This window comes from Pimephales promelas, chromosome 1, assembly GCF_988280905.1.
Source record: "Pimephales promelas chromosome 1, fPimPro1.hap1.1, whole genome shotgun sequence".
Lineage (NCBI taxonomy): Eukaryota > Metazoa > Chordata > Actinopteri > Cypriniformes > Leuciscidae > Pimephales > Pimephales promelas.
The window spans coordinates 31,573,545-31,645,633 of record NC_142769.1 but is presented as its reverse complement, the minus strand read 5'-3'; the positions used below and the strand labels follow the sequence as shown (position 1 = coordinate 31,645,633).

The 72,089-nt window shown below is 39.0% G+C and overlaps 1 protein-coding gene across 1 annotated transcript; it reads left to right on the top strand.

Annotated features, from left to right (window-relative positions):
* The first annotated feature begins 18,473 nt into the window (after positions 1-18,473).
* Positions 18,474-67,965, top strand: tox3 (TOX high mobility group box family member 3). Its single transcript, XM_039657182.2, has 7 exons — positions 18,474-19,243; positions 50,311-50,373; positions 57,424-57,672; positions 63,670-63,933; positions 64,030-64,257; positions 64,549-64,629; positions 65,580-67,965. Exons 1-7 carry the CDS (start codon positions 19,145-19,147, stop codon positions 66,339-66,341), a joined length of 1,746 nt encoding a protein of 581 aa, XP_039513116.2. The 5' UTR covers positions 18,474-19,144; the 3' UTR covers positions 66,342-67,965.
* Positions 67,966-72,089: the final 4,124 nt, after the last annotated feature.

The following is a 72,089-nucleotide window of genomic DNA, read 5'->3' as shown; positions in this document are numbered from 1 at the left end:
GTGTCCTAGCTTGTGTGTGTGTGTGTGTGTGTGTGTGTGTGTGTGTGTGTGTGTGTGTGTGTGTGTGTGTGGTGTGTGGTGTGTGCATATCTTGCGAGTGATTACACTTTATTGGCTTTTTATTAGTAACTACTAAGAATCATGGTAACAAACTAGTCAAGATTCAAGTGTTAGTACATACTTCTAGGGAATTACTAATTATTTGGATCTGTATTCTAAAGTGAAGATCATGGGAACTAATTAGTAACGACTCAAGTATACGGATATACTTAGAATGTATGGATCCTTAGTAATTTCCATAGAAGTATGAAGTACCACTTTTATCTGTGCGTTATTACTTACTAATTTATTAATCAGTCTTTCTTTTTAGTTAATAGTACTTACTAGATTATTAAAAACTTTTTCAGTAGTTCTCTGGGAAGCATTAAAAAATAGTAGTTATTGATTAGTTATGTGAACTACAACATTCATCTGTGCATTACTTACTAGTTCATTATTCAGTTTCTTGTTAGTTAATAATAGTTACTAAATTGTTAATATCATGTTACTCATTGTTTCTTGTGTAGTTATTCATTAACGAATTTATGCTGCAGTGCAGAACGAAAAGAAATTCTGTATGAAATCTGCAAATGTGGTCAGAAAATAGATGTTTTACTTGCTGTTCAAACCTGTCATTACAGTCTTCATAATGCTGAATCATGTTCAAATGCTTCAGTGGTCTAAATGCAATAATATCTCCTTCCTTTGCAATACTCAAGTATTTCAAGCATGTTCTGCTCCTCTCTCTGAATTTACCAGCTTGTTAACCTTTAGATCTGCAGTCAGTGAGAGAAGAAATCTGATCCAGCAGTTCTGTACACAGGGTAATGGCTCTTTCTTTCTTATACACAGGCAAGTTAGTCTCTTCATATATAATGGACACAGCACAGCAGCAGCATAATAGAATTCTTATATATTTATTTTATGATATAATCTGCTTTGTGAATAGTGCTGATCTGTATTAAGATTAGTTTTATTCTAAGGGTGTTTATAGGTATTTCAGTAGTTTGTAGCTTGGTTAACCACTGTTTTTAAACAGAGTATGAAATGTGCAAGATGTCGAATTAATTAAGATTACAATCCATCTTATACCAGAAATTGTTATTGGAAAAAATAACATGAGTGACATAGAAAAGCAGAGAGAGAGAAATGGACAGAGAGAGTAAACCAATGACTGTCCAGAGCCATTAGAATGAGGGATATTTCAGCTTGACTGAGCAATTTATTCTCAGCATGTCACATTGAATTTTCTCAATTCTAAAAGCCCCCGTACTCCTCACTTTTTCCTATCCTTTCAGAAGCTAAAATATTGCTTCCAAACTCACTCACACAAATAGTTATATTGCTTAGATTGTTAATCACACAGTGAACATGTAAATTACATTTGCATATATAAAGCTTATTTCCAAGACGTTATTTATGATACATGGACGATAATGGACATCTGAATGAAAGTTCAAGAGGAGCATGTTCATCTAATCCTGACAATCAGAACCTAAGGATAACTATAAATAAATGTTTGCTTACATCACTCCAAGTGACCCACCAAGGTTATTAATATTATGTATGGTTTTTTGTAATTAATTTATATTATTAATTTTATGTAGGCTGTAGTTTTATTTTATTTTTCATAGACACTATATGGGCCCTATCATACACCTGATGCAATGCAGTGCCAAGCGTGACACAGGGGTTTTTTGCTAGTTTCTGCCCGACACAGTTATCATTTTCACGTGCTGCGCCACGTTGTTTAAATAGCAAATGCATTTGCGCCTATTTATGCGTCCATGGGCATGCTGGTCTGAAAACGAGGTGTCTTCAGGCATTACTATTTTGAGGCAACTGAAATAGACTGTGCCATTGACCAACAAAAAACTGGTATAAAGTGAAGGGTGCAATATTTATTTTGTTATTTAAAGAGCACGTTAGTAATGTAACCCAAGTAAACCAAGAACACCTGACCTAACTTGAACATAAACAAACAGAACTTTACTATCACAAAAACAAGATCTTGCAGAAATAACAAATAAATCAACTCCCAACAAATACCCATAATGCACCCAGCTACTACCTCGACTGCCGAGTCATTACAATGTGATGAACTAATTGCTTACATGAATGTAGTTTCGTTGTATGCTAATGTATAGACCCTTTTACAGTTGGTAAACATGGTGACTTTTTTTGTGGGCGGAGCTTAGGTGGAGGCAGAAAGATCCATCTGGCCACTTCACTAACGCGAGTTAGCAAGGATTGTTAGTTTTTTTTTTAACAATGACTGGAGATTTGCATTGACCGCCTCCAGTTTTCACTTTGTTTTGCCTCCAGTTATAGCGCCGTGATGTAACTGTGACGTCGGCGCAAAAGGGGTCTATACAACAGTAATGTTTGGCCTAATAAATATTTTCTGTTTCTACATTGCATTGGCATTTCCAGTGTACTTGTTACCACTCTCAGCAGATTACTTTCACTGTAGAACAGTGTATTGAAATGTAGATATAAGCCTATGAAAGACCAAATAGCTTCAGTTTTAGAACAGCAGTGTTTACGGTATATCCAAAAATGTATTATTTAAAAGTGAAAGTGAAAGTGTTTGCCATTTGATGCAAATGATTCATTCTGACATGTGTTTATGGCATTTTGAATGCAGTGTTGCATTTTGTATTTTGTGTGTGCAGTTTTGAGAATTGAAGAGTTTTGAAAAAAGGAGACGTGTGTAAGCAGTTGGTAAAAAACTGTAGGTTGATTGATAATGTTTAATTTTGTCCTGGATCTCTTTTTGTTTTGTTTTGGGTGAGTGGCTTGCACTCTGCAATATAATATCTCCTATATCTCTTTCTCTTCCTTAACTGACTTCCCTTTCTCTCCCGCTCTCTTTTCCTCCCGGCAGTCAGACAGTTGTGACAGGCCTTCTTCTGTCTGACTGATGTTACTGAGATGCCAAATGGGAGAGAGAATGGCAATTATGTCAAACTGCGCAGAAACATGTGTCTGTGTGCCAGTGCCGACCCAACTCGCTGCACCTGATCACTCTAAATAACTCTGAACACAGGTATTCTGTGCCAGTGGCAGTGAAAGAAATCCTGCGGATTTGTTTTCCTAACTCTCCCTTCTTTTTCTTTCCCTCTGTATTTTGTTTTGTTTTTTTTCTTTACTCCTATGGCTCTTCAGTCCGCAGCCTTCAACTATTAGAATAAATAACCCACAGTGTTTCTATTTGCGAGAAGCTTTTAAAGTGTGGTATGAGACAGGAATGCATTGAAACACCACTATGATTATATGTGTGTGTGTGTGTGTGTGCGTGTGTGTGTGTGTGTGTGTGTGTGTGTGTGTGTGTGTGTGTGTGTGTGTGCGTGCGTGTGTGTGTGTGTGTGTGTGTGTGTGTGTGTGTGTGTGTGTGTGTGTGTGTGTGTGTGTGTGTGTGTGTGCGTGTGTGCGTGTGTGCGCGCACGTTACATGCTGTCTCTCAGTACAGGACAACAGCATCCAGTACAGTAAATTTAAAAATAGCAATCTGCAAATACATAGTTACGCTCCAACCACAAAGTGGAACAGTGGACTAAATGAGATCTAGAGCAGATTGTAGGAACATTTCACAAGAGAGACGCACCAAGTGGAGCACAGGACAGAGAATTTATATTCCCTTAAGAGCTCGAAAGAAAGAAAGAAAGAAAGAAAGAAAGAAAGAAAGAAAGAAAGAAAGAAAGAAAGAAAGGATGAAAGAAAGAAAGGAAGAAAGAAAAAAAAAAGAAAACAATACAATACAATACAGTTTGGCTGTGGTTTCCCAGTAGGGCAATCTCTTTAACCACCACCAATGTGCCGTATTCACCTGGATGATGCTACGGCAGCCATATTGTGCCAGAACGCCCACCACAGTGTAGACAATGATGATGGCAATCAGTATATGGGGATGATTAGGAGGCCATGATGGACAGAGGCCAAGGAGCACATTTGGCCAGGATGCCGGGGTTATACCCCTACTCTTTTTCAAAGGATTTCTACTGACCACAGAGAGTCTCCATCTCCATCTTCATCTGCTTATCTGGGGTTGGGTCGTGTGGGCAGCAGCTCCAGTAGGGCACCCTAAACTTCTCTTTCCCGAGCCACATTAACCAGCTCTGACTGGGGGATACAGAGTCGTTCCCAGGCCAGTGTAGAGTTAATCTCTCCACCTACTCCTGGGTCTTCCCTGAGGTCTCCTACCAGCTGGACGTGCCTGGAACACTTCCCTAGGGAGGCGTCCAGGAGGCATTCTTACCAGATGCCCAAACCACCTCAACTGGCTCCTTTTGACGTAAAGAAGCAGCGGCTCTACTCTGAGCTCCTCACGGATGGCTGAGCTTCTCACCCTATCTCTAAGGGAGACACCAGCCAACCGCCTGAGGAAACCCATTTCGGCCACTTGTACCTGTGATCTCGTTCTTTCGGTCATGACCCAGCCTTCATGACCACAGGTGAGGGTGGAAATGAAAATTGACTGTTAGATTGAGAGCTTTGACTTACGGCTCAGCTCTCTTTTTGTCACAATGGTGCGGTAAAGCGGGTGCAATACCGACCCTGCTGTTCCGATTCTCTGGCCAATCTCTTGCTCCAGTCTCCCCTCACTCATGAACAAAACCCTGAGGTACTTGAACTACTTCACTTGGGGTAAGGACTCATTCCCTACCTGGAGTTGGCACTCCACTGGTTTCCTGATGAGAGCCATGGCCTTAGATTTAGAGGTGCTAATCCTCATCCCAACCACTTCACACTCTGCTGCGAACCGATCCAGTGAGAGTTGAAGGACACGGACCGATGATGCCATCAGGACCACATCATCCGCAAAAAACAGTGACGAGATCCCAAGCACACCGAACCGCAACCACTCCCCACCACAACTACACCTTGATATCCTGTCTATGAATATCAGCCTCCAACTCTGCCTCTACTATAGAGGGTGTGTCAGTCGGATTTAGGAGTTCCTCAAAGTGTTCCTTCCACCGCCCAATTATCTCACCAGTTGAGGTCAACAGAGTCCCATCCTTAATGTACTGTATACAGCTTGGGATGGTTCCCCGCTTCTTCTCCTGAGATGGCGGACAGTTCTCCAGAAACACTTTAGTGCCAACCGAAACTCCTTCTCCATGTCTTCTCTGCATTTCACCTATACCCGCTGCTTTACATCTACTACAGCAGAGGCTGCTGCCCTTCGGGCCTGTCGATATTTTGCAACCACCTCCAGACAAAAGACAAAAAACCCCAGAAGGCCTCCAGTGTCCACCATGGTGTTCAAGGGTTATTGCCCCTTGAGGCACCTAAGACTTTGAGACCACAGCCTCTCTCTGTGGCTTCAGCAATGTAAGCTTTGAACATTGCCCACTCAGGTCCAATGTCCCCAACCTCCACAGGGATGCCAGAAAAGCTCCGCCAGAGGTGTGAGTTGAAGGGGCCTCCACCAGATGCCACCCACACTACCCGTTTGGGCTTACTGGGTCTGTCTAAATTCTTACCCCACCCCCTGACCCAACTCACCACCAGATGGTGATCAGTTGACAGCTCCGCCACTCTCTTCACCCGAGTGTCAGAAACATGTGGTCTCAAATCAGATGAAACGATTACAAAATCGATCATCGATCTTCGGCCTAGGGTACTCTGGGACCACGTACACTTATGAGCATCCTTATGTTCCTTATGAGCATCCTTATTCCGGGGGCTTGTGAGTATCCCCAGACCCGCCCGGCGCCTCACATCCTGGGCAACTACAGAGAAGAAAAGGGTCCATCCCCGTTCCAGGAGTATGGTTCCAGAACTGAGACTGTGCGTGGAGGTCAGCCCCACCAGATCTAACTGGTAGCGCTCCATCTCCCGCACAAATTCCGGCTCCTTTCCCCACAGAGAGGTAACGTTCCACGTCCCCAGAGCCAGTCTTCGCTTTCTAGGTCTGGTACGCCGAGGCCCCTGACCTTCACCGCCACCCATGTGGCAGTGCACCCGACCCCTGTGGATCTTCCTATGGATAGTGGGTCCAAAAGATAAAGAGGTCTTAACATATGGATACCATATGTCCATATGTTACCAAAGGCACCTGTTACCATATGTTATTTTTGGTCCTACCCTGGGAAATGGTTAATTTTAGTTTTTTAGGTTAGGTTAATTTCATGTATTTTACAATACATGTAGGGCCCTATGATTTCCGCGATCACGAAATCGCTGACGGAATTGCGGAATTGGCCAATCAATGTGGAATCCAGTGTTAACACGGAATTTCGTGGAATTTTATATATTTGGTTTGAAATTCTGTTTTTGTGTGGGATAAGAACGTATGTTTGGTGAAAATGCAGACCGGGGGAAGGCGATACAAACTCCCCAACCCGTCATTTCAGCTACAAAGACGAAATCAAAACAATGAAAGCATGTCGAAGCGGCTCTCCACGGTTCTGCTTTTGTCGGCAAAAAGTTAAGAAACTCGACGCTATTAGCCGTCAGTGCCGAGCCGAGAAGTTCGCACGTGACTTATTAAGTGTTTCCCACACATAGACTAATTCGCCACCACATACTACGTTTCATTTTTTAACACTATTTAAAACACGCAGCGTATTCTTTCCGTTGTATTTCCCCGCTCTTCCTCCATCTCTCTCTCTCTCACTCACGCGTCTCTCTCACACACACACACACACACAACGTGCACACCACGTTTGTCTATGAGGCGCCGGACTGGACAAAAGCAAAGCGAACTCCGTGAGCGACACTGGGCGAGAGAGAGACAGAGTTTGACTTTATTTAAACTTATATAAACTAATATAATTTATATTACTGGACAGTTTAAAGCTCATAACCATATTTTGTTGTTACTGCAAGAGTACAGTGTTATGTTGCATCATGCAGTATTTGTCCTGAAAAGGCTACTGAGTAAATGTCTGTAATACCTCAATAAATTTAAGGTCATTCCTAATTTATTTGTATTTTTTTAATTAATTTTAATCATTAACTTTAAAAGCACACTCTTTTTATGACTAAAATAACAGTCAAGGGTAAAAAAAAAAACTAATTCCCAAAAATTAAAAAGGAAAAAACGGAATTTGGGAAAAAATAAAACGGAATTTGGGAAAAAATAAAACGGATTTCATAGGGCTCTATACATGCTGCATTGTGTGTCCCTGTCTTCAGATTTACATATTTGCAATAATATTTGTCAACAGTACATTTCAATGTAATGACATCATGTCATAAGATATGAAATGTACAAATTGCTGAAAGGGATGCATTGAACGGCACTTAAAATGTTTTTTTAATAGTTTACAGCTGTGGGAAGGCACTATTATTTTTCTGTGTTTAGTATATTAATGCATCTTACATTCATAAAGCCAACGATGTGTGTTAAAATTGCCTTACTAATATATATATATATATATATATATATATATATATGTCACCGGGGAGGCCGGACGCCGGATGACCGGCCGTCCCAACCCCCTCCGACACACGTGCCACCGCGAGGAGCCAACACCACAGAGGACACAGAGGCCAAGTCAGTTAGAGAAAATCACAGAGTCTTTATTGAATAAATTAAGTTAAAACGGCCTCCAGCCAGCTGAAGGAAGGTGAAGTTTCAGCCGTATAGCTGGCTCTTCTCAAAACTCAGGTAGGCAGAGCAGGTGAGGGTTCACAGCTGGACTGGTTCTGTCGAATTCACAGCAGAACAGTTTCTCTTTTCACAGGATTCGGATGGACGGAGAAGAGTACGGAATCCACAGCCAAGCTGGCCCTCTTCTCAGGACCCAGGCCGACAGAAGACAGGTGAGGATTCAACAGCATAACTGGTTCTCTCAGTTTCACAGCAAAGCTGGCCCTCCTCTCAGGACCCAGGCCGACAGAAGACAGGTGAGGATTCAACAGCATAACTGGTCCTCTCAGGTTCCACAGCAAAGCTGGCCCTCTTCTCAGGACCCAGGCCGACAGAAGACAGGTGAGGATTCAACAGCATAACTGGTTCTCTCAGGTTCCACAGCAAAGCTGGCCCTCTTCTCAGGACCCAGGCCGACAGAAGACAGGTGAGGATTCAACAGCATAACTGGTTCTCTCAAGTTCCACAGCAAAGCTGGCCCTCTTCTCAGGACCCAGGCCGACAGAAGACAAGTGAGGATTCAACAGCATAACTGGTTCTCTCAGGTTCCACAGCAAAGCTGGCCCTCTTCTCAGGACCCAGGCCGACAGAAGACAGGTGAGGATTCAACAGCATAACTGGTTCTAGTCTCAGGATCTAGCTGAACAGGGAGGAGTAAGGATTCAACAGCGAAGCTGGCTCTCTTCACGGGGCTCAGGCAGACAGAGAATACAGGTGAGAATTCAACAGTGTCACTGGTTCTACTCACAGGATCCAGCAGAACATGGAGGAATAAGGATTCACCAGCAAAGCTGGCTCTCTTCACGGGGCTCAGGCAGACAGAGAGTACATGTGAGAATTCAACAGTGTAACTGGTTCTACTCACAGGATCCAGATGAACAGGGAGGAGTAAGGGTTCAACAGCAAAGCTGGCTCTCTTCACAGGGCTCAGGCAGACAGAGATTGACGGTGCGGGTTCAACAGTGTAGCTGGTTCTACTCATAGGATCAAGCAGCACATGGAGGAGTAAGGATTCAACAGCAAAGCTGGCTCTCTTCACAGGGCTCAGGCAGACAGAGAGTACATGTGAGATTTCAACAGTGTAACTGGTTCTACTTACAGGATCCAGCAGAACATGGAGGGGTAAGGATTCAACAGCAAAGCTGACTCATGCAGGCAGAGTGTCAAGCTGGCAATTCAACAGCAAACTGAACTTCACAATCCTACGTAGAGATTAAAGAGGAGAAAAGAAGAATTTCACCACTAGATGACTTCCTCCATCCAATGAGATGCGGGCGATATATCCACAGCCAGAACCGTTTCCCCGATGTCACTGCATTACACTTCCACTCGTGTTTAACTGTAATTCACACAAATCGGCACACGTGATTTAACGAACAACACTGCAAAGTCTTGTCACTCACAAACTAGGGCGTAGACAGGGGATCTGGTCCACTGCACAGCACTACAATCTCTTGGACTTCTTCCAATAAAGCGTGGGAAATTCAAACTTCCTCCAAAAAGACAGATTTACACCTCATGAAGTCTCATCACATCCTCCAAACAGATTTCTCATATCACAGTCCAAACATCAACAGCACTTATCTCTTATCCACCACGGTTCTCCTCTTCTCCTTCTCCTTCTCCTTCCTCTCCTCCCTCTCCTTCCTCTCCCTCCTCCTTTCCTCCTTTAATCCTGTGTTGTCCATCCTTTCCTCCTCTTCCTGCTGTCAGTCCTCCTCTGCTCTCCCCTCTGTTGTGTTGAAGATGAAATATCCTTTTATCCTTCCCAACTGACAACGTGTCCCAATCGCGATCGCGATAGTCTTGTCCCGCACCTGTTTTGAATTAACTAATAATTCTCCGTCTCCGCTCGGAGTTTTCCGGAACTAGAGTCTTCCGGGTCCCACACCGGAAATCCCTCCCCTCAGAAACCCGTCCATGATAAAAGGTTCCGCCTGCCTTTTTGTCACCCCGGTGACATCCCCCCCTGCCATTCGGGACTAGTCCCTAGGACCGGGAACTTCAGCCCACTCGCCGTATCGCTGGGGTGGTCTCCCCTCTTCATCGGCCCCCGTGAACCTGTGGCTGCTTCAACTCGCGGTGGCAAATCCTGCCGACTACGCCACTTTTGTCACCGGGGAGGCCGGACGCCGGATGACCGGCCGTCCCAACCCCCTCCGACACACGTGCCACCGCGAGGAGCCAACACCACAGAGGACACAGAGGCCAAGTCAGTTAGAGAAAATCACAGAGTCTTTATTGAATAAATTAAGTTAAAACGGCCTCCAGCCAGCTGAAGGAAGGTGAAGTTTCAGCCGTATAGCTGGCTCTTCTCAAAACTCAGGTAGGCAGAGCAGGTGAGGGTTCACAGCTGGACTGGTTCTCTCGAATTCACAGCAGAACAGTTTCTCTTTTCACAGGATTCGGATGGACGGAGAAGAGTACGGAATCCACAGCCAAGCTGGCCCTCTTCTCAGGACCCAGGCCGACAGAAGACAGGTGAGGATTCAACAGCATAACTGGTTCTCTCAGTTTCACAGCAAAGCTGGCCCTCCTCTCAGGACCCAGGCCGACAGAAGACAGGTGAGGATTCAACAGCATAACTGGTCCTCTCAGGTTCCACAGCAAAGCTGGCCCTCTTCTCAGGACCCAGGCCGACAGAAGACAGGTGAGGATTCAACAGCATAACTGGTTCTCTCAGGTTCCACAGCAAAGCTGGCCCTCTTCTCAGGACCCAGGCCGACAGAAGACAGGTGAGGATTCAACAGCATAACTGGTTCTCTCAAGTTCCACAGCAAAGCTGGCCCTCTTCTCAGGACCCAGGCCGACAGAAGACAAGTGAGGATTCAACAGCATAACTGGTTCTCTCAGGTTCCACAGCAAAGCTGGCCCTCTTCTCAGGACCCAGGCCGACAGAAGACAGGTGAGGATTCAACAGCATAACTGGTTCTAGTCTCAGGATCTAGCTGAACAGGGAGGAGTAAGGATTCAACAGCGAAGCTGGCTCTCTTCACGGGGCTCAGGCAGACAGAGAATACAGGTGAGAATTCAACAGTGTCACTGGTTCTACTCACAGGATCCAGCAGAACATGGAGGAATAAGGATTCACCAGCAAAGCTGGCTCTCTTCACGGGGCTCAGGCAGACAGAGAGTACATGTGAGAATTCAACAGTGTAACTGGTTCTACTCACAGGATCCAGATGAACAGGGAGGAGTAAGGGTTCAACAGCAAAGCTGGCTCTCTTCACAGGGCTCAGGCAGACAGAGATTGACGGTGCGGGTTCAACAGTGTAGCTGGTTCTACTCATAGGATCAAGCAGCACATGGAGGAGTAAGGATTCAACAGCAAAGCTGGCTCTCTTCACAGGGCTCAGGCAGACAGAGAGTACATGTGAGATTTCAACAGTGTAACTGGTTCTACTTACAGGATCCAGCAGAACATGGAGGGGTAAGGATTCAACAGCAATGCTGACTCATGCAGGCAGAGTGTCAACCTGGCAATTCAACAGCAAACTGAACTTCACAATCCTACGTAGAGATTAAAGAGGAGAAAAGAAGAATTTCACCACTAGATGACTTCCTCCATCCAATGAGATGCGGGCGATATATCCACAGCCAGAACCGTTTCCCCGATGTCACTGCATTACACTTCCACTCGTGTTTAACTGTAATTCACACAAATCGGCACACGTGATTTAACGAACAACACTGCAAAGTCTTGTCACTCACAAACTAGGGCGTAGACAGGGGATCTGGTCCACTGCACAGCACTACAATCTCTTGGACTTCTTCCAATAAAGCGTGGGAAATTCAAACTTCCTCCAAAAAGACAGATTTACACCTCATGAAGTCTCATCACATCCTCCAAACAGATTTCTCATATCACAGTCCAAACATCAACAGCACTTATCTCTTATCCACCACGGTTCTCCTCTTCTCCTTCTCCCTCTCCTTCCTCTCCTTCCTCTCCTCCCTCTCCTCCCTCTCCTCCCTCTCCTCCCTCTCCTCCCTCTCCTTCCTCTCCTCCCTCTCCTCCCTCTCCTTCCTCTCCCTCCTCCTTTCCTCCTTTCATCCTGTGTTGTCCATCCTTTCCTCCTCTTCCTGCTGTCAGTCCTCCTCTGCTCTCCCCTCTGTTGTGTTGAAGATGAAATATCCTTTTATCCTTCCCAACTGACAACGTGTCCCAATCGCGATCGCGATAGTCTTGTCCCGCACCTGTTTTGAATTAACTAATAATTCTCCGTCTCCGCTCGGAGTTTTCCGGAACTAGAGTCTTCCGGGTCCCACACCGGAAATCCCTCCCCTCAGAAACCCGTCCATGATAAAAGGTTCCGCCTGCCTTTTTGTCACCCCGGTGACATCTATATATATAACACCTGTGGTTTGGAAGCCAGAGTCTGTCATTTCAGAAGAAGATAAATGACTTTCTAATCACTTTCACTTTCTAATCACTTATCACTTTAGCCTTTTGATTGATAGTGAATGTGATCAGTAAGAGCCAAATATTCCCATTGAGTAGATCATGAGCATCACTGACTGCAATGCTTTCTGAGCACTGGCCCAGTTCTCACAGCCCTGCACAGTGAGGCTGCAGTGTAAAATAAACACAAGGTCATTTGAAAGGATTTATGACATGTTTATGGGGCAACAGACTTCAGATTCCTACTTCTTTCCTCTTCTACTGTTTATTCACTGTGCTATCTATCTATCTATCTATCTATCTATCTATCTATCTATCTATCTATCTATCTATCTATCTATCTATCTATCTATCTATCTATCTATCTATATATATATATATATACAGTATATACTTATGACAATATCACATACATAAAAATAAGAAAAGAATGAAAATCCACGTTGAAGGCAACGTAGATAAATAAAGTCATGGCAGAATGAAACATGTCATTATATACTGATAGAAAAGCACACTGAGGCATATAATGTAATTACTTCCCAACTTTCACAGTGTGTCAATCACGCCACTATCTGCTTATGCTTTAATGGGATATTGAAATGTCCTCTCAGCTGAGAGGCAATGAAGGCTCCTGCTAATTAGTATGAACGAGGAGCGTTAAAATGAGTAATGCTGTGGAGGACAGGTTTTAATTGAGAATAATATAACGCTCTATCCCTCAAATTCATCAAAGCCACACACTAATTACTCATCAGACTAATGTTGCCACAGACCATGTTTTACTTCCTGTACGTTGTTGGACCAAGAAAGTTTCTTTGCTCTAATTGATGTTAGATAATTATAGTGACATTTTAGAGTAGGGTGACTTACACATTTTATAAGACAGTGTTTAACTGAAATTAGGAGATAAGTAAATTACTAATTAAGTAATTACCAGTGGTGTGGTAATGACTCTTCGTGTGTCAGTAGGTGAGCTTAAGTCTCAGGGCGCTTATCTTAGAAACGGGCAGTGATTTAAATCTATTTATGATCAACAAAATATCACATCTCTATCCAAAATCTACAACTATAACTTCAATGTTTTACTGTAATGAATATAACAATGGACAGCTTGTGAAATAGTAATTTATTCAGAGCTGTATTTTGCTGTAACAATAATGATTTTTGAAGACCAAACTGTCTCAATTAATATGGAAATAACAATCATGAGCAAGTAACAACCAAATTTCCATAACAGAGTCATAAACATAGTCAAAGGACTTGAAACGGTGAATCTGTTCATTTACATGAATTGCCCAAACGAACCAATTCACTTGAATCAGACTTTCCGATCTTTCGAATTTAAGAGTGGACCATATGGGACTTGCTCAGATAAACAAATTCACTATATTAATCAGACTTCTGGCACTAGAACTACAAGAAGGAGTGCAAGATGGGACACTTAGGTTAGTATGTTTGATTATTTCCAGCAATGTAGCAATTGGTTGTGAAAAAGTAACCTTTTGAAAAAAGTCAAATTTACAGTACTTTGAAAATAGCTGAACTATTTCCTCCATTTTCTACTGTAGCAGTTTTATTTGTTTTTAAACCTTGTTTATTGAGCAATGGCAAGAACATTGTTAAGGAATGTTGCCTTATGTTGTAGAGCTATAATTGAGTCAGAAAATGAATTCTTAAATCCATATGAGATCTCTCTTATGTATGGCCATATCACTGCACAGATGACAACATTGCAGCAAATTATTACCTACAGTATATTTAAACAGTGCAAATACAACAATGCAACTGTGATAGCAGAGAAAGAGTGTGAGAGAGAAAGATAAATTAGGAAAGGGGGTAGATAGCACTTTTCCTCTTTTATCTCTCTCATCATTACTGAATGCTGTAATAGAGGTGATGGCCCCTGAGGCCTCTACGTAAAATGCAAAGACAGCATATCCACACTGCATATTGCAGTATCAGCCATGATGTAGAAGGGAGGGGGTGAGGGTGGTAGAGAATCGAATCTCATGAAAACAACATTTGTAGAGGGTAGAGTAACTTTAGCCTCCTCTGATCCAACATAGCCTTGTTATTCTTACAGATAACAGATTTTTTTTCTCAATTGCGTTGGCACCTTTTCCGAAGCAGTCTTAAAATTCTCTAAACTGTAAGTTCAATTGTCACAACTGTTTGCTGGAAAATTCAGAACTTAATAGCATGTCTGCAAAATGTAGTAAGTCAAAATGAACATTTAATTTGTGCTTCAAAACATATATTGTCAGTAAATTGGCTAATGCCACCAAAATAAAAAGTGGTTTTGACCATATTGGTCAAAATGTTTAGATGGTTTTCCACCATGGAAATTTTTGCTATATATAAATTTCACTTTTTCCCCCTACTTTTTTGTTGACTTTTCATACTAAACGGTTTTGTCATTCTTTTGTGTATCAAACTGAGATATTTAGAAAACAGATTTCAACAGGAATATTTTCATACTCCTTACGCGTGTTAAGACCTTTATTTTGAAACAGTGATGAACATGAAAATCATGAAAGAATGGTATAACCTCAGTTTGTTTCATACCAATAGTTCAAAAGATAACATCCATTACTTTTTTTTAAGAAAAAAAGGTCTGAAAATGTTTTAAATATGAAGAAATAAAAAATATAGATTCACCCTTTGTGATGTGGCAGCAAGCATAACTCACATGCATGCTCTTTTTATGATTATTAGAGGTTGAATTCATATCAAAATATGCCAAACTTCCCTTACTACTTCTGGATAGGATGAAAATTGTGGAAATAATGGATCAGATCACTCAAAACACATGGAATTGGAAACGCCATATGGGCAGTAATGGAGTCTGGTCTAGTGAAAAAATGTGGTACTATGCCCAAACAAAATCTTCCTGAAAGCTCATTTTTTGAGATATCAACCTAAAATTTGAAACACAACTCGTTCAGATTTTTTGCTTTGATTTTTATTGCAGTTTTAGATTCCACCAGGTTTAAAAAAAATATATTTTATATAAAATATGAATAATTACATTTTACATTTTCATAAACTCAAACTTCCATATCCTTGGGCGGTGGGGGGAGAGGGGTCAGTTTAGAAATAGAAACTCACAAATCAGCTACACCCAAGCACATCAGTGATCTCAGTGACATGGGAGATACATCATTTAATATCCAGTTACCCTTTTAGATTCTTACTCAACTCTGCGGTGTGCCCTTATAAAATAAACATGGTAAATATTTTAGACCATGCCTTTGGTTATATGACTGCATATTGATGATAGCAAATGTATCAGACTCTTTTTCTGAAGGGCTTTTGGACATGTGACACCAGCCGAACAACACTTTGTTCAATGACAATTCGACTTTATTGCATTACAAAGGAAAGAGAGATCAAAGACCTCAGTGTCTGATAATGAAGATTGAAGGCCAAGCCAATCGCACAGACCCAACAGCCTGAGAATATTACTGATATGAATCCATGTATAATTGGAAATAAGCTTGATCTCTAAGAAGACTGTGGCTGAATCTTGAGTATCTGTTCTATACACAGTGGAGCAAAGCTGATTTGTCAGTTTGCCAAGGTCACAGCAGAAGACGCTCTTCTTTAGATTCGTAGCAGAGAATAATTTGGAGCTCTGTGTGGAAAAGTAATGCTGTGGGTCACAGGTCCGAGGCCCAGATGACAAGAGTCATTTTTTACAAATGCAAAAGGATGTGTAGGCTGCTATAAAATATAAATCATAAGGCAATATACAGTACATGATTGACTTTGTAACTATATTGTGAAAGGTGTAATTATCACATCATATTAGGTTGGCCTATAAAAATGCAGCTAAAAGATTTGCATTATGTGAAGTCTTTGGCCTTGTTTTATAATAAGCACAGGAGAATTTAATATTATTGATGCCACTGATGCCTCTTCTTCTACATCCACAGCTGTTCGGTCTAATTTAGAGCAAACCGCCACAATGGAGAGATCACAGGCTTAATATGAGGGGCACATAAATAAAGATTATTAGGTTAATTAATTATTTTGCATTTATTATTATTTTATACCTCCACATAATTACTGTGGGCTGCTATAATTGAATTTGAACTTGTGCCAGAGTGGGATAATTTGTTTTCAGGTTACCAAATGGTGACAATGTTGTTGGGTGTATAGAGGAAATGACATGTGAGTGCGGCATAATTCATCTGTGCACACTGACACCAAACCCACAGAGAGGAAATTAATTCAGTTTCCCTCCTGCTACATGGGCAAACAGCATTACACACACAAATAAATAATAACAGAGAATCAAAGATGCCCTGCACACATCGAATCGGGCGCATTCATCACCACACGTATCAAATGTAATAACAACGTGGAATGTGGAACACCCTCCATATCTGATCGTCGGTGTGTGTGTCTGTAGATAACGCATGAGCCTGTGTGTTTGTCTGTCTGTTCATGCATCTGCATGTTTATTGTATGAGTGTCTGTCTGAGGGGGAGAAAGAAGAAGGAATGATATGCATATGTATTGCATGCATTTCTATCCATTTTGTAAAATCCTTGGGCCTTGTAGATTATTTGAAATGTGAAAAATTATCTTAATTAAATATTTGGTTGTATTACGTAATATAGGATTATGCATTGCACAAAAGTGAATGTTTTCAAAGGGAACACTGTGAATGCAAATGCAATCATGATTGTCCCTTACCTTCCAGCTGAGCCTCTTGTTTTGCTGGTGGAGTTACTTTCATCTATAGTTCTCTGATTCAAACCCATGGGATTACAGAACTCATTCTAGCCTATAATGGACTATACATGCATGTCATTTTCAAGTAACCTTTCAGGTATCAAAAATAAAAAAGATTTTTGTTTTATTTGTGGCACTGCAAGCAACATACAATGTGGTTTTAATGCACAAATCATAAAAAATAACTTGTGTTTGTCATTGCATTATATACGTTTATGAATGTTGTAAATCCATATTGCAAGTCTAATGACAGCTTCAGTGTGTGAAATGAGAAAGAGTAACAAATAACTTTTTAAATATTCAGATTACTGTTCTAATTGTCTACTGTATATAGTCTGTAGCCCCTGGTGGTCATTATTGAGAATGCTAGAAAGCTGCTTCAATAAAGCATGTTCGATTTGGCTACAGGAATATGAGACAGGTCTTTTACTTCCTCTCTGTTTCCAATTGCCCCACAGCCACCTTGCATTTAGTAAGAACTACACTACTAATGCAGTGTGCTACTTTTTTCATAAAGCATTCCTTACTCATAAAAAGATCAAGAGGATAGCTGAGCAAGAACGCTGCTTATTCACATGCAAATAATGTGCTTTTAGAATATTCTGTTCAACCCCCTTCTGCTTCTTTTAAATTATGCTGAATTGCACTGAAAGAAGGTTCATATTGGTTGTCTCTCTTACTTAACTATTTATATTTAATATGACTCAATACAATTATGTTTTGTTATGTCATCATTCTAATTCATAATCTGTTTTGGTTTAATTAAACTACTTGCTTCAGATCAAAGTGCAGTTTCGTGTTCCCGTTTGAGCCTGGAACTGGGCAGAGGATTTTGTGTTCCCAGCATGCATATTTAATGTTTTAGAACAAGATGAGAAAAGGAGAAGACTTGTTAGTGTTTAATGTTCTGTTATTTTGGGATTTACAAGAGATTTTGTGATGTTGAGTTTTGGAGTCGGTGCTTAGGATGAGGATGAGCTAATGGAAATGAAGATCATCATGAATGCTGCTTTAAACAAAAAGAAAATATTTAATAGAACTGTACAGCCATGATGTCAATTTGTCAACTCAGAGGGCTAATTCACCATGAGTTCTCTCGGGAATGGGTTTTTAGAATAGCATTTTTTCCCCCCTGGAATTAAAAAAATAATGTATGTGGTTAATTTAGACAATCACGAAAGTCTCTTCAGGTAAAGGTTCCTCTAATTTACTAATCACAATCCCATTGCCTAAAATTAAAATTATTTCATGTTTTAGGACTAAAAAAAAAAAAGTTTCATGTTTTAGGACTAAAAAAAAAAAAAGAGATGGTCCTCATATAGGCTATATATATATATATATATATATATATATATATATATATACAGTATATATTAGTGCTGTTAGATTGATTAATCATTAATCACATCTAACTTAGGTTTTTGTTTATATATTTGTGAGTGTGTGTTTGTTATGGGCTATATAGGCTATATATATATAATCTATATAATCTATAATCTCTCTCTCTCTCTCTCTCTCTCTCTCTCTCTATATATATATATATATATATATATATATATATATATAGTTATATTATTGATTACTCTGATTATGAATTTAATATAGTGTTTATTGTCCATCCATGTAATGTATGCTTTTTTTTTTTCTGGGGCTTCTAGGGGAGTGGCGATGGGTGTTCGGGGAGTGGTCGCAATGAGCCCCACTCTCTCCCATGCTCCTCCATCACAGCTTGATGTTGGCTGAAGTAAACAGAAGACCATGGCTGTACAGAGTACCTCGCTGTAATGAATATGTAAACACCGCTTCCCAAGTTTCTTGGACTAAAGGTGCAATCGGACAGTATTATCTATGTGTCTGGAGGGCTTAATTTCGTTTAATTAGCCAAGCTTTGAGAGGTTAAAGTGTGTTCAGATCTCCCAACTGACCGTCAGCGCTTAATTTGAAACGCAGTGTGGATTGATGGAGGTGTATTTGAAACACTGAGAGCGGGAACAACATTCTGTTCAAATCCAGCATCTGAGTGTATCTGTGAATGTGTATCTGAGCGGAGAACATTGTAACGGAGTTACTGTTTGCCGGCTTTCTTTGTGTTGCTCTTCTCCAAGCATGCTTGAACCTCGCGGCGCAGGAGCAGTTTGAAAATCGCCAAACCTCCCTCAACATCCCAAAACTATGGCCAGCGACCACTGCTTATAGAAAAGGATTACTAAAACATCCCTTTTACCCTTTCTCTGTCTCCCGTGAGCTGCGTTAAACCCGCGTTGCTCACCGCGTCCCTCTCATTCATCGCGTCAGGATTGTTGAAGGACAAGTAAAGAATTGCGCCCTTTTGATAGAGCAGCGCTTCGCCGAGGGGGAACATGGATGTATTTTATCCGTCTGCCGGAGGGAATTCTATTCCTGGAGATCCACAGAACCTGGATTTTTCCCACTGCCTGGGATACTACAACTACAACAAGGTGAGATATGCTGTTGTTAAACCCCTGAGCTGGTGTTTCCAAACTAGAAGCGCAAAGTTGATTCTCTGTTTGGTTCAGTACATTTTAAATGGCGAGCGGTGTTGTGATTTTATTTTTTTGCGACTACATGTTGTTTTCAACCAGTTTAAGTTAGTAATGGTAACTTTGGAGCGTTTTAATGAAAGGGTCGTGATGTTTTCAGTTATTTTACTTTGTAAAGCACCATCATTCAGAGCAGGTGGAAAAGCTACAGCTAAACACGCTCACTTGTGGCAAGCCAATTTAACATGTAGCCCATTCCTTAAGATTAAAAAGTAGGCCTATCTTTTTTTATATATAACTAGTACTTTAAAAAAATAAATAATAATAAGTAGGCTAGTCCAATGGTGATATTATCTCAGTTTCGCTAGTAACTGTTGTACATCCTTACTTTGCTACTTGATGATGAAAAGGAACTTAATTGCTTCTAGTAACACATTGCAAATTTATGTCTGACTAGTATGATCGTATTGTTGCTGATACCTTTGCCAGTGATTATGTATTGGATACTAGTACTTACTCGCTTTTTTATGTCGTATACATTGACTCATCAGATGGTATACGTTACAGATAAAATAAAATTGTAACAATTGGAATGCATTTTAGTTTCTACTTTGAAAATGGCGATTTATAACAAAGGGAGGATAGTGAAGTAGCATCTAATGGATATCTCTAGTGAAACTGACAGAGATAGTCATTATTAGATTACTTGGTAGTAAGTTAAAAATAGACAAAACAAATATAATTTTAAGGAATACAGGTTAACTTGGCTTGCCATATTCCCCACTCTTTCAGTGTTCAGATTTTCTGAGTCCTCTGTATTTTCCTTAAACTGAGTTTTGGCAGAGATTTGGCACAAGAGACAACCCCACTCTTTCTTGTCATGTCCTTTTTGACTGCAAGTTAGTTCTCGAGTCTTAGGTCTATAGACTTAGTTATGACTCTAATAAAGGGATATATGCCTTCAGCAGTTAAAAAAGACTTTCAGACAAAAGGCTGTCATTGTTACAGGACAATGAGTGAATTATGCTGTCTTACAGACTCAGCTTGATATGACAGGAATGTTTTTATTTGCTCCCAGGGAAATAGTTCTGTAATTCCAAGATTTTAGCCCTCCCAACAAATGTTGTTGTTTAGTAATTAACAAAACTATAAAATAACATTTCACAGTTTTTTAGACTGGCAGGTGTTGTCTGTGTTAGAGGAGCTTGAATTTGTTTACACAGCTTTATCATCAGAGACTGCGTTATTTTGACCATATAATGATAGTGTCAGAATTGTTAGAAATCTCCCATCTGTCAAAAACTGGAGCCGTTTCGTTCATTTTGTTCATTGAATGAAAGAAATGACTCGAAAAAAAGATTTGTTCATTTTGATGAATGAGTTCGAACAGGAGAGTCACGAACGCGCATCACAGAACAGAGCAAGGCGAGTATTTGTGCTTATAAAACTTAAACTTTTTTATTCATTTTTTTTAAATGACCGATCGTTGAAACTGTTTAGCATTGTAGTCCATTGAAGTCCATTATATGGAGAAAAATCCTGGAATGTTTTCATTTCACATAAACCTTAATTTCTTTTCGACTGAAGAAAGAAGGTTTTAAGTGAACTAATCTTTTAAGGGATGTATCCTTGAGGAAGCTATAAGAGGTCTTGATTTGTGTCTGGAGCCACACTGTATGCACTGGATTCTGGGTAATGAGTGTGGTTTGTGCAGGAGCATTGGGTTTATTAAGCGAACACATGTGTTAGCAGTCAGTGAAATTTACTAGAAAAGTGTTCCTGATGGCTTAAAGTGCTTACGTTGTGATTTTTCTTTCTTTTTTTTTCTTTTTGTAGTTTATATATTTGTGGGATTTTAAATGACACATTTAAATGCAGTTTCTGTTCTGTGTTTGGTCTAGTTTTGGTTTGTATTGATCAACACTAAATACCAAAGACAAATCTGTCACACTGAACTCAAACGTGCATGTGCTTGCTTTATAATTTTGTGTAAGTTTGTGGTAGTATTTACATAATGTCAGGTAAGAGTAATTTGCATTCTAGGTCAATAGTTGTATTTACTCTGATCATTTACAGATGTCCAATAGTGAAAGGAGCATTTTTTTATTATGCAAATGCATTACATTTAACTGACACTTTTGACTGAAAACATTCAAGGTTGTTGTTAAGGAGATAATTTAATGATTACATGGATAATGAGACTTCACATTTTGGCAGGGAATGTCCGTCTTTCTTTTGGTGGTTGTCAGCATTCCTTACCCTATTCACTCTCTCTCTCTTTCTCTCTATCCCCCCTCTCTCATGAAAGACATCATTCAGTTATGCAAGAGATGGATGATTTTCTTTGTCCTGTTGTCCTGGAAATGTTTGTGTGTGTATGCATTTTGAACTTGACATAAACAGATCGCTTTAGAACTGCTGCAAAGTTTTGCACACTAATTCACTCCATTGTTTAAATGTAAAGCACTCAAGATATGTTGTGCAAATTATACAACTAAACACTGAGGTTTTTTTATTATACAAACTCCCTGCATGGAATGACAAGTTGTGTGGGTTTATTCACACTGTTTAGAACAAATCAGAGACTGTTTTGACATGCTAAGTTATTGCAATTTCAAATGACATTACTTTCCTTTGATAGCCAACTATCAGTGTTTACTCATAATTATCTGTCATAACAGTCAGTATGTCTTTTCTTCACAAGAATTGTTCAGAAATGCACACATTTCTTAAAAAAATGAAAAATCGTTGAAGATACATTAATTGAAAGAGAAAGTCTAAAGACAAAACAGGAAGGATGAGTAGTAAATGCATATTAGTAGTGGCTGAAGCTGTTATTATAAGGAAATACTCATGATGGGTGACTTGAAAAAATTGTATATTCACTGAAATATTGCTTTAATTTGCTTCTCTTAAACTAGTATATCTTATGTTACATTTTTGAGTTATACTCTTAATAAAGACAAAATCGTTTCCCATATGAGTGAAGGAAATAGCTTTTACATTAGCTATTTTTAGGAGCTGGCGCTGAACTGATTTATCAGGATAAGTGTGCATGTAAAATTAGTAGATAGATAGATACAATATCATAGAGCAAACTGTACAGACTTTGAAGGATGTAGGTTCTGTTTCATGATTCTATATGCTGAAGACAAAGGCTAGAGGAAATGAAGTGCTCTTGCAATTGAAGCTGTAGCAAACGACAGCATTGTGTGCATTCAAATGCATGAACTCACTAGTTTACCCAAACATCCCTCGGGTATATAGCTTTTCAATTCAGGCCTAGTGTTGATCCATACAGAAAGGGTTAAATTACTCCCCAAACACATTCTTACATTCAGATCTGTGTACAGTGATACAATGAATGTACACAGTAGGTGTCATTGCACAGAAAGCAGCATAGATCTGATTCATGAGTTTTAATCAATGTAACATAATTCCTCTTTCTAGAGGAAGTGGATACGTGTGTTTGTTGTGATTCTGAGGATTTTTTTAATGGTTTCTGGAAATGTTTTGTCAAATATTGCTGCTTGTCATTTGGATTTGTGGTGTTTGTGGCAGGGTATACATAATCTGCTACTGAGTGTACAGATCTTGTTCTGACATTCAACAAAATTATGTGCCAATAACATTGTGTTCCCTTCATTTTCATCTTTGCAGAAGTACTGACCTCTCTCTCTCTCTCTCTCTCTCTCTCTCTCTCTCTCTCTCTCTCTCTCTCTCTCTCTCTCTCTTGCGGTCGTCTTCTCCCTGTTTCAATTTTCTTGTTCTCTTTTTATTGATCGATTCCTTGAAGTGAACTCAGACTCAATGTGATTTCGCCTCCAGGACGAGAAGTCACTTGATGTAGTCAAACTAGTCGCATATCGCAGTGTTGTATAACCTACATGATTATTCTTTGCGTGGGAAGCATCATCATTTAGTGTAAATAGCAATGTAATTCACTCGAGTCCTCCACAGCTAACCATGACCAATGGTCATCTCAGATGCATCAGTGATTGATGGAAGAAAGGTAACCATGCCATTACAAGCATCAGACTCAAGAGCTCATTTCCACTAACCCCTATCAGCAGACTTTTTAATAGTGGCTATGATTGATTTAGTAGCTGGCTAATATGATGTTGCGTGCCTGGGCAAATATGTAAATTTGTAGCTGACACACACCATTAGCCAGGCTACATCATGCTCTTATAAATCATGTCTTAATCCAGAGGTAGGGGACTCGAGTTAGCCTACATGACTTGACTCTAGTCTAACTTGAGTCACATATTTAAAGAATCAAGTTTTTAATGTTGTTTATCTGTCTATGTGGTGTTTTTAATAGGCTTTAAGACAAACCATGTGCAAAATCATAAGTCAACACCATTGCTTAGTATTTTCTCGTTTAAACTGCAGTGAACTAAAGGCAGTCTCAAACAGGGTTTGAAATCGCCAGTGTTTTATATCTTAAACTACTGTACCTTGTTACCAATCATGTACGTGCCGGCGGGCTTTAGCATATCAAACTGTGAAGCAGAGGAGTCTCAAGAGAAGCCTGTATTACCAATATTGCTGGTGAATTATGATGTATATTACGATATTATGATTAACTATACAGTATGCCTCTCTGTGTATTGTGCAAAGTGAAATGTAGGCTTGGTTCTATTTACCATTGATTGAATGAAGATAGATATGATTACCTTTTTTGCAATGACAGCAAGCTCCTAAAGTGGTTAAAAAAGTTTTTTGTGGACTAATTGATTGGAGAAGTACTGTATATGTCACTTGAGCGAGAACTTATTCATTAGAAGATCAATTTTTTGTTATATATATATATATATATATATATATATATTTCTACAACTTTTATATTACTTTATATAACTTTAGAAAAAGAATATACATGTGTATGTATACAATTTAACTTTTTTTTTATGAAAACATGCACATATGTCTAGAAAAATAACACTGCTAGATTGATGCATCAATGTTTTTGAAAAAGAAACCGTCTCAAATAACCCAGTCAATAACATTGGGCATTGCATTTGAGCTGAAACTGTGAATAAACACCACCAATTGCAGTGATTTGCTAGAGGGTTAATAAACTCAACCAAATGCATCCTATATATGATATACCTAGTGCATACAACTTACATCTGCACTTAAAGGACATGAATTCGCACGCGAACTTGACTGCTAGTTTGAAAGGGTAACTCCCGTGGTGGATTCACTCTTTCCTTAACAATCTAAAACAATGCTAAATCATAAATCAGTTGTACCTATGTACAATAACATACCGATGTCCAGCAATCGATTTAAATAGTACATTGTGTTTAATGAGATCTAGTATGTGTTGGTGCCAAGAAATTTCACGTGAAGAAAAACATAGATCCGACAGTAACACGCATACACTTTAATGGTCCGGTGGCAGAACTTTTGCCAAGCATGGCAGAGGTTATGGTTTCTAATCAGCACTCGTATAGTTTTTTTTTTTTTTTTTCTCATTAAAATCGATAAAATCAATCAGTGGTTATATATCAAGCAGGGACACGTTTGTGTGCATTTTACTTCATGATTTCACCTGAATGAATAGAGAGTTTCTGTAACGAATTAAAGCACAAATCCGTGTGAAGGCAACGCAAGCCTCAAGAAAACACTGTATTCGTGCCACTGATCGTAGTCAACAAGCACTTACATCACTTGATTTCAAAAACAACACATTTCAGCACTAGATTGCCTTTTATTTAACAAACAAACTAAAATAATTCTCTGCTAGTTAACTAGAGAGGTTTTCTTTATTTGTATTAGTTATACATCCGTGCCGATGTTTCAAAAGTGGTAGGGACAACATTGACCCTGGCAAAACGTGGTGGGGACGTGTCTCTAGCCTGACTGCGTCAGACTTCGTACTTCCGCTCTATTTCAATTCACTTCTGTACTCCGTCTGAGATATCGACTTGTCTCTCGGTTTTCCTCCGGCCAATCAACAAACAGAGGGCGGTCTGAGAGCCATCACGTTGACGCTAAGCACAGAGTTTAAGATTGTATTTTAGGTTAGGGAAATCGAAAAACGATCGCAGATATGGAGACACGGGATGCAATTCACTCTGTTGTTGAGAATATTCCTGGCATTTGCAAGCATTTGAAGCCTGAACAAGAAGAGTGTTTGTTTAACATTTTGAATGGAGGTGATGTTGTGGCCATACTCCTGACAGGTTTTGGGAAAAGTTTAATTTATCAACTATTACCAATGTCAGCGAGAAACTGGGAAGGCCAAAGGCCGCCAAGGCGATAGTTGTGATTGTGTCCTCCTTGGTTGCACTCAAGGAGGATCAGGTTAAGGAGGCAGCAAATCTCGGTCATCCATGTTCACTCCGGTATTTCGCTCGATGGTTTCGTTTTCGCATCATATATGTGTTACAGTGGAAGTTTGATGTGGCTGAGCTGGCAAATAACACACGTCTTAACCAAATGTTACGTCATTTGCTTACAGGTAACCAACGATTTTATACTTCAGACATTATATACAACCATTGGTAAACATAAACGGTTTTAATGAGAAAAAAAAACACAAACCCTATATGAGTGCGGATTAGAACCTATAACCTCTGACACGCTTGGCAAAAGTGACACACAGTTTATGGCCCCTGTATTATAAGGAAGAGCGTTTATTTTTTTTTTACGATACAGAATTCATTCAAAATTGGTGTTGTTACAGGTTGAATTTTTCCTCACATTTTTAATTAAGGCATAAGATCAATTTCCAAAAGATTAATTTTTTTATTCCTCTTTTTAGTCAACTTTTGCATGGGTGTATTCTCTTATGCTAAGGGTTAGAAAATTCTAAAATTCATATATATATATATTAATTATAATTATTCAAATTATAAATTATAAAATTCATTGGATAATAGATCTAAATGTTTTTAAAACATTTGCAGTGAGTTGTAAAATAATCTAATCTTGCATTTTCCATCCACAAATAAAACAATAATTTGAATAAAACAAATAAAACATACATTTGAAATGCCATATTTGACGATATCTGGCTATCCTCAATATACAATAGCATCTATCGGCACAACCCTAAATCCACGTTACATGATGTTTCCTGCAAATTCTCTTCATCTCATTTTCTGGAATATTACTTTTGTGCCTCATCTGGGTGTTGTTCTGCTTTAACTGATGGATTAAACTTCTGTTTTTTGCTTCTAACGTTAGTGAGAGATGTTTGTGAATTTGTTTAATTAAAGAGTAAAGTAAGTGAAGCCTGAGGTGATGTAATCCTGTATTTATATATGTGTGTGTGTGTGTGTGTGTGTGTGTGTGTGTTTATTGGGAGAGAGAAGGAAGGTGAGACAAAGAAAAAGAAAGGCATCATTGATCCTGAGCTGCTGAAAACTGTCACCAAATCTTCCCCTGAGATTGTGTTGAACAAAGGTTTGATGGCTCCTCTTCAAGACAGGAATGTGCCCCAGCATGCTTAGGGCACAGTACATCTGACAACACATTGTGCCCATGCCAGTTAGCTATGTGGAGAGGGTTTAGCATGTCCTCCTTTTTTTTTGTTTGGAGCCCAGACGAAATTCTGATTCTCATCCTGTTCCAAAACTTTTTTCAAACCTTATTGTTGCAAAACAAAGGGTGCCAATCTGGAAAGCTGATTACTCAGTAAATATTCCAGTTATGACAATGTCTTCCGATAAGAGAGAAGGGAAACTTTTTTTATATATTGTTTTAGTTTGATGGGGTCACCAAACATCTCTTTCATGATGAGCAAGACAAGTCTTAGAAAGTATTGCTACATTTTTTTCCACTTCTTTTGGGGTTATATGTGTTCAGAGAATATTTAATGGTCACATATTATTGTATTAAGTATACAGATTTCCTGACTATCTCTTTCTTCTGTATTGTGTAGTATATCTGAGTGAAACGGAGAATCAGAGAAACATCAAATCTAGGGTGGGGACTTGGTTCTATTCATTAGATATTGATTATATGGATTAGAATGCGAGCTTGCATGGAAACCTTTGTGGTTAACAAAGGTTTAAGTGGACAAAATGGGTGGAGGAGTCCGGTATACATCACCAGAGAGAAGTTAGGTCGTTTTAATTAAAATTGCTAGATCAAAAACATGCTTTTTAGAAATGAGAAATTAATGAATTTTCATCTCTTGACCTGACAGCTTTCCAGCAACCAACACATTTTCTTTTGAACATGAAAATGTTATGTGATGCGACAGTCTCAGCCAGAAGACATTTAATGTACAGTTATGTGGATTTTGAACCAATGATATTTCATGGTGGGTGGAGCTGCACCTGCACAGTAGAAATCAACAAAAGTTCTTTTTGCCTGTCGTGGCTGTGGTTGGTTAGACAGACAATTTTATTTACGCTATAGAGATAACTTTCATCTCTTGTCTATTTGTCACATTAGGACACCAGGTACTAAAGAACATCTGTCTGAATTTAAATTGAGCTTTATTTAGCTCTTCAAGTGTAGTTTCTGAGATTATAATTGCACTAATGATTGCTCCCATTTCCTTTGACCTTTTATACATCATTAAAGCTAAAAGGACGTAGAGGAAACAGACTATTTAAAGAACAGTCTGGAAAGTGTATGTTCATGGCCCTACAAAGTATATTTTGGTCTCTCAACGCTCTCACAAGCTTTGTCCTGCTTCTCTGGAGTTATCGACCTCTCAGGCTTATTGCAGGGATATTTTCAGTGACCTAAAAACAGCTTTTGCTCTGAATCAAGCTGTTTCTAAAGATCCACTTGGTGCTTCATAAGCACAGCGCAATAGTCTGTTTTCTTACTTTAAACAACTTTATTTTCTCTATTTGCAGTATAGGGATGCACAATATATCAACCACAATATCAGTATTGGCCGATATATTCATTTTAGCTTTATCTTTATCAGCTCAATAAGAAAATTTGGCCAATGTATTAAAAGCTGATAAATAATTAATTGTTTCCTTGAGCTGAGATGCTTCAGATGTGCACTTGAAATATGATTGGAATCACTTTGAAGAAGAAAATACAATGAAGTGCAGCAGGAAAAATAAAATAATGTTGTGAATTCTTTGTGCTTTGCATTTTACCGTGCGGTTACAGGAAGAGCGCATTCACAACAGTTACACCTTTATGACTAGCAGCTGTATTCACAGCCTTTTGTTTTGTGCAATTCTAAGTTTTAATATTATGTTTGTATTTGCTTGTGTGTGCATTTTAATTCTTTATTCATAAGTAATGTTCTCCAATGACTTTGTGTTATTTAGGCATTATTTTATTTGTTTGTAAGACAATAGATTTATATATTTATAAAGTTGGCCATATAGGTGTAAAATTAATTTTAAAACTTACACTGGTTCAAACTAGGCTACTGTAGGGCTGTAACACTGTTAGAGAGTTGTAACACTGTTGGTTTGACAAGTATGGCACCCTTTAGCATCAGAACCCAAGGCGTCATACAGGTGAGTGGCATCCTTTAGCGTCAATATGAGACGCAGACCCTGCCCCAGACCTAAACCTACCCATAACAGTGCATGCCGTGTTATATTGATGCTAAAGTGTGCCATATGTGTAGTATTTAGACGAAATGTCATATGGCGTCACCTATATGACACCAAAGGCTGAGAATGTGTTATATACTCCCATCACCTTTTTGAGCTCACAGGAGAAGTGGCATGTGACTGTGCGTAACATTGTAGATTGTATGACCAAAAAAAAAATGATCAGCCAAGAAAGCATTGATTGTATTATTCCTTAAAATGATTAAACGTGCATAACCTACCGTACCCATTTCTCTAGTTCTCTAGATATGTGTCACAAAAAAAAAAAAATGTTAAAAACAACCCCTTATGAAGTTATCCTTACATTCCAATGTGCCGTCATCCGTCTACTCCCTTGTGGGTTTATGTGGGAAATGTGTTTCTATTGTAGTTTAAAAAAAAAAAATCACTTCAATTGAGTAGTTTTTATGTTTTGTGCAAATTTATTTTATATTTTATTTTTAAAAGCCTCCCGTGTACAGGTGTTGAAAATTAGCATGTATGCTATAATCACTAAAAACAAATGCATATGGTTCGTCCAATGTAATTGTATGTCTATGTCAAAAAAAGATATAAATAAATATATACATTTTTGTCACTTTAAATTGTTCACTTTATTCAGAATTGATTATTCTTTGTTTTTCAATAAAGTTATAATATATTAGATGCTGTGTGGACCTTTTTTCAGCAAATTACCTCTCATTGATCTATCCCCAGCCTGTGTTCAACTCACCCTAATAGAGGTAGGTTGTAACAATGGAACTATTTGTATTTGACTTTAATTCACAACATCTCTGATTGTGTACATGTCCAAAAGATGTTTTTTTTAGACTAATGTGGCTACTGTGTCTCTAATTTTGAGAAGTCTAGCACAAACAACCAGTAAGTTACTGATGCTAGAATAAAAAGTGTTACTTCCATCCCTGGTTATTTCTCTACTGTATATGTTTGGGACATGGCTTTTAATGGTGAGACTTTTGTTTTGTTTTTTTGTAATCAGACTCTCAAAAGTTATATACAAATATAACGATTACATATTTTTATTTGTCGGCCAATATATCAGTAGTTGACATTCAAATAAAGAGTTATTAATCTGCAAAACATTTCACAACATTTTCATGTCAATGCATCCCTAATATACTAAGACTACTATCTTGATCTTAAACCCCATTGTAATCAGCGATGCTTTTTCTACATGACTCAACAAATCCCTGACAGTAACCTGATACGCTGCTTTGTTTCTGATGTACTTCAGCACTCTGACACAAATGACAAATGGATTTTAACTGTGTCACGTCCAGTTCAGTATCACATCCAAGCTGTTGTGGCATGGCCGTTGAGACCGGTGTAGATATATGGTGAAAAAATGACATACTGTATATCTAGCCCTCATATTCACCAGGACAATTGTGGTTAATGAAGAGAGACCATAGTGTGTTGCTTACATCAAAATATTAGCTGACAGTAGCTAAACAATTTAAGATGCCACTTAGCGACTTCACATCAATAACACACTAACTATGAAGTTTAGAGCTGCACAATTAATCGTTGGAAAAATGTGATCTCGATTCAAACACCCAGGGATTTCATTCCTAAATGACAAAGATCTCTTAAACCTTTGACAAAATCACACTGGAAAATTCAGATCTGTGTTGGTATGTGTAGGTGTGAAACAGCTTCACAAAATGTATTTTCAACCTCAAAGTATAATTGTTTCTGTGCAATAACAATTCTGATTATCACAGAGGTTCTGGGATAAAAGTTTATAGTTCAGATGTAAACAATGGCTCCGGTAGTTGCAATCAAAATAGAGCAAATCACCCTTTGAAAGTAACTTATTATTGAAAAGTAATTAATGAAGTAATTTTCATTGTTACACCACCAGGTGGCAACAAGTGACTTTTAAAAATATATTTGTCATTGAATCATTCAGTCATGAACCAAGTGAAATCTTTGAGTGAGTCATTGAATCATTCTTTCTAGAGATTTGTTCGAAGATGCTGATTCATCCAGTAATGAAACAAGTGAAATGTTTAAGAGCGACTCATTGAATCGTTCATTCAAATCGATTTTCTTAAATAATTAATTTCAACATTTCAAATAAATTGCAGCATTTTGTTACATATTGTTTTGTTTAGTTGTCTGTTCAGAATAACAAATGTTTCAAATAAATCCTAAAAAATTTTGCAAACACGGTCATGTACGAGAGTGTTTTCATGGATGCATGTGTAAAGTATATTCATCAAAGCATCCTGAAAAAAAAAAACTGTTTTCAACATGATAAGAAATGTTTCTTGAGCAGCAGCAAATCAGCATAATATGAACATTTGAACATCAAAATCATTCTAATATTATTAGAATGATTTTGAAAGATTATGTAACCCTGAGACTGAAGTAATAGGCTGATGCTTCAACTTCAGCTTTGCCATCACAGGAATAAATTGTTTAAACATACTAAAAAAAAAACCACTGATCTAAAACAATCCAGTAGTCTCAGAATTTAAACAAAATGTTCTTTTACGACTTAATTGACAAACACTTTTGATCGTAACTTTATTCTGAGATTAACATTAGTCTCCATTTATTTGTGACAGAGGTACAGTCAGTGTCAATTATTCATTTGATGAAGACATTTGTTTTATTGCACATTGGATCTGAATAGTGACAGAAAAAGGGGAAGAGAGGAGGGAGGATCTCATTATTATAACTGAAGAATGATGCTTCAGATAACGCGTGTCAGATGATAATATAAACTCATATTGCAGTGAATCTGTTAGTCCTTTGTCAGGTTGCACCGCACATTCCCAGAATCCCCCGCGGCTCCAAGTTGTCCTGTATGAACTGACAAAAGACAGCAGGTGTGCAAATACTAGTAAGGCTCACTGAGCAAAGAGTTCAGATAGTGGGGGCAAACAAAAGACTCATTTGAATGAGCAAACAGAACACATATTAAAATGACTCGTTACGATTAACAACAGAAGACTACCTTTAGAGCTTTGTTACATTTCTTTCTTTCTTTCTTTCTTTCTCTCTCTCTCTCTCTCTCTCTCTCTCTCTCTCTCTCTCTCTCTCTCTCTCTCTGTCTCTCTGTCTTTCTGTCTAACTCTTTCTCTCTCAACTTGAAATTCAGTTGGATTGTAAAACCAGTAAGGTGATTGTGTGCAGCTGGAGACAGTGTTATGGAAATTAGGGACCAATGTGTGTTTGCTATTAGCTTAAAAATGTCATCAGTTACTGACATTATGGGTAACTCCTCCATTACTTTCCCACAAGGTAGCTGGGTAACACTCTCTCTCACTCTGGATTTTAATTGAAATCTTTCATAAAGGTGCCATAGTCTGATCAAAAAGAAAAGACCCTTTGTTTTGCATTGGAATGCAATTCACTGTAATGTACATTAAGTTGTTAGCCCATGTAAACTTTGGCTTTGCAGTTTACTCCTCTCTCGGACTCTTTCCTTTTTTCCTCACTCTGCCATCCCTTTAAAAGAATAGATTTGTTTCTTTTCTTAGGTTTACATTTAGCGCTTCACAAAAATCTGATTGTCAGCTTGTTGATTCACAGGTTTGGACCCAGCCAAGGAGGAGGACCCGCCATTGTCTCCCATGCCTGAGGCGGTACAGGAGCATGGTTTTGTTCAGTAGCAGCGCATTGCTCCAAGGGCACTGATTTCCAAAGGCTGGCAGCTTGCGCTGACATGCCGACTCTTTTAAATTGTGCTTGATAGAACAACCCAGGGCAATTAATCATTTGACTAGCATGTGGAATGATGCTGTATCACAGGCAGAGGGGAGAGAAAAGGACCTCTCGCACGTTTGCTCTTCCTATCCGATTCGCCTACCATGAAATTGTTATCATGCCCATGACAGCGTATTTTCCCTTGTAATAAAAATCTGCTCCGTACAGAGGATCTGTTCTTCTCATTAAGACAGGGCAATGGACATTCATTTGCTGTCACTTATATCGTAACACATTAAGACATATGTTCTCTGTTTGATGCTAGATGAAATTATGGTTCTGCCAAGGGGAAGAATGATTAAAAAAGAAATAAAGAAAAGGAGGGGGAAAAAAAAGTTTGATGGTGTTAGTTTTTCATTGCCACCAACCATATGGTTTGCCTCACTGCTAAGCCAGCTGCTGATATTTATTTCATGTGCATATTAAAACTGGAGAGTGAATGCTTTGTAGACGGTTTCCAAAAATTGTACAGTGATTGCTTCATTGCTGATGGGTCTTTTATAAGCCTCAGAGGAATCCTTGAGAGAAACACCAGTCTGTACTCTCCGCTAAAGTGTGATTGAATGTTGCATTTAGCCTCTAATAAAGTTCTATTGGAGACTTCAGCAGCTGGCTTCCATCTGGAGTTTGTGAAGAGGCTTTTACTGTGTGTGTGTGTGTGTGTGTGTTTGGGTGAGGGGCTTTTATTTAAATATATTTAGGTAGACATTAAATGAAGCACCTCCATTTTGCTAAATTAAATTTATAGTGGAATAGTGTGGTTAATATTGTGTTGCGTGAAAAGCTTGCATGGTTGAGCTGTGAAGCCGGATAGCTTCAAGGAGGACCTTCAAAAGGTTCACTGATGTCTCAGTCATGGTGTTTGGTTCAAACAAATGTTTTTCAATGAAAAGGAATACACAGTGGAGGTTTGTAATGGGTGCTAACAATGCAAGCTAACTGGGAAACCCTGTCTGTTTAACGTTTCTGCACAATGACTTTACTTTTCTTCTTGGACTTTTCGCGACACCTTCAAAGTAAAATGTCCCATGAGTGCCGCTAATAATTGTATTCAAAGCAGATGAGCATGAATCAGGCAGTGCTTTATTATGTTAGTTTCTTTGTGTATTGTGGCAGTTCAAAAATAAAATGAGTGGCACTAAAAGGGTTAATGCTTTATTACATTTGAAAACATGAAGCAAACATGGAATTAAAGCACATATGCTGAAGAAGCAACCATGGCATTTTAGCTTGCATCATGGGAATCATACCCAAATGCTTCCCATTGCAAGTGTAACACTGTACCATGTGAGTTACTGAGCAAGGTTGCTTTGTCAGAAAAGTCATATGGTGTTGGTTTGGTGATGCTATATGTCAAAATGTATTAGTTTACAAATCATGCAATATGGTTAAAGTGTCTTGAGTTCACAACAGGGAACCACTTGAAAAGACTTATTTAATCAATAATCTCTCTAGTCATAATTTATCTAAAAATGGAATAATATTGTTGTTTTACCGCCACTAGTCTTTATTTCACCTGGAAACCCCAGTGAATTGTTTGTATATCTAATCCATATATTTGGATTTTTGAAAATTGTAGGAAGTAGAGGCATGTTTTCCAATGAGCCTAGGTTGAGAATAATGAAATAGAATGTGGTCTTATATTGAACATGTTCACTTCGGTTGTTCAGCATATAGATGCAGGTGTTGTTTTTCAAAGATACGAATACTTGAATATGAAGCCTTTACATGTATAAGTAGGAAGAATAGAGGGGTTAAATGGGATGATTCATTGTGTAACTCTGCTCATCACTGTGATGCAACTAAGCACTGTCTGACTATTTGAATGCACTTAATCTACTTTTGTATTTTTAATACTTACATTTTTAGCATATACTATTTTTTCTATAGCTGAGGTAAACTTTCTTCATTAGTTGAACTTGATAAAGAGGAGCATTGTAAAAAAAAAAAATTGGTATAGTAAGTTAAGAGAAATTGTTACATCAGAATTATTTAAAGTTAACAGCTCGTCAAAGTGTTAGGAGAATAGTCCAATAACTTGAGTAGTGCTTTGCTCAGTGTTTAGATAGAAACACTGGGGCCTCCAGAGTGAGAAGACTTGTCTTGTATCAATATTAAAGGATCCATATGTGATTCAGTACGGTTTTGGTTCTGTGTAGTTTAGTTTTCTAAATTATTTTTAATAAAATTAATATGATGGATCCCCTCTACTGTCCACATGTACAAATGACATTCTCAGAATTGAATTGCACTTTTTTTGGAGCAGTTAACACATTTAAACAATTCAACACTATTACTGTTTCATTCTGTTCTGTGATTTTTCTAAAAAACTGATCTTTATAAACATGTATTGGAACTGATAGTCTAGCAGAACATGCATTCCTCAATGAATGCAGATGGATAATCTTTACAAATAATGTGTGACACTTTTGGACACAATCTTTTTGAGTGTTTCAGCATAGCAGCCAATGTCTGAAATTTTAGATTGGTGGTGTGTTTGTAGAAACTTCTTATAAAGTGTCATTGGGTGCTGCTAGTTGTGCAGAAATGAAACATTTCACCTTCAATATTCCTTTCTACTGTGATGTTTTATATTATCACACAGTTGGTTCACTTGTGTGCTGCTGTAGGGGTCACTAGATGTTGCTGCAGCGTTAGGATCTGTTCGCTTAAACCACCGGATGGTACGCTCTAGAGTCTTACACTCTGTAAAACCCCCATTGGTAGATTGTTTTAGGAACATTACCCTTCTCACTCACCCTGATAAAGTCTGTATGAGAGCATTCATCTCCCCATGCTCTTCTGAGCCACATGTCAGATCCCCGGAGACTGGAATCTCCAAAGCTCTGTTTACACAGGGGCTCAATCCACTCCTAAACTCAACTGGCCTCACCGAGCACCGCAGTGTAAAAGAAGCCCATGATCACTACTAATTGAGCATCGGGGTGGAGTCTGATCTGTTTGACATCGGCCATTTTGTTCTGCGCTAGTAGGGAGAGAGTGAATTGTTATCAGGGTAATCTTTGTGGGTTGAGCATATAAACAATGTCTCTTCAGTATAGTAGCATTCTGTGCTGCTCGCTCGGCCTGTGTTAAATGACAGGCAGCATTGTGTATATAGGGATCTGATTTAGCCATATAGGTTTTCACTGCCTTGGCATGTTAGACCTCTATGTTTAACATCTTTGTTCTCAATCCAGTGGTGCCGTAGGATACGATCTATTTGTGCGGCGTTCCTCAAAAAGGTTGCTAAGCTATTTTCTCTTCATATGAGAGATAGAGAGAGGGGGAGAGAGAGCTAGAGAGTGTTTGGCCCCTGTCTAACTGAGGCTAAAGGGCTGCAAAGGAGAGCTGTGATATTTGAAGTAATTCACAAGTGCATGTGTTCGCACATTAGTGGGATGCAGTCGGACAGCCACAAGGTTGAGAGCTAATTACAGCATTTAAAGCCTATCAGTTCCATGTGATTGCTGCTTGTGCTGGGTAAACGGCTTTTATTTGGTATGCTGTGGAAGTTTCCCCTCACAGCGAGGGCTCTGTGGCAGCAAATTATTTTCATCTTAATTGCATGTAGGTGGAGACATGAAATAATGGGGCATATTTGTGTTCAATCTGCTGTGTTTTCATTACATTGTGGAGGAAAACATTGTTAGCGGGAGTTAATTAACAAATATGAGTAATTGCTCCATGCTCATATTTATCACTAGTGTGTTCGCAACAGGCAGGCCTGAAGCGCTAACGACAAAGTGCTACATAAATCAAAGTGCTTTTCTTTGCCAAAGCAGAGCCCTTGGGAGGTACCTTAGAGCTTAATTAGAATCTAGAAGGATTTTGTTTTAAGTGTGAGGTGAGCAAGCACTTGAATAACAATGATAAATTAGGCCCCAGAGCATTGCCTGTATGTTTTGGTCAACGTGTGCAATGTTATATATCCCATATTTCTATATAATTCATAAAGTGTGATGTCAGAGGTGCTGCTCCAGACGTTCTGCCGGCCCTGTCGATTTGATGAGAGAGATTAATGTAGGTATTGCTGTTACTGGCATGAAAGTTTACTGAAATGATGCCAGAGTGTTCACTGCAGAATTACCCAGATGGGATTACGTGGACTATTCAGATTTTACGAGCCCGTTTCGAATATTTATATTTTTCTTGTCACAGAGTAATGCGAAAGGGGTGCTTAATGTTTTGCTTCACTGTCAGTCATAATTCAGTTATTTGGCAGTCCAAAATATTTGTCATCCAAAATATTTGTGGTCAGCCAATATTGTGTTCATTCCTGATTGGAAATTACTGTGTAACTTTATAAGTTTTCTTTTTTATCAGTTGTTTTTTTTTCCCCCCAGTTGTTTTTTTTTATGTACTATTTTTTAGAAAATGTAATGCAATAAATAAATAAAGTCTTTATATATGTGTAAAAAAAGCGCATGAGAATATCATGTGGGCAACCTGTTATTATCAAAATCAAATAATTTTATATTGTACTGAAACAAGATCAATTTATCAACTGGAAATAGATTTACTTTTTATTTAGTGTTTTTCCTAATTCTAATTCATAAACCAAGTTACTATTAAATGTTTTAAATTTTAATTTTTAAAAATTAAAATATATATATATATATATATATATATATATATATATATATATATATATTTATTTATTTATTTATTTATTTGCTTTTCACAGTAAATGTCATTCTGGAGCAGTTTACAGTGAACTTTGACTAAACAATACATTTTTATTTTTCTCTCATATTTTCTGCAGACCCTCTAGAATCTTCCTGTTTGAAAACCCCTGAACTAGCCAGTCAGGTCAACAGCAATGTAGCACTTGCAGAAAGACAACTTTCATCATTAGCCACTGAAAGAAGAAGAGTTCTCTCATGCACACATGCAGAGAGAGCATGTTGCTGATGTGAAGGACTATCTATTGCCACACAATTCCAATTGAAGGCTTCTTTTGCACTATTGCAGAAGGCGCACTTAACGTTGTCTGCGGATTAAAAAAATAGTATGCAGAGTGAAAAGACTTCTCTGACAGACACTTGTGTGATTTTTGATTACAGTCATACTGATACTCTGTGGACATGCATATGGACTGCCTGTCTGTCTTGGCACCAGATTCAGCCATCTGGCCTCAATTATGCTTTAAACATGCTTTGTTGTACATGACAAGTCCACATTGACAGCGGGTCTGCCAGTGTTTAAACGTCATGCCTCTGGCTACGATTATACTCAATCAGTCACTCTGATTTTAATTGGAATGGTTGAGGATGAGTGGGAGACGTGAATGAAAATAAAACTGTCTTCATCACTGCTGTGGTCAGTTTGGTGGTTTAAAGAGTAGCTGTGCAGTAGAAGAAGAAAAGATGCTCGAGCTGATTGAAATTGAAATGTACTCTGCAAAGAAGAGTGTCCTGCATTACCCTTTGAAATGAAACCATTTTTGTTACCTGATTATCTTTACAAAGTCCCTCTGAAATGGTTTGTTTTAGATCTGGGGTCGGCAAATGTATGGCACGTGGATGGATCGTTACAGAAGCGTGCACCTCTGGTCACACAAATGGTTCGTCAAATCGTCATCAGGTTATAATCTCACAGTTTAATAGTATAGCTCTTGAATGAATAAATCAGACTGTGTGACTAGGATAAATATTACCCCGAAAGCTGTATGCAAGTTCGAGGGAATACCAAATTCTGTCATTAAACTCTAGATGGCTCAGGCTAATGGTTCCTTAACTCAACCTGGTTACAATTGCATAGTTAACTACACAGCACAAGCTGATTGGTTCCTGTTGCATCGGCAGCCAATGAACTTGCTTCTCAACATATAAATAGTTGGTCAGTGTTTGCTGTAGCAGTCTGCAGTGCATTTTCAAAGTTCCTCTGAAACTGTCCACATATAGATCCACTTGTAAAGATCTGCTATCTGGTAATTTCATGTGATTTGTGCAGCAGCAGTATGTCTTACTTGCTCACGGCAGCATGTCTGTGTATGTATTGGTAGTTGCAAGTCTGAACTTGCTCTACAGCCGCAGCAATAATCAACAGCAGCAGCTTAACAGATCTATTCCGCTAAGACCAAATACATTAAAGGGTTAGTTCACCCAAAAATGAAAATTCTGTCAGTATTTACTCACCCTCATGTTGTTCCAAACCTCTATATGTTATAAGGAAGATATTTGGAAGAATGTTTTAATCAAACAGATCTCATTCCCCATTGACAGTCAATGGGGAATGAGATCTGTTTGATTAAAACATTCTTCCAAATATCTGCCTTTGTGTTCAGCAGAACAAATAAACACATAGAGGTTTGAAACAACATGAGGGTGAGTAAATACTGGCAGAATTTTCATTTTTGGGTGAACTAACCCTTTAACATTGCCACACCCATTAGCCTCCTAAACTCTTCTGAGCGTTGTCATGTTAGACCTTGTTTAAATTTATGTGCATACACCTCTTTAGCTATTGTCATGTGCCCGTGATAATCCCTCTGCGTGCCAATGTTTTAGATCAATGTTTATGGATATCAGCCAGAAAATGAGTCTTGATCTCTTTTGTGATCAAATGAATGACATAATTTATTTTCATTGTATTTCTTTACCAATTACATCTCCTATTATCTCTTCAGCACCCTAGAGAAACAATGGAAGCAGTCTATCTCATTTCCCACCATCCTCGGATACGTTCCATGCCATAACTTTTATTTATCTCTTTACTCTTAGGCTCGGATTAGCCACTTGCCATTGTCTTCACCGGACCTGCTGTTACTGTAAATTGGCTGGCTGTGCTGTTGTGAGGTTATTGCTTTCAAAATATCCACGCTAACAGTTAGGGGTGCACCGAAATTTCGGCCGCCGAAAATGTTCGGCCGAAAATGGCATTATCGGTTTCGGGCCGAAAAAAAAAACCCCAACCGAAAACGTAAACCGAAAATTAATGTCACCCACCCGCCCCTCCCATCCGTGCGCAAGCGCTTAGGTTTCACGGTTGAGCTGTTATCACGCGTCTGCATATCAAAGATTAACCATGTCAGCGGTATGGAAGTATTTTAAAGTTTCAGATGAGGACACCAAAGTTGCAATTTGTAACATTTGTTCAGCAAAAGTCTCAAGAGGGGGTGCGGTGCCAAAGAACTTTTCGTTGAAGAAAAAGACTCGACGGGGAGCGCAGCGCAAACGGTGCCTGAGAAACGCTTACGTACAAGTGAGGAGGCATACACTCCTTGTCGGAACAAGCGCAGCCGCACAACTAATAGAGACGTATCTAGCTGAACTACCCATTGCCAGAAGCGACAATCCCCTTGACTACTGGCGCGAAGACCGGTTTCCATTGCTTGCGCGGATTGCACGCAGGTATTTATCTGCCCCAAGCACCAGCCCAGACAGTGAGAGACTATTCAGTGCAGCGTCACATGTTCTTAATGAGAAGAGGAACCGTCTTTCCTGTCAAAAAGCTGAGCAACTTTTGTTTTTAAAGAGAAACCTGCCACTTTTGCTTAAATAAACAGCAGTCCTATTTTCTGTGTGTGGATAGCAGTTACATTAAAATTTGCGTAGCACTGCACAACTGTGTTTCCTAAGGCTACATGGGCCAAAATGTTGTTTACAGTTTGACCCCGTTTACACCTGGTATTAAAATGCGATCTGTATCCAGATAAGTTATCCGGATAATAAAAAACGCATGTTAATGCAAGGTGTAAACGCGTTGTGATCGGATCTGCCTGACCACATCTGGAGGTAGTCTGGCTCGCATTGTGTCCGGATCTTTACTAGGTGTAAACGCAATCTGGTTGTTGAAACCACATATATTTTACTCCTCCCAAAAATGCTAAAAAATAAACGAGTGAGAGCGTGTTATATGTTATAGCCTAGTCAGATGCGACACGCATCACCGCAGATGAGCAGCTGAGCGTCTATTCAACGTGAAAACATCGCAAATAAAAGTGAAAGTATGTCACAGACGCAGTTAACACATTTTCAAGTAAAGAAACGAAATTACCAGGCCTGTTGCCACTCTCTCTTATTGATGTCTCTGATTTGGAAATTAGCTGATGATCAATAAAATGCCGCTCAGATCTGTTGCTTTTGGTGGCGTGCAATCCATTAAATCTGCATATAACGCAGGAGGTGAAGATCGGATTTATATCCGTTTTGCAAAAACACATTTATGTGGCCAGGTGTAAATGGAATCAGTACTTATTATCCGGATAACTTATCTGGATACAGATCGCATTTTAAGTGGAGTTTGGATTAAGTTCTATTGCTGTTTTTGCACTGTTGTTTTGTACAGCAATTTAAAATGTAAGGAAACCATTGTTTACATGCAGCAGCAGAATAGAGGCCCACTGCCATTCTGTGATTTTGTGTGCAGTTATTCAGATAATTGTGGGTCTTTTTTGCACAACTTTTAAAACAATTTTATTTGGTGGAACATAAAACTTGAAGAATAATATTATTTGGTATTATTATGTTTATTTATTGTTAAAGATATTTTAGGTTTTTTTATGTATGCCTTACTGTTAATAAAAGTTTGATTATTCTATTGGTTTTGTGATTTTTTAGATCCATTAAATTCAAACAATTTATATATATATATATATATATATATATATATATATATATATATATATATTATATAAATATAAATATATATTTTTCGGCTTCAGTTTCGGTTTTCGGCCAAGTGCATCCTAAATTTTCGGTTTCGGTTTCGGCCCAGAAATTTCATTTCGGTGCACCACTACTAACAGTGTTAGGAGTACACAGGATGTCCCCGAAGACCTCTTCAGATGCAGAGAAACAGGTCAAACACTGACCTAATGAAGACAGATGGAGGTGGACAGGGCTGTGGATGATGGTCGGCCCGTGGAAATTTTTCTTGTGTTTTGGCCAGTCTGTTATTTTAGTCCAGCATTTCCCCCATTTGGCCTGTAACAGAGGTCAAGACTCAAATATAGGATCTGTTATTGACCCTCTTTTCAGACTTTTCACCGTAAAATTGGGTAATATTTCACGACGTCTCTGTATATTTTTCTGGATCCAGACAAATCAATATGTGTAAATTATTTACATTTTGATTACATTATATTGTACTTAAATATTTTGTTGGGATCAGTTTTTTGCCATATATTTTTTGCAGTATATCGTTTGATTCAAAATATGATTTGCGCCATCTCTTTTGTTCTCTTAAAAACTTCTTTGTTGCTGAAGATAAGTTGTCTCTCCATCCACATCACATGAAACCCTTTTAACGACGGCACAGTTTCAGTAATTCTCAGTTTTATTTCAGTTTCTCTTTGATCTCTGTGCTGTCGCCCTGTCTTCAAGAGTGGAATTATTTCAGGGCATATATGTGCAAATCCTTGGTGCTCACTTGTTCCTGGGCTCTCAAAGTGTCACCATAATAACCAGATGTGAATAGAGAAGGTTAGGTATTGTAATTGTGCGATACATATGGGATGCCCATTGAATTATTGGAATGGCTCAAGTGGTTCGTTTTTCCATACGTTTTATTTTATTTAGCATGCTATGAAGCCTGGCTCACAGTTTATCTTTCATAAATGAGCAAGACCTCTCTTTCCATATAGCTCTGTGTGTGTGAACACACAATAGGTGTAAGCAGTCTGTGTGGCACAAAACCTATAAACTGTTTTCATTATTCAGGCTAATTTATATCAACCACGCTGTTAATCTTCCACAACCTGTTGATTGCTTTGTTTCTCGACACATTTCTGGAGGGCAGCCATAACTGTGTTTTCAGAAGGACTCCTGTCAGTGGCGCCAGGCTACACAGCCACAAATTGGAATGTGGCACTGGCCCGGGAATACAGCCAAGATTTAAATTAGACAATAACCTCTGGCCCCTCATGCAGGCTCCTCTCTGCAGCTGTAGGCTGATCCATTTGTTTAATATGGTGGAGTATTCTCTAGAATAATAGGCTGATGTATGAGCCGGCTCTTAACAGTTTGTGTTTCACAGACTTGCAGAGACTGAACAACTGGCAGGCAGTGCACTCACTGCAGATGTACCCAAGCTGCAATAAAGAAAATGTACTGTATGCAACACTTGGAGAAATTAGTCATGGAAATGGTGAAAACAAAGAAAATCCTGCTTTGGAAGTTTCACCTAGAGTTGCTTGGTAATAAGAAAATGCATTTAACGTTTTTATAGGGTACACTTTTTATTGCGTTATTATTTTATGTATTTTTGTGTTATTATACAGAGCTTGTTGGTACATTCCAAAAACTGAAATGAAATTAGGTGCAAGTCAGCATTCATACATTATAAACGGCGTTCACTTCCATATGTGGGGGCGGTGTGTGTGTGTAACTGGGTGTTCTGTTCTATTATGGGAATCTCTAAAGCCATATTCAGGGTGTTAGCTTTACTGTGGCAAAGAGCCAGTGCTGTACCCAGCGAGATCAAAGATGAAGCTTCAACTAGTCAGTGCTTTCTGTAAAGATTGAAATGGAATAAATTATCTTATTCAGAAAGTTACAAGGGTTGTCATTAATCAGAGGTATTTAGACTAGACAAAACAGGGCAGTTTTGATTTTTATCTAATTAGTATATTATTATTACTGATGATGATACTGAAAATGTTACTATTATTATTCTTAGCAGTACAATAGTAATGTTGTTGTTGATTATGATGATGATGATTTATTATTACTTCTTTAATTCAGCATTTTGGAACACATGCTGAGATTAATATACTCAACCCCACATTTTTCTAATCTATTAATTTAAATTTGCATTCAGTCATCCCTCTTTATGCATTACAGTGATATAATGGCTGTCGTACTGAAAGCTCAGTGGATGGAAACTCAAGGACTTCTAAATGGATCCATTTCATATCTCTCATCTGGTGGGAAAAATCTCAAGTAGCTCTCAGATTTCATTGTTGCCACTTGTAGCTCTTTTGGCAATGGTGCACTAGTCCAGATCTTCTCTTTATATCTCTTCCTGATATTTTTGTAAAAGGCTAGCATCTACAGAAATAAATGTCATGTAATACAATTGTTTTTATTTATAAATGGCACTTTAGATTACCTTTTTTTTTTAAGAAACTGAAGTATAGCTGAATGCAATACCGAAAAAGCACAGAAGATAGAAGTGAAAGAAAGCAAGGGAGAGAGAGCGAGAGCATGAAAGAGAAGGATGAGAGGAAGAGGTGACTGTCTAAAGAGAGTCTCTGTCAGTGTGATTGTATTCTCTCTGTGTGCAGTGCTTTCATCTAATGATTTTAGCTTTAAACTGACTTTTAGAGATCGATTTCTCCTGTGGATCAGAACGGCCCTGCTTTAGGCTCTTTGTGTGGGCCTGCTGGACAAAGATGTCAGTTTACACATTTCCCCTCCTTAACTGTGTGTGCTTATGTCATTTTATATTTGTGTGTATCGCTTTTTGTGAGTATGTACGTGTTGTTCACGCCAAGAGGCTAGTTTTACTTTCTCCCTTAAAGCACCAAAGATTATTCCTCAAAATATTATATTTTAATAGTAAAGTAATCTTGCATATGATATGTGTCGTTCGTACTGCAGCATGTTTGTTCAAATCACCCATTTGTAGATAATGACCATGTGATCTCAGTAATTCTTCAAACAGGCTGTTGGTCATGGTCACGTTGTTTTAAAGTGGATTGTGTTTGGGTTGTGCCGGGTATTAGTTCTATAATATTGTTTTTCCCCCATGGGATGATTGAATTTACTCTGTTGTAATAATATCTTATTTCCCTTTGGAAACACTTGCATAAGAATATACAAACACTCAGGTTATGAATCCTGGCTCAGTCTGGACTCTGGTTTCCAAATCCAGTCAGGAACAGTTTGTGTATATAACAACACTAACATGAAGATTGTCTAATGGGACCATTTTTATGTTTGAAAAGTGTAAAACTACATAAAAATTCCATGTTAATTAAAGCGATGATGCTTAAAAAATGTAAACTAGTAAGTTAAACAATTTAAACTCGTTTGTTGCAGGTAAGGTGTGACATTTTTTGCATAAAATTTGTGCATAAAATAAAAACATCTTTACTATACATTGTCTGATTTGAGCATTTTTAGTCAGAATAAAGGGTAGACGTAACTACATATTTCCAAAAAGTAAAACTATTTATGTTCATTAAAGCACTTGTGCTAATAAATGAACACTTAGGAAAAAATATACAAATGAGAATAAATACTGAAATTTACATCCCTAATCTACTGGTTGGTTGACTAGTCATCCATTGTGACTCATACCTAAAATGGGTGTGTTGAGCTTGTTACTGTGTTCCCTAACGAGACAGAGGTATAGCATTTGCATTGCTTCTCTCATCTTGTTAATTACAGAGGCTCCATTGTCTGATCTGACCCATTTACAGCATTCTCTCTTTCATTCTTTCATTTTGTCTCATCCTCCCATCACGGCTAATCTCATTTGGCATCTGGCTCAGTCCCATCCTGCCATGAACATGAGAGGGTCTGCTCTCACACTGAAGAGAGCCAAGAGCGACAACACCCCGTGTCCTTTTCCATTCACGCTAACTTCTGTTTCCTAAAAGCTCTCTTTTATTTTATTTCTGTTTATCGGCATCACTTGTTAAATGTACAACTGACAAGTGGAAGGTGATTTAAAGCAGCACTTCTTGTCCTTCTGTTATATTCATTTGAGAATAATGTTTGTTCAATTAATATTCATGAGTTGTGGATCTGCATGTGTCAGTGATACAAGGCAGAGAGGCAGGTAATGGGATTTAAAACAGGGTGAATGCTGATGGTGTGAACGAATAACTTAAAGCCTGAAGCAGTGCTAGTGTATACATAAACACACACACACACACACACATACTTTTTCTTCCCCTTTTGCTGTTTGTATTATGTAGACCCACATTAGTGATGAAATGAGGCATGAACTTTTTTCCATCTTCTCAGAATCCACTTTGTGTTCTCTCTCTGTCTCTCATTTGATAGATCTCTCTCCCAACCTTTCTTCTTTTTTAACTTATTCAAAAGATGATATTTTGCAAATTCATTGGTAAAGTCAATATGAGTTGCTGTTTGCCAAACTTTTTCCATAATGTAACTATTTAGAATTGAAACTGGAAATTTAATGGTAAAAAGTGTGTGGTGGAATCAATTGGATTATTATAAAACATTATATACCAGAATAGAAATAGTGCGAGTGTGAGTTAAAACAAAGCATAAATCGTTATTTGATTATTCATTCTTGAAAATGATTGTTATCTGGTTCCATGAACAACCTCTATCATCCATGGAACCTTTCCATTGCATAAAACTTTCTTTATTGTGGAAAAAGTTTTTTAGATTATTCAAATATTCTTCACCCTAAAAAAAAGTGGTTGTTCTATGGCATCGCTGTGAAAACTGCCATTTAATGAGTGCTGATTAACATTTATTCAATAGCCTGAGTGGCCGAAGTGATGTCAGCATAAGAGGAAACTTTATTTCATTTTGATTTAATGATAACGGATGAACGATTTTTTTTTCCCCTTGGAATAACATGATTCATTGATGAATCATTCACAATAATGCACATTCAGTTAGAAAATTTCTACTTTCTAAAACTTTTATTTCATGTTGACTCCAAACAGTGCTGCAGTTATATTCCATCCATCCATCTTCTTCCACTTATCCGGGGCCGGGTCGCAGGGGCAGGAGTCTAAGCAGAGACTTCCCAGACTTCCCTTTTCCTAGACACTTCCTCTAGCTTTCCGGGGGGACACTGAGGCCTTCCCAGGCCAGCTGGGAGACACAGTCCCTCCAGCATTGTCCTAGGTCTTTCCCGGGGTCTCCTCCCAGTAGGATGTGCTCAGAACACCTTCCCGGGAAGGCGTCCAGGAGGTGCCTGAGCCACCCTCAGCTGACGCCTCTCGATGTGGAGGAGCAGCGGCTTTTGACTGAGCTCCTCCCGAATGACCGAGCTTCTCACCCTAATTCTAAGGGATCGCCCAGCCACCCTGCCGAGAAAGCTCATTTCAGCCACCTGTATCCGGGATCTTGTCCTTTCGGTCATGACCGAAAGCTCATGACCATAGGTGAGACTAGGAACGTAGAGAAGGAAAGGTGCTTCTTTACCTTGACAGACCGCTACATTGACCGCATTACTGCTGAAGCTGCACTGATCCGATCCTCACTCGTGAACAAATCCCCAAGATACTTAATCTCCTCTACTTGAGGCAGGATCTCTCCACCAACCTGAAGTGGGCAAGCCACCCTTTTCCGACTGAGGACCATGGCCTCGGATTTGGAGGTGCTGATTCTCATCCCAGCTGCTTCACACTCGGCTGCAAACCGTAAAAGTTAAGGTGATTAAAATTAAACAGAGGACCATGACGTCGCCCGGTATGGCACAGCTGGGGCCCCACTCTGGAGTGAGGCCCAGGGTTGGGCTGCCTTCCTGTGGGGTGACCACCTACAGAAAAAACACAAGGGGTCGATGCTGAGAGGATCGGGCAGCAGTCGAAGGCGGGGGCCTCGACAACCCGATCCCTGGACATGGAAACTAGCTCTAGGGAGGTGGAACGTAACCTCACTGCCGGGGAAGGAGCCTGAGATTGTACGTGAGGTAGAGAGGTTCCGACTAGAGATAGTCGGGATCACCTCTACGCACCGATTGGACTCTGGAACCACACTACTTGAGAGAGGATGGACTTTTCACCACTGGGCACACACTGGAGTTGCCCATGGTGAGAGGTGACAGGCTGGTGTGGGTTACAGTGGAGGTGGGCGGCTGTTGACCTCAACTGGGGATGTCATCAGGCGGTGGAAGGAATACTTAGAGGATCTCCTCAATCCCATCGTCACGTCGTCTATTGAGGAAGCAGAGGCTGAGGGCTCAGAGGTGGACTTGTCCATCACCCTAGCTGAAGTCACTGAGGAAGTCAAGAAACTCCTCGGTGGCAAGGCACCGGGTTGGATAAGATCTGCCCTGAGTACCTCAAATCTCTGGATGTTGTGGTGCTGTCTTGGCTGACACGCCTCTGCAGCATCGCGTGGCGGTCGGGGACAGTGCTTCTGGGATGGCAGACCGGGGTGGTGGTCCCTCTTTTTAAGAAGGAGGATTACACTTCTCAGCCTCCCTGTTTATGTCGGGGTACTGGATAGTGGAACCTCTGATTCAGGAGGGACAGTACGGTTTTCGTCCAGGCCGTGGAACACTGGACCAGCTCTATACCCTCTACAGGGTGCTGGGGGGTTCATGGGAGTTTGGCCAACCAATCCACTTGTGCTTTGTGGATTTGCAGAAGGCATTCGAATGTGTCCCTCGTGGTGGCCTGTGGAGGGTGCTCCAGGAGTATGGGATCCGGGGTCCTTTGCTAAGGGCTGTCCAGTCCCTGTATGACCGAAGCAGGAACTTGGTTCGCATTGCAGCTATATTGATTTGCTTATTAATAGTTGTACTTTTTGGAGGGTGGGGTGAGGGTAGTTATTTTCTTTAATGAGATGTTTAGTCAAAGACCTATCTGTCTCTCTGCACATTGGTTGCTCAAAAAACTTTGGTTTCTTTTATCATACTACTTTCAAAGAGCTCACACCAGTTCACCATCATGGTTTGGACTAAATGGCACCTAAACTGCACCACTGACCAACAGCAGACTAATATGATTTTCCTAATATGATTTGAATGCTTATAAATGGAAACACTACATGGAAAAAAATGTCATTTTTTTCAGTGTTTCTATTTCCAGAGGCATTATACCGCTGACGTTATGGTGCTGTATTGAGCGAGGCAGTGTGTTGTTCCTCTTTGTGTATGTGTATATGCACCAGGTGAGCGCTCAAAAAGGCCTCCTCAGCCCAAAACACCTGCCCTTCAAGTCCTGCAGCTGCCGCAAGGCCTGTGTGTGTGTGTTTGCGTTGTGCACGGTTACATGTGTATATGTGCTGGTTAGACTTTTAACATTTCAGCTAATTCTTTTTCTTTCCCTCACGCTCTTTCTCTTGCTCACTCTCTCTCCAGGGCATAGACTAATTAATGGATACCATTCGCAGTTGATTAGCTACAGTTCCTTCGGTAATTACATTCGCATACTAACCACTCAGACAAAAAGATGAGGGGGGGAGAGAGAACAAAGCAAGGGAAAAATAAATTAATGCTCTTCTCATTTTGCTCTGATCTTAATTTGTTCCTGCAATTGTTTGCCCTCCACAATAAGATAAGAAAGCCCTTCTCCCCTCTTATTTTTCGACTCTTCTGGTTGTGTAACATCTGAAGGAATCACTTTGTTTTAAACAGACAAAGGCTTGCTGTTGGATGCGCCATTGAATCAGTGCCTTGAGGCTGTTGTGAAGACTTTTTCTGGCTGTTCTGGTTGATGTTTGTGTGTGTGTGTGCGCATGGGTCCTCACGTGTGTGTGCGTGTGCATGATTTGTCTGGTTATAGAGGGCTCTCTGTGCTGGCCCTCCAGCTGCTAACCCATAATTCCTCATTTTGCTCTTCCATTGTTCCTACCTGTCAGTGTGTTTGTGTCTCAGAAGAAAAGATAGGATTCCTGCCATTTCAACAATTTGCCATCATGTTTGATTTAGAGGGGTACAGATAGAATAAAGGATCAGAATAAAGAAAAGAGCTCCATTTACTACATGGATATCCAGTAGAATAAACACCACCACCATCCCATCATATTTTTACATGTAAAATAAAGAAAATGACCTGAATATCTATGTAGCGTCAGTTTTAACATCTTTAAAAAACAAAAACAACAACAACAACAAAAAACAGACCTTTGTGTATTGGGGTTGTTTTGGAGTGCTATACAAGCTGCTTTGTGTTTACCTGCTATAATAAACTGTTATCTTTCATCAGACTCTGTGGGCATTTCAAATTATTAAGATGACTATGTGACTCCCCTGCTTTTCAAATGCAAAGTACCCCCACCTAAAGCTGCCCCATGTTTGATGCAAGGTTCATTAGCAACTGGGTTACTTCCTGTGTCTGTTATTTATTATTACCCAGTTACATGAGGGGTGAACTAATCAATGAACCGTTCTGGTACTGCTTTTCAAGATAGAATAAATATTTCAGATAACATTAATGTACAGGCCTGCCAGTATTTTCTGTGGCTGTTTGATTCCAGAATATTTGGAATCGATTCTGAAATGCGAATTCAAGTAATTATCACCATCCTTTTAAAATCTGGATTTTAAATGACTGTTCTGTGGCTGTTTTTATGGGATTTTTTTTTTTATGTATGTATTATTTCAACCAAACATTGCATTCGATTCAAAGTATCTAATGCATTACGTTTTCATGTTGTTTCTCACTAAATGTTGACAACTTGAAATATAATTAAATGAGATTGTTTTCATTTATACAGCAATATTAATCAACAGCAGTATTTACCTACTTATACATGTTTACTAAAATATTTTATTACATGAAAAAACAACACAAATACTTGTAAAACACTTTAGACGCATTGTAAAAATAATAATAATAATAATAATAATAATAAAGTTATAAATTGATCTATAAATAAAAAAAAACATAAGTTCGTGTTTTTGAATGATTCTGTTGAATGAATGATTACAAGATGTATCAGACTGCCCTGAGTAGAGTCAACTCCTCAGAATCAAGGAATTGGTTAATTTTGGATTCAACTCCTATCCCCACTATTTTGTGCATAAAATAAAATTCATTGTTATATTGTGACCACATATGCATTACACTACATAGAATACAACTATAGAGAATTAGAAAGAGGTGCAACTGAAATTACTAATCTATTCTCGTTTCTTTTGCAGTTTGGGAATAACAACAACTACATGAACATGGCTGATGCCAATGGAGCCCTGCTAGCAGGAGATGTGAGTACATTGTTGCAGATAACCTTTACATTTCTATGGATGGTAAACCATTGTTAGTTCATGCCATGGGCAGTATTATTCTGGAATCACTAAACAGTCATTTCCATGTCTAACCATTTATTGTTTCAAAACAAAGTCAATTCATTTAGCATGCTTGCCTCTCTCTGTGTTGAAATGAAGTGCTTAATTTCAGCGGCAGGTGTACAGCTGCTGCATTTACATAAAACATGATTAGCTCCCTACATGCCTTCCTTAACTGCTTTGGGATTTTCCAAACCCCAAACCCTTAAAGCTTAGAGCTTGTTACGCCAGCAGCTACGTGTTAATACACATATGTTATAATCTGAATGAATGATTCCTCCAGTAGAGCCGATATGTTTATCAGCGTAAACAGTGCAAACGGCTCAGTACTGACCAGAGGTTGAGGAGCACAGGGGGCACTGAGCATTGAGATGGGATTAGGGTCACTTTCGCAGGGGGATATACCACAGGTTTTCACATCCTGTTGGTATGCTCCAGGTGATGGCTAAAGGATCATGCATGTAAACACCTGTCCCCATGATAATTTAAAGATACCATCAAGCTAGAAAAGGAAAGAAAAGTGGCACCTCTCGCAAAAGCCACCCTTTCTCCATCAATTTTTATCCTCTGTCAGTGAGTCTGGCAATATACTGCAAATCACAGGTTGTGTATCTCAGGCTGGCCCTACTATCTGTGTGTGTGATTGTATACAGGTGTTTTACAGTATGTGTTGTCACTCACTGTTACACTCACTGTTGCCACTGCCTGATTTCCATCACATTTCCAATGCAAATCTCCTTCTCACAATCTCAACGGCATCAATAGACTCATGCTGGCTAAGCAAAGATAATCTCTGTGAACACATATGTTGTTAACGATAGGTTTGCGTGGGCCTCTCGCTTCATTTTCATTTTTTTTAAGTTCAGATGGTGGTCACGGGCAGTTGTACCCACATTTGATGGAGTCGGTTGCAATCTCCATAAATTCTTCTGATAAAAGTGTTCTTTCGCCGAGGCCAAGCTCCAAGTTGGCACCTGCAGTGGAAGTAGGGCTGTCGAGTGTTGCCTAGTTGAATTTTTTACTAAGAAATAATGTTTCCTCCTTCGCACTGCAGCTGGTATTATGACACATGACACAATGAAATTAAAAGCATTAACATTTCAATTCCTCTTTCCCATACCTGACATATGTGTAGGGGGGTTGGAAGGGGGATATTGTTTCTTGTAACTCAAGCTGAAGAGAAATTAAAGGGACTTTACCCTAGTGAGTGCTGTAATTTCACAGTGTGATGGGTTTTCCATGAGCTTTAGCTCTTTCATTAATCTGCTTAATATGTCATCTTTAGGCGAGAGAGAGTGAGAGAGTGAGACCAGGAGAGAGGGGCTAAATATCTCTGAAACTGACTCTCTGCACTTTATATACGGACCTGAATGTAATGTATATAACATTAGTTTTAATGTAAATCAGGTCTTTATAAGACATATCATCCTGTTAGATTTTTAAATACCTTTGACGATGGGGTAAATACTATCAATTTTGGCAGCTAAATAATGGCAGCTATGCTGTTGCCAGAAATTTACTGTAAAAATATTTCAGATATTACTGAATGGAATAACTTTACAATTTCATTAAGTGATATTATCTTAAAGGGTTAGTTCACCCAAAAATTACAATGATGTCATTAATGACTCACCAAGACGTGGGTGTTTCATGGGGATATTGCCCACAACCCATCACGTTTTGGACGTGGATTTGGTTAGAACTACAAACAGGAGTTAAAAGTGTTAAAAAACCTACAGATATGGAGGACAGGATCAGGTCCGGCAGTTGAGTGGAGAGGTTTAGATAAAGGGGTATGCGTTTATGTATTTATAAAATGTTTTTATTCAATGTTGGCTAGATTTTATTGTGAACTTTTGTAAAGATACGTTTAGCCATTAACATTTAAATGCATCTTTACATTCAAATTGCAAAGGCAAGTGTTGCTTCTTTTTACTGTTTTTTTTTCTTCTATGAATTACATAGTAAAAAAAAATCATACATTGGCAGTATTTACACAGTAAAATTTACATTGTTTTCACATTATATAGTTAGACACTGTAACTTAAATTTAACAAATTAACACGTTTTACTGTTGCATTTTGTCTTTTCCTGTAAAAATCAATAATTAATCAGTAATTCATAAACATTGATCACAAGAAAAATTATTATACATGATTATATATGTAAACCACATTATCTTGAGCATTGTAATGCTACATGATATGGAAACCATAACACAGTGCTTGATAAGGTGACCTCTTCCTTCCTGCTGTTGAACCGAAACTGATACGGCCATATTCAGTTGCACTCAGTAGTATCACTTATCACACACAATCTCATTACACACACATGTAATCACTACTGTATATGTAGAAATGGATTTGGAATGGCTCCTATTGGACTCTGAGAGTATTTGCCACTGTCATCTGAGCAGAGCTTTTCTCTCTGCTGAGTTGATATTAGGAGCTTTGCTCTATCGATCCTTCTAACCATCATGCTCAGTAATTGTGATTCACTGCCTTTTAACAACTGCTGCTTATGTCTCTGCTGAATCAGTTTACTAAATCTACAAAGTGAAAGGGGTTATTGCTTCATAATTGGTGCTATTGGTTTACCTTGACTAACTGACTTTAGCGTATTTGGGTTGATGGATGGTTTACAATGAATGCCTATGATAACTTTAGTTAACTCTACATTAAGTAAATGCACTAGCTAATTACTCTTCAACAGCAATGACATAGAAGTGTGCAATATTCTATAGATGGCTGCACAATTGTTTCTCTGATGCATAAAGTCTATAGAAGTGCACAGCTGAAACAGTGCTCATTGTTACGTCCTATGTTATTATTTGTCTGGTGTTATTATTGTTGTTTCTTTCCTTTTTTTTTTCTTTCCCCTCTTTACTTTCACTCTTAGAATTCTTACCAAGTTCTAAAAGAACACTGCATTTCGCAAACATGCAATCACAAACAAATCAAGTGTAATATCCTGCTTCCCACACAGGTGCGCTCTTATAGGCACAGTGTTCCCTCATTGGTGAAGCCACGTTGCATCATCACCAAGCTTTTCGATGATCGGCAGGTGGATGAACCATCAGGTAGCTGCATCGTCCTGCTAAGAGTGAAAGTAAAGAGGGGAAAGAAACAACAACAACACAAATAATAACATAGGATGAAACACTCATAAACCAGGATCTTATTACTATGTACTTTTATCCTGTTATGTTATTTTTTTCACACATGTAGTTACACAAGTAGTTCGTATGTTTATTAAAATCACTTATTTTGAGGGACGCTTTGCACCTTTAATTATGTTTAGAAATAAACTGCTAGCCTACCTAATCCATGGCACGGCTTTTAAGACATTAATACATATAGAGTACGTAACTAACTACGGTGCGCTCTCTCTTGTTTCCTTCGTGTGCGCTGCATGTTTTGCACATGATCCACACGCACCTTAAAACTACGCACTCCACTGATAACCTGGCTTTATCGACCATCAATAGGTTTTATAGATTGTTATCGACAATTAATCAATAGTCGATTAATCATTAGTGTCCCTAATATACACATTCCAAACTCAGACCTCTCTGGTTGATTTCACAGAGTTTGTTTCAGCTGTCTCTTCAACGCTTTGCATAACTTTTGCCAATATGTTAGTGGTTCAAATAAAAGCAAAACTCCTACATAAAATTGTAAAATATTTGGACCTTTGCATGTTAGTATATTCAAAGGAAATAATGGCAAGCAAAAGAAAATAATCTGCTTAATTTATGTCTGTGGGGATTAATAAAAAAACACCCCTGTAAACTCCAGACATGTTATCAAAGGTCATCATTCAGCTTTCTGCACAAATGAAGGCTTGAGGGTTGGACCTCATTGCAATGCCAAGTAAAGTGAGGAAATTATTGCAGAAATATTACTCTATTGTGTTCTGTGTATGGATGATGTATGTATAACCTGAAGCTGTCTGTAAATTAAAATCAATCCTGAATAATCTCATGATGTTTTTGTAATAAACATGATTAATTTATCACAATTGGGTTTGCTGAAATTTGCCTCCAAACATATATTCATATAAAGTGTAGTGTGTGTTCTGTTTTATTGGAATCATATTCTATTTTAAGCTATAAAGATAATCGTATCCTAAATCCCAATCCTAAAGATAACCATATATATATATATATATATATATATATATATATATATATATATATATATATGTTATGATAGTTAAGTAATGTTGTTTAAACCAATAAAACTAGGTGGTTTCTTAAGTTTGATAATTAATATGCTATGTCATGTTTATGACAGGTTGTGTTGTCATAGTAATGTCACGTTGTCATGACAAAGACACTGACAGGTTATGATGTATTGGTTTGTCAAGTTGTCATAACAAAAACATCTCAAACAATGTCATATTTGCATTAAAAATATCATAATTGAGCGAATGACACTTAATGACAGTTGTCACAAACATGCATACAACTTCCTTCATATTCATAACATATGTCATGTCATGATTATGAAGGTGCCATAGTCTTAGTCTTATGCACACCCCTTCAAGTAAAGTCTTACCGTTGATCTTTCAACACACACAACACTCAAATACACTCGCCAGTGACCTACCACCTCATCCTGCAACACCAGCCTTACACTGACAGCTGACAGCTTCTGTACATCAGACATAATACAAGCACATCTCAATTCTCATTTACACACACACACACACATACACGCACACCACCTCACTGTCTCTGAGAGCAGATGTTAATTTAATCTTTGCCTGCTCTCTCTCGTCTCATTATGTTCAGTCAGGTGTTCAGTGTTTTGGTTTGTTATTTGTAAAGGTCAGTGTCATTTTAGTTATGCTCTGATGTGAAAAAGATGAAAAAGGGACTATAAGTACCTCACATTTGATCTTTGGATGTCGTATCAGATCTTACAGCACAGCTGTGTGTTGTTGGGACATTAGGTTGGGCCATTTTCTCTCTCTCTCTCTCTCTCTCTCTTTCACACTTTCTTTTTCGCTGCGGTATTGTACTGTGAAAACATGCTGGCACTGCAGGTCTTATTCATAGATAAAGGTCATGAAGTAAAGTAAATGAAATAAGCACCACTCTCTTCCGCTCTCTTCCTGTTTTATTTGCTTTGCTATCATTCATTTCCTCCCATTTTATCAATCTTGTATTTTTTTTTTTATTTAGTTCCTCTATATTACTTCCCTGTTGGCCCTTAAATTCAGTGTCCATGATGTCTTGTGATCACTGCCATGTGCATGATATTCGGAGCGTTCTTCTCTCATGACACAATTTTTATTATTTATGCCTCAATAGCTCTGTTTTGATTAACACACTGTTAACTGCTGCAGTGCCACGGGGAGGGAAAATGAGTTTGTAGCTTGTGTGTTAATGGAGAACTGGGAAACCGAGCTGTGCTGGCCACTAATGGCTTTAGTTGGTGGTAATGTGAACATGTGTAAGGCACTGCAAGCCCCTGGCTCTCTCTATGACAAAACACACCACTGCCTTTACAAGATCTGCTGCTCACAGCTTTGGAAAAAATACTGCAAGTTAAATGCTGGAATGGAGCCACATAAAAATGAAATAAGAGGGAGAGGTGACGGAAAAAGAGCTGATTATTAGCCTTACCCCCTCGGCTGGATCTCATCATACAGGCATTGAATGAGCTTTGAGTCTCTCTCTCTCTCTCTCTCTCTCTCTCTCTCTCTCTCTCTCTCTCTATATATATATATATATATATATATTTGTGTGTGTGTGTGTGTGTGTGTGTGTGTGTGTGTGTGCAGGTCTGGGGGGGATGGTGGTCAGGTTTTACCTATGAGGACCAAATGTCCTTGTAAGAACACCTGAAAGTATATCTACATTGTGACCAGCCAACGGCCTATAAGGAAAATGGCCTAGTAAATTTAGGTGTAGGGGATAAAAATATCTTTACCTCATAGTAAAAAATAAATAAAATAGAAGTAGTGTGTGGGAAAAACATTTCTATAATCAAAAAATAATTACTGTTGGCATATTCACTGTACATGTAATTCGTTTACAAAAGAGAAGTGAAAAACTGGAAAGAAAAGGGTTGAGAATGAGGCCATGAAAGACAAGATATAAAGTGACTCAGAGGATGAATGATGTGTTGACGTGATGTTGATATGTTTTTTTTTCGAGGTAGTGAAGGAAACTCATTGAGAGTATTAAAGTGAAGATGGAGAACAAGATTGAACATGAAACTAGAGAGAGAGAAAGCAAGAAAGAAAGAAAGCAAGAAAGCAAGAAAGCAAGAAAGAAAGAAAGAAAGAAAGAAAGAAAGAAAGAAAGAAAGAAAGAAAGAAAGAAAGAAAGAAAGAAAGAAAGAAAGAAAGAAAGAAAGAAAGAAAGAAAGAAAGAGGAGTGGAGGTCAGTGAATTCCTAGATGAAGAGGAGCCAGAGCAGGTAGTCAACATAAGCAAATTAAGTGTGACGATAATGTATAGGGATTTGGTCGTTTGATGGTCGAACAGATTTGTTGGTGCAACTGAGAAGAACAAAATGTGACACTTCTGGACAGCTGAAATAATCTGTTTGAATATTCTCTAAACCCATCACTCCATGCACTCCCTTTCTCCTCCAGCCAACATCTCACCCAGCTCGGATTAAGCAGCTTTAATTTTGTCCTCCTGCTATGATGATAGCACAATATTGCATTTCAGAGTCAGACATCTTGTTTTTCACACCCTGTTTAATGGAAAATGTCATGGTTTGAATTTGAATTAGGCTAACATTTTCTTGTACAAGTATCAAATAGGTGTTTTTATGTCTTCTTCTCTGGTCAGCATATTTCACAGCTCTGTGATTTAAATGTTTTCATCTTATAAGAAATCAGTAGGTTTTGTTTCATTGAGTTACATTGGTTCTTTTTAACAGTATTAAGAATTTGTGTGATTTCAAATTTTGTGCAAAATTAATCCCTCTGTCTTTCCCTTTGTCCTCAGACATTTCATACTCCGAGTCTTGGTGACGAAGAGTTTGAAATACCCCCCATCACCCCTCCTCCTGAGACCGAGCCTGGTATGGGCCTCCAGGAGGTGGACTCACCTTTCCCCAGGCTACTTGACCACCCCAACTCTCAGCGGGGGTCATTCACCCCACAGTTCCCACCCCAGAGCTTGGAGCTGCCCTCGATCACCATCTCCAGAAACATGATGGAGCAGGAAGGACGACTCAACAATGGACATCCAGGGGTAAGTGTCTGGTTATTTGTTTGGGCATCTTAAAAATCGTATTGTTTACAGATGTTGAAGGCAACTTTATACAAAGGCAACAAATTCCACAAAATAAATTCCCACATCGTCATTCACTGGCAGTTACATTTAGATTTTAGCTTCACCTGTATTTAGGTGCAAATTTAAATCCAGGTAGTTATTCTCCTCTAAATGCAAATAAGTTTGCCAAAGGTGCCTGATGTTACGTGTCAGTGTTATAAAACTAGTTTGTAGACAAAGCCTTAAAGGGATAGTTCACCTATAAATGAAAATTCTGTCATCATTTCATGTCATTTTCTATGGAATGCGAAAGGTAATATCCTGGCCACTCTTTCCATTTTAATGAAAGTGAATGAGGTCTGGTTCTCTCAAGCTCCAAAATGGAGGAAAAATACATACACCATGAAAATATCATAAAAGTGCTCTCTCTATGACTCATGCGCTTTAAATTCCAAAGCTCTTCCTAAGCAGCTTTGAAGGAACAGACTGAATTTAAGTCATTATTCACTGACATCTCCTCTTGTTCTCCTTGGTGAGTTTATCATTGGTTCTCAGGTTCATCTCACTGACTATGATCTGAATGGTTAACAGCTCACTGGATTATAAAATTATCATTAATTAACTTCAGTTTTGGTTTGTTCATCACACAAAGCTATTGAATGGCTTCGGAAGACTTTGAATATTTTTACCTTAAAAATTGAAAGCTCCTATACACAATTATTATAACTTTGTGGAAAAGAGCGACCAATATTTTTTATTTTATTTTTTGCTCCATTAAAGAAATAATGTCATACATGCTTAGAACGATATGAGAAGTAGAAAATTATGACAGAACGCTTATTTTTGAAAGGACAGCAGACTTTCTAACAGACATGCAATAAAATTGGTCTGCTTTTGCTGAATATATTTATTCTTTAACCTTGTCGCTGTGATGACTTACATGTAAGGTAAAATAAAGGTGTGGGCAAGCATTTGCTTCATAATAATCATGTTTTATGATCAAGCTTTTATAGCTGTCGATTCAGATAGAGAAACGGATCTTAAATGCCATAGACATGGATTCACCAATAAGGGAAACATTGAAAATGTCATGGCTAGACTAGATATATTAAAAGCGCTAAAATAGAAATTAAATCACTATCAGAGAAATTTGTAAAAGGACACAAATTGACATTAGCCAGCAAATAATGTGTGGCAGGTTTTTTGAAATGTTGAAAAAATGTTTTTGTTTTTGAAATCCTGTAGGTCCTCACTCTCCCTAAACATACAGTGGTATTATATGTATGTGGGACAATATATCTTTATTTACATTCCAATATAGATAGGCACCATCAAATTTTATTGCTCCTTTCCTGGCCATCCATGCTGCTGGCAAGTAAAATAATTGCAGCTTTTAAAATATCTGTGCTGCATAAGTGACTGCCGGAAGGCTTTTTGCCTAAAGAATTTTCATTTCATGGTCAGTTAAGCTCGTATGTGTCTGGAAGGGTAAAAAAAAAAACAGAGCCTTGACACAATTACAACACGGCCCGTTCTCACTGCGCTATGAAGGGATTAGATTTGATTCTCCAACATTATTCCTCTTTAGCAGCTCTTTCTGTGGACAGTGGTTCTGATTGTGTCGGGACTATATTAGCGGGTTTGGGAGAGAATGAAGGCACTCTGCTCTGTGCCTGGTGGCATTGTGACCGTCCCTCCGATTCTTCTCTATCGCTCATCACTCATTGTCCTCCTCAAAGACTCTCCGTCTCTCTCCTCTTAATGGAATTGATCTCAGTTTTTCCTCCTCTCTGGGACTGGTACAGACAGTGCCGTGCCTTTGACTCCATGCCTCACATTTATAAAGGACTCGGTAAGGGCTAGCGGAAGTTAGCACTGTAGCCTCCAACGTTGTCCTTTAAATATAATTCTGAAACGCATCAAAATAACTATTTTTACATCTAATGCAGGAAGACTGACCAATAAGTACAACCAACTTGAGATCCAATTTATGTAGTATTTAAAACAGACGGACAGCAAAGGAATAAAAAAGGCATGTACTGTATGTCAGGAGAATTTACTCATTACCTCGAAAATCCATTCCAGCTCGACTAAAGAGCAACTTATATGCCCTTTGTGTTTCTACATTGAAGCCAACTCTTCCTCTAATTCTTTCCCTCTAATGCTCCACGTATGTCAGGCGAAATTAGCCGCAGATGCTGCTGGCCGAACCAAACTCGGCTCCATTTCTCAGCCGCGAAGAAGTCCGTCAGGATTCAGAATGTGAAGTCATTTATTTAATCTGTTTTCCTAACAAGCTCCTGCATCGTGTTTGAGTCTCGCTTGAATCTGTGTTCTGACTGGATCTCAGAGTAGACTCAAATTATTTTAGACTATAAGTTCAGAGATGTTCTTGGAGGTTGTGCAGACATCTTGTGTTCTCGGAAGTAATCTTTTTTCAAACACTAGCAGAAACAGTTAATTCCATTTCCTGACATTCTTTTGTTATGCATTATACATTGCAATACAAATGCATTGTTCTGTGCTTTAGTGTTTTGTATAGACTGTAAATGTATGTATCGATATAAAAAATAGTTAACAGTGAATCAAAAAATATAATTATGGTCTATTTGGCTGATTGGCTGTGCATTTTTTAGGCAGGAGCAGGTGTAAGATTCAGAGCACTCAACAATGGTAGAGCTTTAAACCATGATCACAAACCGACGAGGATCTGACTGCTGTGTCTATGAATAAAATGGAAAATATGACCAGCGTTGCAGAAACTATATTTTTCTTCTCTTCCAACACCAAATACACACAGACACACACGCTCACACTTTCCTCTCTCCCCCACTCTTTCTCTTTACACTTTTCTGTTATCTTATCTCCAAGCTGAGTAGTTGTGACATCAGTTGTACATCAATCTCTGAAAGTGGATTTTTTTTTTCTTCCCCTTCACCTTCATGTTTTTCTTTTTCTGATTTCTTTCTTTCTTTTTTTTCTGTCAGACAGCCATTGTGACATATTGGGCCAGTAAGAAATGAAAGATATTCATGCAGGCATGCAATACTTGTAATGAAGTCTTAGCCTGACCTTCTGTGTGATTGATTCTGTAATTTAGTTTTCTCAGCCAATACTTGAAATGAAATGAAATCATGTTGAACAAGTTTTAAATATCCATAGTGCAATGGGAGAGATGGAGGGAGGGAAGAGGAAAGGAAAAGCGATAAGAGAGAAGAAAAGAGAACAGAGGAAGGGTTTTTAGGAAGGCATTGGAACAACGTTGGGACCATTTTTTTTAGAAGGGCCAATTCGTACAGGGTGAATTGAGCATGAACGGTTGTATTGAGCTGTATGAAACGAGAGAATGCGTGTGTGTTTTGTAGATGCAGTGAGAGAAGAGAGTAAGTAGGTGGAGGGGAAATATGAGTAGAAAACAATTTATCTTCACGCTACCATGGTCTCTGCAAGCATTCAAAATTCCATTTTCTTATTTTGTATTTTTTTTTCTCTCGAGGTGCCAGTTATGCAGGTGCCCATAAATGGTTGAAAAATAAAGCAGCATGTTGGTAAAGGTTCCAGTGCAGCTGTGAATATGTGCTGGGGGCTGATAAACTATTCATAATAGAACTGACCTTTTCACACTGGCCAAACTTGTAAGATTCATCCTTATAATTACCATATAGATGATTTAACTCTCTTTCTGTTATGGAACATTTCCAAGAGCTCCGCAGAAAGATTGAATGAAAATGGAACTTGTTAACATTCTTTACAGCATGGAATGGCTCGAACCAAGCTGCTTTTAATAAACTCTCCAATTCCTTTCCCACCCCCCACTGAATCCCAAGGCCAGTATCTTAAAGAGCAGACCTTATACTCTCAGCCATTGACACGGCATCTTCAGATTCTTATCCCGATCGTCTGAAAGCAGTATTGGTTATTTTATGGTTATGAACACATGCTGGAAAAAAAAAGAGGTCTGGGGTGTTTTTATTTTCTCCCTCCGTTATATTTTCTTGACTGTTTAGTTGCGGTTTCTGCCTTTTGATGAAAGGGGTGAGGACACGATTTGAGGCAGAACCAAACAGTCATCCATCAAACGTCTTCAGTGTGTTGGACAAGAGGCTCGTTGTATGGTGTAGCTCTTTGGTCTCTTTTTGGCACCTTTTAATGTCGGAATCGTTTGTGCCTGCTGTGAAGCATGTTGGGGAATAAAGATACGAGGAGGAAAAGGTTATTTTTTGCCGGAATACAGTCAGCCGAGATGGGCTGATTGCTGGAATAATAGCAACATTTGCACAAGCACACGCAAACACACTGAGGAGAGGATAGGGCACATCTGGCCTCTTTGCTCTTCAGATAAGAAGTTATTTACAGATTTATGAAGACTATCAAAAGCATCTGTGTAGATGTGAGCTGTGTGTCAGCAGACAATGTTCCAATCAAAATGCAAATGGAGGGTATGCAGCGGGGACATAAATAAACAGATCGGATACTGACTCGCTCATTTTACCAGCTAAACCACCCTGACAGCAGAAATCAAATTTCTTTCATTGCCTACAAAGGCTGCTATTAGCGAAAGCTGACTGCTGTTTGTGCGGGTTTAGTTTGAATGGTCCATCCACCGTTCTTTCTTTTCCATGTACCGATTATATGCATAAATATCTATTTTACACAGTTTTTTTACAGTTTCATCAGATAATGTTGTCAAATCATTAGATGCTTCAAGATGAATCACAGCCTTTTTTCATAACTCACAGTGGGAATTGGTTCTACATCTGTTCTGCTTTGTGCTACCGGATCAAAGTGCTCCTGGAACTAAAGACCACTTCTGATCGTTTCTGAGACCCCATTCACCAACATAGAGTAAAATCAAATGAGTAAGTGGGCATATGGTTGTCTGACGAATGTTGCATGTTCAAATCATTGATCATGTCGATGTATTCATTCACATGGGGGAGAAAGCCAGAACACAGAGACTTTGATAAATGTGAGCCCTCAAATGCTGCCTTATACTGACGCATAGAGAAGGCTGTAGTGATTTCAGGGCATCGGTGGCTGTTAGTGTGAAAGTGTTAGACACAGATGGTCATGACTAATGAACACAGAAGACAGGTTTGACACAAACACGGCTGCTGGCTCTGTCATTGCATTGTAGTGATGAAACTAATACAAATATTGTTTTGGCGAGGGTGTAATTGCTATTTATTCAATGATTATTTAGTATTTGTTTTCCCCCTCTTTTACTTGATACTTCTTTTGCAGTATGTTTCTTTCAAAAACAACAATACAACAGTGCATATTTTCCAGGATATGATGTTGAAAACAGCTAGATTGTGTTTTTGATAAGGCACAGATTTGATATAAAGCTGTGTGTGCCCAGGGAATTAATACAAAGAGAATGTAATCTGTGTGTGAGGGAAGGTGTTAGAAAATTGTACTAAGGGAGAGGGTTCAGCAGGTCTGGCCAATAAGGCCAGGTGCACTGCTTTATGATGTGTTGACACATACAGATATTGAGTTTGAGTCTCTGAATACCAGATGGAGAGAAAGGAAAGGATTTGATGTAGAACGAAAAAAAAAATGAACAAAGGAGATCAAATGAACTCATGGTTTTCTCAAGCTGTTTGAGTTGATTTTGCTCTGTAATCTGGTTGCTTTTGGAGAAATGCTATAATTGTACCCTGTTTTCGGTCAAACGCATCAGGCTCCTGCATACCCTACCCTGTTTTGGTCAATAACTGACAAATGGCCAATTTGTCCGAATAACTTAAAAATAAAACACAAGCTTTAATTATTCACAATCTGCAATATTTCACAATATTGTGATTGTCTGTAAGTATAATGTAACATTCATTTTTATCAGTGTTGAAAATAGTGCTGCTTTTTTGTGCAAACTGTGCATTTCAAAACAATGCATCCTTGCTGAATAAAATATATAAGTACTGTAAAATATCCAATATCTAAAAATGTTTTTGTTGTCTGTTTGCTCTGCAGGCTATTGGTCAAAACCACCTCCGTCAGTACCCTCCAAACCCCACCATGGTGATGCGCTCCATCATTAGCATGCACAACCCCAATGGCATGATGTCACAAAACCAGCTCACCACCATCAACCAGTCCCAGATCAACTCTCAACTGGGGCTTAATATGACCGGATCAAACATTGCTCACACGTCCCCGTCCCCACCCGCCAGCAAATCGGCCACACCCTCTCCATCCAGCTCAATTAACGAAGATGATCCAGAGGAAGGAAACAGGGTGAGTGCCATTAAATCCATGCAACGTTTTATGCATAACGTTTCAATCAACATCCAAATAGCGAGATTTTATAATAAGTTGCCCTCTCTCTGTCAGGTGATTGGTGAGAAGCGTCCCGCCCCTGACACAGGTAAGAAGCCGAAGACGCCCAAGAAAAAGAAAAAGAAGGATCCTAATGAGCCCCAGAAGCCAGTGTCTGCATACGCCCTGTTCTTCAGAGACACCCAGGCAGCCATTAAAGGCCAGAACCCTAATGCCACGTTTGGAGAGGTGTCCAAGATAGTAGCTTCTATGTGGGATGGACTGGGCGAGGAGCAGAAACAGGTATCAAACTGTTGTCCTGCGTAATAACCTCGTGATGTGTTGTAAATCGAGCTGTCTGTCTTTTTTCTTGAGTTCGAATAACAGATGTTCTTAATTTCTACTCGCATGTTTTGCACAGAATGATTCATGTCAGGTGTTTCAACAGATTGCTAGATATTTCACCCTTCTTTAGTTTTTTATTACCGGCTAAGATGAAGCCTGCAGGCTCTCCCTGTTGTGAAACGCATGCTTGCCAGTCAATGTTCCGCTAATTATCTGTTTACAACACCTCATGTATTCTGTTCTTCACAGGTTTACAAAAGTAAAACAGAAGCAGCAAAGAAGGAGTACCTGAAAGCTCTTGCAGCGTACCGCGCTAGCCTTGTGTCAAAGGTGAAGATGTTTTCTGTTTAAACAGCTCTCCGTCTGTGTGTTTTTCTTTTTCTTTCAGTCTACCTCTCACTATTTGCGTCATTTCTCCATTCATCCTGTTTTCTATTAAATTTCTGTTTACCAGTAGGTTAATAATAGTTCAGCTCACTTTCAGGCTCAATGACTTTCATCTTGAGTGAAACAATCTTTAATCTTTTAAACCACTTTTAATAGATAAGACCTTCTGCACAGTAAACTTGTCAGAGAAAGCACCAAATGTGGAACTGCTGAAAGGTGGTTGAAAAGAGCAGTGTTTATCCCTTTGTGCATTAGTTAACATTTATTGATTTGCACGAATTTCTAAAAAAAAAGGATTTAAATATATGATTGCATACTTAAATGTGTCAGTGAATGTGTTTGTTCCATCACACTAGAGGTGTAAAAATAGCATTAAATACAGCAAATGAATTAGAATGAGCTATTCTTATTATCCATCATGCCTCATTAACTCGCTGGCGGGCGGGAACATTTGCATATTAGTTGCTTGTAAAAAATGAAAATAATTTTACATGCAGTTTAACACTACTGTTGTACATGTATGTTAAAGTCTAAGCAACTCAAGAACTGGATACTGATGACACCACCGTCACATTGCTCTCGATTCAGCAGTTGATTAAATCTACTAAGCATTTTTTTTTTTCTTCAGAAAGTCTGAACTGCAATGTTTCTTATTTTCAGTGTGCAAGACTTTAAGTCTTATTTCAGATCTTTTCCTTGGCTACTAAATAATACAAATCCCTTTCTTGGCAAGTTCTTTAGATCACTGAATGTAAGACAGCAGCAATTTTCTCTGAACAGCTTTTTCTGTCGAGTCAGTCACCAGATCAGCACTAATAAAGGAGAGGGCACTACAAAAGTAAGAATCTGTCGAGTACCAGAATTCATCTGACCGATCTCTATTTCTGTCTCAGGCTGCCGCGGAGTCAGCGGAGGCCCAGACGATTCGCTCGGTGCAGCAGACTCTCGCCTCCACCAGCCTGTCGCCAGGGCTCGTGATGCCTTCACCTCTATCCCAGCACCCCTCAATGTCCGCTGCGGCACAGGCGCTCCAGCAGGCCCTGCCTCGAGCCATCGCCCCAAAACCTCTGCAAATGCGCGTCGGCGGCAGCCAGATTGTCACCTCGGTCACGGTAGCTCACCAGAACATGACGCCCGGCGGCGTTCAGGCACAGCTGCTGGGGCAGATGGGAGCGGGTGGTCCGCAGTCGGGCGTGTCGTCACAATTGAGTCCGCCGATGCAATCCCGGCACACTTCCATGCAGCAGCAGATGCAGCAGCAGCAGATGCAGCAGCACTTGCAGCACCATCAATTGCAGCAGCAGCAAATGCACCACCAGCAGATTCAGCAGCAAATGCAGCAGCAGCATTTCCAGCATCACCTGCAGCAGCAACTTCAGCAGCACCACATGCAGCATCAGCATCAACAGATGCAGCAGCAACAGCAGCAGCAGCAAATGCAAATGCAGCACATGCAGCAGATGCAGCATATGCATCAGCATCAAATGCAGCAGCAGCAGCATCTCCCGCAGTCGCAGTGTTCGCCCGTGCAGCACTCGCCCGGCACGCCGCACTCGGCCTCTCTCGGAAGCCCGCCGCCCCCTCCCGCGCCCCAGCCTCACCCCTCGCAAGTACAGGCTCACGCGCAGGTCCTGTCGCAAGTGAGCATCTACTGAACCAAAAGCCCTCGGACCTGCAGTTGCAACTCCGTGAGAAAGGCAGAAGGAAGTTGATATTGAAAAGCATCATTAAAAGGTTGCTTTTTTTAAGTTGCACTTAAGAAGTGTGTAAAAAAAAAATATGAATGTTATACAAAGAACTGTCCTTTGTTCTAGATGGATATAAGATACGTTTTAAAGGGACAAAGCTTCTTAGCTGGATTTTTTGTCTATAAGATAGGCTGAGCTACCGGGAGGTCTGTTCATAGACTTGAGTGCCCAGTAGTAATTTGTATGTATATTTAGTTCATTTGTTTTTTTCTCTCTCTCTCTCTCTGTTGTGGAGTTTAAACTCTGTCGGAGCATGATAACATGGGGAAGAACATTTAGAGAGTTTAGTTAACAGCTTTATTTATGAGGTTGGATTTGCTCTCACCACCAGACAAAATGAAAGAGTGAATGGGGAATTCAGAAAGAAGGGATAGACATGATCTGAACAATGCAAAGGTACTAAACTGGTCATCAGTGACATTGGATACCGGCCAGTGTATCATCACGTCTACCTTCTCGTCTTCCCTTTTCCTTGGCATTCCTACGGATGAAACTGTTTAACAGTCACTGTCGGGAAGCTCTCAATCAGCTCAACCACGTGGTGTTTGACGCATCTCATACTGTTATCAAACGGGAAAATATGTAAAACGTAGAGTTTTGCTGGACTATTTGACACGCTTCCATTAGATCACACTTTTTTTGACCTGCTGTTCTGAGGAGTGGAGAGTTCTTGGAGTTGCTCTTCTCCTCTAGCCAAATCCCTCAAAACTCTAATTCACTTCAACAGTAGTAACAGCACTCCAAAAATCATTCTTCTCTGTAATTATCTTTACCTCAGAAAATTTATTGAATAAGTTATGTTTTCTTTCTTTCTTTTGTGTAATGGATACACATGGCTAACTGACTGAATTCAGGCTGTTGGTTTACCGAGTGGGGTGTTAGTATTTCATAATACCCTACATTTCACAACAAGGACGGTTAAATAGAAATCTTATCAGATGTTTTTTTTTTACTATCATAGAAAGGTCATGGAAGTATTTTGTGCCAGCTGTAAAAGAATCAGTGGTAAGATAAAAGAAAATGAAGTTGTACATTTTTCATACCTCTTGTTGTAAAGTTTTAATATGTGAGGCTTTAAATGCAGATGTTGGCAAGCTGACCTGTCACCTGCTCTCATAGTACTCTTTTCTACTTTTTTTATGAGTTACAGTAGCAGCAAATCATTTGTTTGAATTTTTTGCTTACATTTCAAAATTAATCGTTTTTAAAAACCTGGCAGTAAAATAAATACAGTTCGTCATTTGGAAACTCCACCTGCTTTTAAACGTCATCAATGTCATTTGTTAAGTTATATTTTAGCCATTCAAAAACACATTAAAAGAGGCATTCCATCATCATCAATATTATACTAGCCATAATTTTGTATTATATTGTCTCTCTGTGTCTCTCTGTTTGCAATTAAAATAATCGAAAATATTTATTTCAAGGAACTGATTCATTTCAAAGATTATATTAGCCATACTTTTGTATAAAATATTTCCTCAATGTGTCCTTGTTAGTTCTCAAAGATTTAAAATAAAGACATCAGTACTTAAAATATTCTGTTTATTTCGGATACACAGGTGTATATTTTTCTTGTGCCAACTCAACTCAAACAGATGTTTCTTTCTACAAATGTTTGAGTTTTTGTTATGCCTGTGAAAGCAGAGTCATTAAGATGGGCATTCAATCACAGCAACCTCCTTTTCCACGGCGTTTCACAGTTTAATGACCCCTGAGCCCCCAGACAGAAATATTTGTAGGGGGAAGGTAGGATTTAAAAAAGGCTAATTATCATAAATGCACAATAAGCACGTGAGGACACTGCTGACCGGTGCTGGTATTTTGCACGCTATGCCAGACAGAACGGAAGGAATCTGTGCCTGCACATATCTTGTTCCACATTAATAGAATTCTCAATCTGTATTTTGTACCCAATTAGTTAATTTTGAGAATGCTTGTGCTATTTGCATGAGAGAGGCTGCCGTGATTGGCTCTCGAGTCGGGTTTTGTGTCACAGAGAAGCCCACACTCTCACTCTTTGATTAATTGCAGCATCTGTTCTGTCAGAGGGTGTAGTGGAGAGGTCTGCAGGAAAACTGCAAATAAGTGCTGGCAACAGTTTTAAAGCGCCTATGATGAAATGAAAATTAAAAACAGCGAGTACCCCACATGCCCTGAATTTCAATAGCAAGGAGTGGGGAGAGAGAAGGGGGGGGGGAGAGAGTGAAGATTGCTAAGCATAGAATGTAAGAGTGGTGTCCATGGCGACCAAACACATCCTTTAAAAACAGCCGGTAATGAGGGGCCGGGAAATAGCGCTTATTATTCCGAACAGTCTCATGGAGGGCAGCATCAATAATGCATGCAGTACCTTGTTATTAGGTAAACCTTGTTATCCGCATGGTCTCAGTGAGGATAAATATATTGCAACAAGGGTTGGAACTCTGACACACCCCAGTGATGAATGAATAAATAAAGGTTTGCAGATATTTTCAAAACTTGTATTATATGTCCTAATAAGAGCGGATGATGTTGGCACACCAGTGATTATGAATCCAATTGTGTGCGCCGTTTCAGGGACAGAATGAAAACGGATCATATCTACTAAACCTCATTTAAATTCAATCACTGCTTCGTAATCTTGTGAAAATGTTGTCAATGATTTAAAATGTAAAATCATGCTTGAAGGAACTATTCCTTCTAGCTTGAAGGAATAGTTCAGCTTAAAATTATAATTCTGTCATCAACCTATATTACTTTCTTTCTTTTAAGGAACACAAAACAGATTATGGAGCATTTTTCAACAGTTGTGTCCACAAACGAACACAGACGTGCAGCTTTAAAACAACTTAAGGGTGAGTAAATGACAGAAATTCGATTTGTGGGTGAACTATCCCTTTTAGTAAAATGTTAAAACATTCATCAAAGCAAACATAAATTCCACCTAGACTGGAATTACCCTAAAGTAGAGCTTATGATTTCTAACTATAGAATCTAGTTCAAACCACAGTCACATGATTGCACAGTAGTGTTATTGCATATAACCTAATATTCCACTGTAATTCATCACGTGTGTGTTTTTTCTGAAATCCTTGTGGAGACATTTTCTGTCCCCATGAGGAAAACGGCTTATAAATCATACTAGGTGATGCTTTCTGAGAATGTAAAAAATGCAGAATGTTGTTTTTTTTTTTGAGTGTGTGTGTGATGGGTATGGTTAGAGGATAGAACATACAGTTTGTACAATATAAAAATAGTTATGTCTTTGGAAAGTCCCCATAAAACATGAAAACCCAACGTGTGTGTGTGCGCACGCATATGTCTGCATTTTAATTTAGCCTATGTTCAAGAAGACATGGTGGAAAAGGTCATATGCATTGTGAACGTCCCATTTTTGTAATATCAATCAATGATTGATTAGCTATCTTTCATTACCCTGCTGTCTATGCAGATACAATGTGAGCTGTGACAAAAGGTCAGTGGCCTGAGGCTGAGACCGTGACCTCAGTGCCAGTTTCCATCAGAGCAGGAAGAGAAATGGCCATCATTTATATCATTATATTGCATTTAAGATGGATTATACTTTCTACCAAATTCAAAGCTGAACGGCTGCTGTTGTGAAGAGACGTATTTTAGTTAGCAATCAAGTATTGGCTACCTCACTACATTATGCAAATTGGAATGAAACGTTTGTGATCAGGGATTTAAAGGATAATTCCGGTATTTAACACCTTGAGTCTATTTTGTAGTTTGTTTTGAATGAAATAGAGTGGTGGACTTTTTTGGAAATTTTGACAATGGGTCCTGTCTCGACTTTTTGACTATTTTAGAATTGCCTGTGACAGCTTTAGACTGGGTGTCTATGGGCATGCCAACACTATCTCACTAACCAATTCGTACGAATTCGACGCATGATTAAAAAGTGGCTAATTTGTACGACCTCACTCGTACTAATACGTACGATTTGTCTAAACCCACGTGATGGTTAGGTTTAGGGGCGGGGTAAAGGGTAGGTCATTCGTACGAATTCATACGAATTGGCCAACTCGTAAAATATGTACGATTTAGCAAAATCGTATTAATTCGTACGAGTGAGGTCGTGTGAATTGTTACGAATTAGCCACTTTTTAATCATTCGTCGAATTCGTACATCTTGGTCGTGAGATCGGGTTGGGCATGCACAAACATGTCCTTAAAACAACCCTTAACGTTCATTTTCAAAACTGTGCAACTCACCGAGTGGTTGGTGGTGTTCGTTGATGTTCCGAAACAAGTAGCGTTGCGAAATACCGTTTCTGTCGTGTTTTATTTGCCATTTTTTAAAATCGCATCGATGTCTGCTGGAGGACTCGGTGCTCGTTGATATTATAGTTAGGAAAACGGAAAGGGGTCTGTTTACATTTGGTTGTAGTCTTTTCGCTCGGTTCTCCGTCTTGCCATATTCGACTGTGTCTGTGACTTTTTTTACGGTGCGCTAGACACCGTGTTCCGTACAGCGCCTTGGTTGTCGCCATCAAGTGGTCGGGAGTGTGCCAACACTTCAGACTCAAATATCGAGCGGAAGTTTATACGCGGTTGTGAGGTATCTGAAAAAATAGTTCCACTATAGCAAACAACACAGATTTAAAGCATACATTGCACCGGTATATTTGTTTTTAATCATCACCGAACACCACCAACCACTCAGTGAGTTGCACAGTTTTGAAAATGAACGTTAAGGGTTGTTTTAAGGACATGTTTGAGCATGCCCATAGACAGCCAGTCTAAAGCTCTCATGAGGCGATTCTAAAATAGTCAAAAAGTCGAGACAGGACCCATCGTCAAAATTTCTAAGTCCACCACTCTATTTGATTCAAAACAAACTACAAAATAGACTCAAGGTGTTAAATACCGGAATTATCCTTTAAGGTAGTCATTAATACAGCTTCTTGGTTTCTGATGAAGTAATCACTGATAAAGCAGCTAAATGACAGATGGTGAGTTTCTGGTCATGGACATCAATTGTGTAGCTTAGCAACAATAACCAAATAGGGTAGAACTTGAATAGGGTCATCTCCAGCCACAAAACATCAGTAACTCTGTCTAGTAGGCAATGCAGTTTGCTCCTCCATTAACAGAACAAACCCCTTTCCCACCCAGCTCCCAAAGCACACATGCAACCTTTGACCTGACTTCAGACACCTGCATGGCCTTGCAGTGAGTGAAGTGTTTCGCTGACTAGCTTTGGGCAAGACACAGTTTATGTTTGCACAATGTTGACCTCTCAGTCAGAGAGAGAGAGGGAGTTTCTGTAGGTGCTGTTGACCCGCTGGTACTGCAGTGAACTCGTGTATGAAAGATTCCCCAGACTGAATGAATGTCTGAGGCAAAGTAAAGAACTTGACTTTAAAGAAAAGCAAATACAAGACAAATGAAAAATAAGTCTTGAAAGAAAATGTTCTGAAAATTTCAGTGGTGCAATTATGTGTTCAATGAATGAATTCAAAAATAATATACTATCAAGCACTCATTTTTTCTTTCAAAATGTGACTTATACCAGATATTTAAGGAAGTGTGTACTTTGATCCAGTTATATTTTTGTATTATCTATATACTGTAGTATTTATTAAGTTTGAGTAATAATCTTATTTGCTTTTGTCATTTTATTTTTTTGAAAGCATTTTTTTGTTTTGT

Bases quoted from the DNA above. Each gene is read 5' to 3' on its own strand.
- tox3 (XM_039657182.2), top strand. From the start codon at position 19,145: ATGGATGTATTTTATCCGTCTGCCGGAGGGAATTCTATTCCTGGAGAT. The intron at 50,374-57,423 runs GTGAGTACATTG...CTTTGTCCTCAG, and splicing joins GAGCCCTGCTAGCAGGAGAT to ACATTTCATACTCCGAGTCT. The intron at 64,630-65,579 runs GTGAAGATGTTT...TTTCTGTCTCAG, and splicing joins GCGCTAGCCTTGTGTCAAAG to GCTGCCGCGGAGTCAGCGGA.